General features: G+C 43.3%; 2 protein-coding genes across 2 annotated transcripts; both read right to left on the minus strand.

Moving 5' to 3' along the window:
• Positions 1 to 8,349: 8,349 nt before the first annotated feature.
• ICOS (inducible T cell costimulator) lies at positions 8,350 to 23,124 on the minus strand. Its single transcript, XM_032766892.2, has 6 exons — positions 22,869 to 23,124; positions 15,638 to 15,679; positions 13,261 to 13,599; positions 11,784 to 11,896; positions 11,011 to 11,101; positions 8,350 to 10,317 (listed from the first exon to the last, which is right to left on the minus strand). Exons 1-5 carry the CDS (start codon positions 22,924 to 22,926, stop codon positions 11,012 to 11,014), a joined length of 642 nt encoding a protein of 213 aa, XP_032622783.1. The 5' UTR covers positions 22,927 to 23,124; the 3' UTR covers positions 8,350 to 10,317; position 11,011.
• Positions 23,125 to 40,405: 17,281 nt separating this feature from the next.
• Positions 40,406 to 59,963, minus strand: CTLA4 (cytotoxic T-lymphocyte associated protein 4). The gene is made up of 5 exons (XM_032766899.2): positions 59,783 to 59,963; positions 44,564 to 44,713; positions 42,915 to 43,265; positions 42,333 to 42,442; positions 40,406 to 41,355 (listed from the first exon to the last, which is right to left on the minus strand). Exons 2-5 carry the CDS (start codon positions 44,619 to 44,621, stop codon positions 41,260 to 41,262), a joined length of 615 nt encoding a protein of 204 aa, XP_032622790.1. The 5' UTR covers positions 44,622 to 44,713; positions 59,783 to 59,963; the 3' UTR covers positions 40,406 to 41,259.
• Between the last annotated feature and the right edge of the window lie 11,966 nt (positions 59,964 to 71,929).

Here is a 71,929-nt window from a genome sequence, read left to right on the forward strand (position 1 = left end):
TTAACTCTAATCTGAGAGATGTGGGTGCACAATGCTGGCTGTTGCAAAATCTGCTGCTGCATGTGTGCAAGGATGCAGTGACTGGGGAACGGGGTTTCAAAATACATGGCATGCTGGAGTGTATCTGGTTAGAATTGCTGGTTTGGGTGTATAGAAATGCAGAGAACTGATGCAGGATTTACAGTGTGAAATATCTTCAATATTTCTAAGGTGTTTTTTTTTTAATGATTTTTTGCTCTATGTTGCAGTTAAATGCTTTTCCTTGATCATCAGGGCTGATTTCTCTTTATTAAACCTTGATTTGCAGCCACATAAGATCTTATTACTCAGCTGAGGAGATAAGTAGCACAGAAATGCTCATTAGATGAAGTTCCACTTCCTTACCCGCTTTCTCATATCTCCAGTGTGCTGATCTGCTCAATTCATTTTGATACAGGAGATGGCTGGGCACCTCTTCCCTCCAGTGAACCGAGCTCATAATCCTAAAGCATAAATACAAATCTCAAAATTTCATCTCCCAGGGAAATCTGAATTGAGAGAGAGATTTGGTAGATTACTTGAAAAATGATGGCCTGGATAGCTCAGGGGACTGAGATGGATACATAGAACCTTTCATCTCTATTGTCATCAGTTCAACTCTAACCCAACTCTGTGATTTAGTCCCAGTTCCCCTGTGACTTCTACATGGGCAGCCCCTGGGAACTCTTGTGGATACAAGTGAGTTTTTTAAATAACCTGCCAGATAGCCCACTGCTTTCCCCATTTTACTATTGTGGCAACTGCTCCATAGCAAAATACACAGACACATGCATGCTGAAATCTCTGTATATAAATCTGATTGCAAATAATAGTAGTGTGATGATACTTTTGGTATAGATCCCAGTCTTGATTCCTTCGTTTGTTTCAATCTAGTTCCAGTCTGCTCTCCCCTACTCTTAAATACATGTTGTAAGACCTTTATGGATAGGAAACCTGAGGGAAATTTAAGATGACTCAAACTTTGAAGTTAATGAAAAGCATGTGCTAAGGAAATGTGGCCCCTACCATTTTATCATGATGCTTCATCCCTGTTATAGATTAGCTCCAAAATGTAGATTCTGAATCTCAGCCTTACAAAGTGCAGGACTGTTCAGATTTCGGTTCACAGGCTAGCCCATTATGAAGAAAAACTTGCAAAATTCAGATCCAGGTTTGGATTTCAAGCCCTTTTGAAATATGCAGGTGTTTAAATTGTGGGTGGAGTGGGGGGAAGCTCTTAGTCTCTTTTATAAAATGCGTCCTTGTGTACACATCTATTGTTACACTTTTTACCAAACCAGCTATACAGTTACATTGGGCAGTCTTCAAATCTTTCCAGTGTTTGCTCATAGAACTGTAAGCAAGGTCTGAATGAGCTCTCCCCTGACAGCCCGTGATGAGCTGGGGAGGGGAAAGGCTTTAGGACCAGACTGCATTTATAGAAACACACTCACTCTGCCTAGGTATCCATCAGACAGAGCTGTGTTGCCAAAGTAATCAATTTTGGCTGATGTTGGGTCACAAATCGCTTGAATATTGAATGCAGGGGTAATGAAATATTATCCTTATTGTCTGAGTGAAGGGCAGCAGAACTGTACTTGCCTGACCTGATTGAGGGGTCACCCTCAACTGACCTGAACTTGCTAAGCAGGGGGTTCAGATGCCAGAACCCAGAGGGAGAGGGAGAGAGTGAGGACAGGTTTCCTGCCTGGTGATGGGGGCTCTGCCTAAGCATCATAAATATCACTTGAGCTCGCTTCTCCCGTGTTTAAAGATAGAGCTGATTAGGTGTCTCTGAGAGTCTCTTGTCTGAAGTGACCACTAGAGCCGAAATCACTGATAATCAGGTCTAAGTGCTTAGACCTATTGCGGGGCAGCATTTCTGCACAGAAGAGACTTCCCTGCTTGCGCTAGCAATGAGGTTCCCCCACTGAGAGCTGAAATCACTGAGAGCTGAGTGGAACCTCAAGAGAGTGACTGACTCGCAGAGGTCACAGTAGAGAGGTAGGTGGCAGCAGAAGGTGACAGTGCAGGCCCATTGGCGAGGGAACAGATGGTGGCGCGGAGGAGCGCAGATTAGCACAATGGACGACAGCAGCAGAGTGAAGAACAGCGCAGCAGCAGGCAGTGACATGGAGTGAACAGCAGCAAGGGAGAGCCAGTGGCGGTGGCAGCAAAGGCACTGCTTGATGTTTCTTCCTCCCTCCCATGTCAGGTGAGAGGTGAACTCATGTGAATGCACCTCTGAACTCTGAGTCTCCACCAGCCAAGGACAGCAGCTGTGAGTGGGATATGGAACGGAGAGGGGACTGGCACATTTGTTTATTTTGGACTTTCACACCATAAGGTAAAACACGGAGGCAAAGGACACTGTCCGAAGTTCTGTGGAGTGGGAGCTTTGCTTATGGTCAGATGTATTCGAATCATGGTTGTGGTGTTTTCCCAAATTAATGCCAGGTTCCTTTCCTCCTTTTATTAAAGGGTTTCTCTGCTATCCCCAGACTCAGGGCTTGCAAGTGGGGAAGTATTGCTCTTACAGGCACCAAGAAGGGGTGGTTAATTTTTCCAGATTACTATGTAACCCACACCCGTTCTGGGTGTGGTATTCTGTTCCATCTAGTGGCACCAAGACCACAGAGAGAGAGAGAGAGAGAGAGAGAGTGTTACAAGAGTCTGCTCTACAGCCATTTGGCTTTTAGCTCATGCAGTACAGGCTCATCCACTAAGCTCCAGAGGTGCACTCTCACCTGATGATTGGCATCTGTCAGCATTACAACTGCGTGGGGGCTAACGCTGGTTCTGTGTTATACTGTTAAGAGGGACCCCCTCGGATATTGACCCTGGCCCTTGTTGCTGCCAACTCTGCCTGGCAGAAGGGTTACATAACACCACCTCTTTAGTAAGACTGAGTTCAGCCTAGTTTACCTGCCAGTTCTAAATTTCTATTTCAAGTGTTTACTTACAACTAGGACACCGGAAATTATCTAGGCAATACTTAGCTAATGGCATCTAGGGGAAGATATAAAGGGCAACCACTGTATCAAGGTAGAATTTAAATAAGGGGGATGGGATTCTCAGTAAAAAGCAAGAATAAAAGTTTCTTTCTGACACTGGATCTTTAGTTCTTCTTTCCTCATGTCCAGCAAATGGACTTGTTTTTTTTTACCAGTGTTATTGTCACTGAGGCAACTGCTGGAAAAGATTTCAACAAAAATATTTCCCAAATGTATTTACAATTTAACAACTGAAGTCAAGAAGTATGGAACACATTGTGGCTGTCAGGATGCTCAGATATTTGTGTACATTATGCTATATTTCTAATGTAATAGTGAGGATCTATTGCTGGCTACACATGGAAAATTCAGCTAGATCCTGCTGGAATTTCAGACTAGGCACCTTCAATCTCTCAAATACTGTCCTCCTGGTTGCTACTTAGGCATTACATATACAGCTGTCTGATCTAGAAGAGAATTCCAGAGTAGAGCCGGTTGATATTTTTCAGTCAAAACATTTTTTCAGCATCTTTTCCAAAACTAAAAACTTCCACAGAAAGGCTTCCACTTTTTCCAAATTTTTGTTTTTCATAAAAACCAAAAAGTTAGCCTCCCACTTCCTCTTTTTTTCTTTTTCTTTGGTTCCTTTTTGTCACTGAGTACGATGAGTATGAGTTTGGTCTAGGAGATTATTTCCTCTTCATCTTTTCATTTTTCCTCTTGCCACTCTAATTTTTCAGAGCTTCCTCAGCTGTGGAAAAGTTAGTGGCAGGAAAATTGGCCCTGTTTCATTTTATTGCACACACAGGAAAAAAGGGGGAAGTGTGTGTGTCTGTGGACAGGAAACCAAAAATTCAAAACATTTCCAAAAATACTTTGAATTTTTTCATGTAATAACAAAAATTGTTCCTTTTCAAACTCAGTGAAATGGAAACCACTTCAAAATTCTGAAACACATTTGTAATCTCTCAATATATTTTGACCATCTCTAGTCCTTAGTCCATGTCTCTTTTGACAGAGACCTTCTGTGGGGATTGTCATGATTGCCAGGCAAGTTTCACCACTGGGATTCTCATCAATTGCACCCCAACATGTCTGATCTCAGTCCTTCAGCTCTCGTGTGTGTGGGGAGGGGAGGAGGGGTGGGAGCTCCACAATTCACTCCCTCTTAGACTAGTACCTCAGTACAGCCCCCTGACTACTTCAGCAGATAGATCGCTGCTCTTGACTCCTCTCCAGGGGCTGTGATAGTAGTTAATACAGTAACCACACACCTTTCTCAAACAGTACTGCTTAATATTAACTGCAGGAATACTGCATTCAGAGATGTGGGTTAACATTTAAAAAAGAGGCCTAACCATCTGGATCTTACATAGGCCAGGTCTACACTACAGACCTATATCGGTATAACTACATCACTCGGGGTGTGGAAAAACCCACACCCCTGAGTGACCTACTTACACCAACCTAACCCCCTTGTAGACAGTGAGCTCACCCATTGACATAGCTACCACCTTTTGGGAAGGTGGATTAACTCGACATCGGATCATCTTCATTAAGCGCTGCAGATTCACCTGCACTGTACATGAAGACAAGCCCTTCACCTTTTAGCTGCTCCTGATCTAGACATCTAGGCTGTGTCTACACTAGAAAGCTTACAGCAGCACAGCTGTACTGATGCAGCGACACTGCTATAAGATCTCTCATGTAGCTGCCCTATACCGCAGGGAGAGAGCTCTCCCATTGGCATAATTAAACCATCCCCAGCAAGTGGCAGTAGCTGTGCCAGTGGGAGAGCATCTCTCGCCAACGTAGCACTGTGCACACAATCACTTATGCTGTCATAACGATGTCGCTCGGGGGATGTATTTTTCACACCCCTGAGCAACTTAAGTTTGGCTGACATAAGGGGGTAGTGCAGACATGGCCCTAGGCATTGCTTAGGAAGACAAGGCCTGCAGCTCTTACTTTTTCCCCCAGTTTGTGCGTCAGCCTCCCAGCATGCTGACCTGACCACTTGCCCTTCCCCTTTCCCCCAAAGGCACCTTTTAATCAGTCATGGTCTTTTGATCTTTAGTGTCTCAGACTTAAAAAACAAGTCCTGTCAGTGCTGCTATCCTCAGGAAGTAACACCTGCCAGTGATAGTCCCAATGTTTTTAGCTGCTTTGAAAGTGTGTTCCTGTGACTGTTTTATCTCATCGTTCTAACTTCCTTTCCTAGGCCAACCACCAGCTGTGGTTTGAATTAACTTTTTGAGTTCAAGTAGGCAGCAACACAAAATTGAACAGGGACACGGAGTCACGTGTAATATTTATAATAATAAACCCATGGGAGGTCTGTGAAAGCCCCCTTTGGGGAGGTTAGGCCTCTGCCCTCCCCCCTTCTGCTCAAGGCTGTTTCCTAGCCCGCCAGCCCACCCCCTGTGGCCAGAGGAGACCTGGCTGGGCCACCCAGGGCTGCTGGCCAGCCCAACCTCCGAGCTCCAGGTTGTCAGCTGGCGCTGAGCCCCGCTAGCTTCCAGGGCAAGGGGAGTGAGAGGGAGGCAGCGGGCAACCTCGCAGGGGAGGAAGATCTCACCAGGGGAATGGAGGTGAGGGAGGGATGCAGCGAGCGAGGGGACCTCTGGAGAGGGGCATGTGACACTGCACCCCATCTTCTTCGTAGTGATATTATTATGTTATGATGTATTTTATGCAAGATAAGTCATGTGAGGTGTCATAGGAAAAAAATAAATTATCTTATTTCTATCCAAGTATCATTTTCGTATTGAAGTTATAAATACTGACTATGTATCTGTACTTCAAATGTAGGTACACCTGGGTAACGCCCACTAGACAAGATGCTTCTACTTTAGACAGCTGGTTGTGAAGGGCCTATTCAAGGTAATGGGCTGTTAGGAAAAACAATAGGCCTTGGGAGAAGCTTATCTTCCACCTGGTGAGCCTTTCTGAGAAGGCTACAGATAGCCTGTTAGTAATGGCTGCTATGACTCTACAAGGACATGTGACCAGGCCACATGATGCTGGACTCCATCTTGGGATGTCAGTATTTTTCCACAAAGTGGTTTGAACCAAGCTTTGAAACAAAGAGTTCCTGCCACATGCTAAAGCTGTATAAGGCGGGGAGTGATATCAGATTTCTTCACTCCTCACACAAGAGGACTTCCGGAAACACCTGAGGACCAAAGACTGAACTGGCGGAAGTGCTGGACACAGGCTAAAGGGATTTCTAGCCTGTGTATGAAAAACTCAGGGATTTCAAGGTGCAAAGCAAGTGTATCTTGTGCCTTAAGTATCTACAAATCTGCCTGTTCCATCAGTTAGACTGGATATGAATAGCAGATTCTCACCCTATCTAGTATATTAAACTTAGGTTGCATTTTTGTTTATTTGCTAGGTAATCTGCTTAGATCTGTTTGCTATCCTTTATAATCACTTGGTCTATTTTTTGTAGTTAATAAATTCATTTTGTGTTTTAATCCAGACCAGTGAGCTTTGACTGGAGTGCTTGGAAAAAAATCTCTGCTTGGTTACCACATGCATGCATTGTTGTCTTCGCATTGAGTGAGAGGTGGACCAGGTGTTTAAACCCATATATAGGCCAAATTTGACCAGGGCAAGATGGGTACTGCTCTGGGGTCCAAGCCTGGGAAGCTGAGGGTCAGACAGCTTGCGTGTTACTGCAGCTGCGTGTGTCCCTACCTGTGTGAATGCTGGTGAAAGTGCAGGCTGGAGGGCTTTGCAGCTTGAAACAGCAGTACAGTGTAAGAGGGAGCCCAGGCTGATGGATTGGGGGCTCCGTGGTACTCCAGTTCCAGATGACACCCTGGGTGGAACCCGTCACAGGGGGGTGGAGTGGAGAAGAGAACCAAGGAGGGACTCAGCAGGCAGTGGTGGGTGGTGGGGGATCCTCCTCAAGGAAAGGGTGGAGCAGGGAGGGCAAGAGGCAGGGCTCAGGCAAGGACACCATGGCCCAGGCTTCCTGCAGCGGATCAGCAGCAGCTGCCCCACGCCCTGGGCTTGTGATGTTGCACTCCACAGTGTTTTATGGAAATATGCTTAGGAGTATAAATATGATGTTAAGTGGAAGATGCTTTGTGCAAAAAGTCTCTTGTAAGGTATCATTACAAAGCCTATGATCTACTGAGTGTGTTCATCCCATGTGTTTGCATGTATTATTTCTATTTCTGGAGTTAGGAGAATAAGATATAAACCTGTGTTACCAATGTAAACATGTTAAGTGGAAGCCATTAATGGTGCTTCAGAATCAATGACATGTAAATGGCTCTGTTTACTTGTAAACCTTCCTGGGTAGGTGCGGGCCAGCCCTGGAAGAATGGAGGTTGGGGTCTCACAGGACATGTGAACATGTCTCCTGATACCAGATTTAAGATGGATTCCGTGCTTTTCCATTTAGAAGGAGGGGTGGGGACTCAGAGAGACTAAATATTCCCTCCTTGTGCCAAGGCTATAAAAGGGAGTGGAACAGAACAAAATAAAGAGGGTTGCCAGTCACCCCTGCTTTCCACCTAAAATGTCTGCTGGAACTAACGAGGACTGTACCAGGGAAAGGATTAGGTCCAGACTAGGCAGGAGTCTAGTCTGTGAAAGAAGCTTATTGGAACATCTCCGAGGGCGAGATTTTACCTGTAATCAGTTTTTTAATGTTAATACATTAGATTTGTGTGTGTTTGCTTTATTTTGCTTGGTAACTTATTTTGTTCTGTCTGTTATTACTTGAAACCACTTAAATCCTACTTTTTATATTTAATAAAATCACTTTTGTTTATTAATTAACCTAGAGTAAGTGCTTAATATCTGGGGGAGCAAACAGCTGTGCATATCTCTCTATCAATGTTATAGAGGGCGGACAATTTGAGTTTACCCTGTATGAGCTTTATACAGAGTAAAACAGATGTATTTGGGGTTTGGATCCCATTGGGAGCTGGGTGTCTGCGTGCTGGAGATAGGTGACCTGCTGTGCAGTGTTTGGTTTAAGTCTGCAGCTTTGGGGGCATGGACCAGACCTGGGTCTGTGTTGCAGCAGGCTAGCGTGTCTGGCTCAACAAGGCAGGGTTCTGGAGTCCCAGTCTGGCAGGGAAAACAGGCTCAGAGGTAATTCTAGCACATCAGGTGATAGTCCCAAAGGGGTTTCTGTGACCGAACCTGTCACAGGCCTATTATACCTGCCACCCATAAATAAAGCACACATCTCCCAGTTCATTGCAGGGATAAACTGCAAACACCTTCTTCCCTTTTCTACCTCCTCTTATGGGTTGAGGGGTTTGTTTCCTCCGGATGGTGTGCATGAAGTTTTCCAAGCAGTCTAAGAGCCATGTGGTGTAATAAAAATCAGATTTATTAAGAGCAGAGAGATCTCATATAAAACAAAGAAATAGCAAAGTTTTAAACTAGACCAAGCTCATCTAGAGAGGCTCGTTTCTGTAACAGGGTGTGAAAATGTGACATTTTTAGAACTCAATGATTTTTTCCCCTAAACAACTTGGGGCAGACTCACACCTTGTGTATTATCAGAAAATACCTCCAGGACAACCTCTGGTTTCTCTTGGGAACTTGTAGTTTCATGAGACTCCTTCTCAGTCTAGTAATAGGTTCCTTTGGATTCACAGGTGTTACACAGGGCTCTCATAGCCAGCACATCTCACGGATAAGTAAGAGCTAGGGATTGTTATCTAGCATCTTTCATCAATAGATCTTCAAGTGGTTTACCAAGGAAGGCAGTTTCATTATCCCCATTGTACATAAAGGGAAAGTCCTGAAGTCACCTGGCAGGCCAGTAGCAGAGCCAGCACTAGCACCCAGACCTGAGTTCCAGTGCAGTGCTCTAGCCACAGACATTCTGGTTTGCTGTTTATTATTTATTCATTATTTGTTGATTCTCCTGGACTCTATGTACTTGTCTGAAGGTAGATCAGCTCAGCTGGGGACTTTCAGCCCTTGTCTGCAAAACCACCTCATTCAGGGTCTGTTGTGGAGAAGCCCTTATGAGATAGTCACTGCCTTCCTTTCTAAGGTTAACTGTCCCTGATCGCAGAAGCCACCTGGCTTTCTGTCTGATAGAGACTGGAAGTATTTCTTACTGGGATTTCTGCTTCGTAAATGAAATAGAGACATTGGTTTTAATATGATGCTCTAATTTTAGAGTGACTGAACAGTGATGTGCTATGCACTGCCTGGCAGGATATTCAGGTTTGATTCCCAGTGGGCCATTTAACGCATACTATCAATAGACTCTGAAGGTGATTAAGGCTTTGAGCTGCTCTAGGGGAAATGATAAAGGTCTGATGCAAAGCCACAAAAGCAAGGTAGTGCCAAGTTAAGACTGAAACTTCATCTTCCTCTGTTTCTAGGTGATGAAAGACTCTTGAATATTCTGGTCTTTTGTATCTTACTACGTATGTGCTGTAATACAGATAAATAAAGGGATGGGATAAGGAGGCTGTGCCTTGCTTTCTCATGTAGAGACTGATCCTGCCACCTTTACTTATGTAATTAAGAGCCTCAGTCTTGGGATTTTAATATATAAAATGTATACTGGAAGAATTTTGTTCTTCTAGAAAAAAACTCTGTAATTTCCCTAGCTCTACATGGAAAAGAGGATCCCTGCAGTCTGGGTTGTGAAGATGTAGTGAGAATCCAAAAAACTAAAAAAAAGATGCACAATAACTGAGATTCTAGATGACACTAGAAAGTACATTATACACTCCTTCCATTGTTTCTCTATTGTCTGGAGTCCCCATCCAAGGGACAGAATGTACATATGCACTAAAGTATCCTAGTGTGGTGCTGTTAAGAAGTGTAAAGACCAGTCTTGCTAAACTGGCCATAACAAAGCAGTAATATGTGCAGTAAAATGGCTGCTGTTGCGGGCCATGCTGCTGGAGTGGGCAGTGGAGGTAGTTCATTTTTTTTCCGTTGGAGGTATCATAGAAGAAACCTTCTGCAGAAGGTATAACATAGTTGCTCTATGCAGCACTGCAGCAATATCCTTGGCAAGGAAACATTCTACATTTTTCAACTACAAGATTTTTTTTTTTTTTTTTATGTTGTCACACTTGATATGCAGTCAATGGATTTGGCCATGTCCACGTTAACACAGAATATCTGGAGCAAGACACAACTGGAAATAACTCTAGAGCTAATGGCTCATTGTTGAGCAGATCAGTATCGTGTGAGTTCAGTCTCGGAAAATCTCTTTGGCTGTGAAACTGACATTCAAGTGGCTGGAGGCTGAAGGTTCCAGGAAACTTCCTGTGCCACAGATGACCTACTTGCAAGTTCACACCTGGAACAGAAATTGAGAATTGGTTGTAAACAAGCCTGCATCACTCCAGCTTCTAGCTCTGCTCCCCTTCTAAATTGTGGCTGATTTCTATATAAGGGCCCATGTCGGGTGAAAACTCCTGACACCCTCCCACACCTGAGCCAACAGCCACAGCCTGGCCTTTATTGTAATGGTCCAAAGTTTGATAAACAGATATACTCAGAGCTGAACTAGAGGCAGTTCCCCAGAGTCACTTTGGGAAAGATGTATCCGACGAAGTGGGTACTCACCCATAAAAGCTCATGCTCCAATAAGTCTGTTAGTCTATAAGGTGCCATAGGACTCTTTGCTGCTTTTACGGATCCAAACTAACATGGCTACCCCTCCAATATTTGGGAAAGTTGTGGCATCACAAGAGTCTGAATCAATTGATGCTTCACATCAGTTCCTCACTCTTGAAGTTATTACATGGCCCTGTTCTGAAGCACTAACATTTCTGGGGACTGGTCCGCTATTCTGATCGGTAAGCTCTTTGGGGATTTTGCTTTTAGATTGCTATTCCTGTTGGATGGCACTATGTACCCAGATAAATTATAACAACTTATAACACACGCTCCTAAAGCCAGTTGGAGGCAGGTCAGGCCAACCCTTCCTAACAGAGAAAGCATGTTGCTAACGATGTAAGAATGATTCAGCAAAAAGACATAGTACCACCTTAGAACGCTGGTTTTCTAGCTGCATTCACTGCTGCCATGGGCATATATTCACTGTTGAACTCATGGGAGTTGGATTCACATTGTTGTGTCTGCAAAGAAAATGCTCTGAATTTAGTTGATTGTCTCTAACCCCCATTCACTCTTGCCTTTGTCCTTTTAATGGGGTGGTTAATCTCACTCTTCTTTCAATGGGATATTAATATCAGAGCCTCCAAACTTCACAAATTGGAAGAGGAAAGCAGACTCTGCTCAACAAAACTCTCTTCTTCTTCTGTGGCTGTTACCTTTTGTTTTTAAGAGGTTTTGCTCGGGAACAGAGCTGGAATTACTCCTCCTTCCCCTCTGAAGAAAACAACCAAGTGAATTGCTTTCCAAGGTATTTTTGCTGACCTGTGCAGAGTTGTTCTTTCTTCCTGTGGCTCCAGGTCTTTAAATCAGTAGGCTAATCTGACTTAAAAAAACTAAAACTGAGCTGCTGTCACTGATGACTGAATTACATGTCATTGAAACTCTTAGCACATGCTGTGCATGTGTCTGTAACACACTCTTGAGCGAGAAAGTACACTGCTGCTTTACAGCGCTGCAAGATAGTGCACTCGCTTCGTGGAGGTGGGGTTTTTTATAGGGCTAGGAGAGCTCTTTCCCAGCACTAGTGCCGTGATGACACAGCCACGTTAAAACGTTGCTAGTGAAGACATACCCTAAATCAAACTAAATCAGACCCTCAAAGTATCAGCTTTGGACCTAGGACTGTGTATGGAAATTGCTTACCTTCTTTCTTAAGCAACAGGCTACTATGCAGCAGATACAGGAAACCATGGAAAATGCAGTGATCCCAATAAGCATCCATGACGTCATTTCTGATACAAAGCAGGTTTCTGAGTCTAGAACACATTAAAAAAAATCACTGAGGATTAGCAGTCTAAATTATTCCCCCCATACACTTTGTGTAGGTGAGATCAGTGCTTAGAGTGGTCTGGAAAAAGTGGGTGCTGGGGTAGGGGTGGGAGAATCATAATCTTGGAGTGCCAGCTTTGGTAAGATAGTGACCCCAGCTTGCTTTAAAAAAATTTTTTTTTTCAGGTTTGTAATCCCATGCATTTTAAGCAGTGGAGGAAATGGCAGAAGTCAGTGTTTGAGAGGGATCTAAATGATTGGTTGGCTTGGTGAATGGACTCGAGGAAGACACGCTGAGCATGAGGCAGAATGCAGCAATGGTCCAGAGGAGTTTGTGTGAGGAAGAAGTGAAAGAGGTATCGAGGTTAATGTTGTTGACAGAGTGGAGGGAATAAAGGACAATCTGAAAGGAGACCAGGGCTGTATCATGGGTGGGCCTTGAAGGCCCAAACCAGATTGAGTATTAATTTAATGAGTAGCGCAGTGGGGAGTCAGTGGTCTAAAGGACTGGTGAGAGAAAGGAATTTGGAAGCAACATTTTGGATGAAATGGAGAGAGGCAAAGTTAGAGATCGGAGGAGAGTGCCGTAGTCAAGGCATGAGATGACACGGCTGTGGCCGAGCAACCTGGTGGCCCAGACACAAAGGAAGGGGTAGCTTTTGGAAATGTTAGGCAAGAGAAGTGACAGGATTTGGATGATAGATTAATCTGTTTTTAAGGAACCACTAAATCATCAGATCTGACATAACATGGACGATTGAATTTCACGATTACCCTGGTATTCCCCAGATGCTGGGGGAGGGAAGGGATGGAAGAAGAAGAGAGACAACTGGGAGGATGGTTTTATTATCCATCCTAACAGAGGACAAAGGCAGGGGCTTGGGCGGAGAGATTATAAACTTGTTCAGCTAGAGGCGAGACACTGGCAAACCAGCCAAGGTGAGATACCTGAGACACGATGAATGGCAACTCAAAAGATGATTGATGTTCATTCAGCACCCATTGGGGTGCAGTCACAGACCCTTTCAGATAGACAGCAAAATGTCCTTTAGATTTTGATAGACTGTCCCAAGTTACTTAACAGACCCAGGTCCTGATTCAAAGATGTGAGCAATGGGAGTTGTGAGCGCTCAGCACCTCTCTAGATCAGGCCATAAGTTAGATGTATGCATTGCTTCTGGTACATATACTGATAACTAAGACTTTGCCTGTGACACATGCAGGTAAACCTCAGAATGGATTTTTGTGCTAATCTAGAATTAATTCAAGGTTTGTCTTTGGTATCTTAGAGAAACACTCTCATTTATATCTCTCTAAAGCTAGAGTAAGGAGAGAGGGGCTGTGAACTTACCATGGATATACAAATAGGTTTCATTGACCCTACAGTCTATGTAGGGAGCAGGTAAAAGGATTTCCAGGCAGCAGAGATAAATGCCGGTGTGCTTGCTTTCCAAATTTCTGAGAATGAAGGATGTACTATTGCCAGAGTGCACCGGCTCACAGTAGCTGCTATTAGTTTCAGGTATTGACTTCCCATTCTCCATGTGGAATGCACAGATTTCCTGCCTCTCGTGCCCTTTCAGCAGTGTCATGCTGAATTCAGTAACATTTTTAGGGTCACTGAAGTTGAATTTGAAGATCCCATTGTGAAATTCAACTGTCACCTGGGGGTCAGAGACAGTCGGTTGTTCTGCAGAGAAAAAAATTATTATACTATGCAGGAAAATCTCCAAGTAAATATCAAACCAGGTAAACATATCTGTAGCACTGAAATCTACTGAAGTGTGCATGTCCAGAACTGTATGGTTTTGGAGAGTAACCCACAATGAGCATTCCCTTGATAGCAGAAAGAGAGAGAAAAATATATCCTATATCGCTTATGGACACCCTTGAATTCTCTTCCGTCTTGTTGCTAGGCACATTTAATACATTAGCTCCTCACTTAAAGTCGTCTCGGTTAACGTTGTTTCATTATGTTGCTGACCAATTAGGGAACATGCTCATTTAAAGTTGTGCAATGCTCCCTTCTAACATCATTTGGCAGCCGCCTGCTTTGTCCACTGCTTACAGGAAGAGCAGCCCATTGCAGCGAGCTGGTGGGGGCTTGGAACCTGAGTGGACTGGCAGCCCCCTTATCAGCTCCCTGTTTCCCTAAGTTCCTTGTGGGCAGCTGCCCAGCAGGCTACCAATTGCCGGCATGTCAACTGTCCCTCCCCCCACTGCCATGTGTTGCTCCTGCCCCCTGCCTTGGAGCTGCTCCCTGAGACTCTGTTTGCTGTGGGGGGGCGGGAAGAGGGGAGGAAGAATGGAGCTAATGTCAGGGTGTCCCCTTCCCCCCTGCTTCTGCACCCCACTTACCCCATTTTTCATAGAGCAGTGAGGGACACACAACAGGGCTCAGGACGGAGGGAGCTTGCTAGCTGCAGCTGCAGTCTCAGCAAACTGATCTAATTAACAAGGCAGTGTAATTAAAGGAAAAATGCACATCTCTCTCTCATGCACACACGGTGTGTGTCTATGTCTCTGTCTGCGATATTGTCTCCCCTGCCTCCATTCCTGCTGCCTTGTAGAGTGTGAGAGTTAAACCTTGAGGGCTCAGCCACCTGCTAGTTCATCATTTAGCAGTAAGGCATTCCCAGGGAAATATCCCACCCTCTGACTCCACCACCTCAACCAAGCTTCACAATGATCATCACTGTGTACCAGTATTAAGTTGTTTGTTTAAAACGTATTGTGTGTGTGTCTGTCTATCTATCTAGTCTTTCGTCTGGTGAAAAAAAATTCTGGGGAACCTAACCCCCCTATTTACATTAATTCTTATGGGGAAATTGGATTCGCTTAACATCGTTTCACTTAGTCATATTTTTCAGGAACATAATTACAACTTTAAGTGAGGAGTTACTGTATTCAGATGTTGAAACAAGGAATAGAATAGCTCGTGAAGATGCTGCTGAATAAATATGTGCACTAACCCAGTGTAAGCTGGTGTAGGTCACTGTTAGTGTTTAGATACTGCATACTAGTAATTTGTATTATGGTAGTGCCTAGAGGCCCCATTGAACCCAGCATTGTGTAGAGAGACAGTTCCTGCCCTAAAGAGTTCATAATGTAAATAGACAAGACAAACAAAGAGTTGGAGAAGATGATCATATTCTTCTTTTACAGATGAGTAAGTGAGGCACAAAGATTTACCCAAGGTTACAATGAGGTAGAACTGAATACAAATCTCCTATGTCCAGGTTCAGTGCCTTATTCATAAAACCATCCTTCCTCTATGCAAGGACTATTAAGCCTGACCTTAATAATTGACATGTTTATATCTCCTCTTATCATTGAAGCATCCTGGGGTAGGGAGAAGGAATGTCACCTTATGCCCACTCACACCACCCAAAATCCACATCCAGTCTGGCCGCAGGTGCTCACAAAAATCCCTGAGAAGTGAAGCCATCACCTCATACGCAGCAAAAATTATTCAATTTTTTTTTTTGAGAAGTCAGTTAAAACACCTGACTGAGGATCTCCTAGTACCTCCCAGTTTGGCTTTTGTAGGAGTCAGTAGCTAACAGAACTAGGAAAGCCTTTGGGAAGATGCATGAATTGCAATGTCCATTGTAAAGAAGGACATGTTTCCATTTCAAGAACCAGTATATTGTGAAACAAAAAATTTTTACAGCCCTCTTAAGACAATTTATGGAAATATTAGCTGTTATTTTAAAAATATCTCTTACCTATATTTTTGCATAGTCGATGTGATGAACAGCGTTCAGTTCCTGAAAAATAAAATGTAATTTGCTGTTTAAAATAACTAAGGGGTCATAATGTGATGTAAAGATAGTGACATCATTTTCTAGTGCTAAAAATGAAATCCTACAATGCAATAAAATCATTGCAAAACATTTAAATCAGAAGCTAAAGAACATTAATTGTTCCAGCATTAAGATCAATCACTTATGTAGCATTCATTAATTCACACAAAACACCCACACAAAATAAGTATTAACTGTATTTTGCAAGTAGAAACTGAAGCTGCAAGTTAAGTAATTTGCCTAAAGCTACAGAGGGAATATGTTAGACAGGATTCAAAATCAGAAGTTATTGGACCATGTACTCAGATGATAGTCAAGGCCTTATATTTCTCTTATCAGGGCTTGTAAGATCAGAAGGATGCCAGCCAGCCAGCCAGATAGAAAAGTCTGGCTCTTCACTTCTGATGATATTTTCAGTAAGGCTTTCAAAAGTCACTTGGATTGAAAGATTCACTTCAAGCAATTTTATTTTGCTATGCTAGAGAAATAGAGTGAAAATAGTTAATTAAGAATTTTAATGAGCCAATATATTATTGTTTTGATATTACAGTATTTCTAGTGGCCCCAGCCAGACTCAGCCCCTATTGTACTTGGTGCTCTACAAAGCTATTCTAAAATCCAGTCACTACCCCCAAAGAGCTTGCAATCTTGTCCCGATTCTACAAACACACAGGCATAGATAATTATATGCTTCAGTCTTTGCAGGGTCTGGCCTAGTATGCTCTGTTTCTGGACTCGAGTGATCTTTCATATTCATACTTTGTACTTCTTTCAAGTCTTGTTCACCCTCTTGCTGCCCGTTGGCCAGGGAATTGCCATAAGCAATGCACCTCTCCTACACCAAACTTGCTAAAACCTCCTTATTAGCAAAGACATCAGAAATACCAGTTGTTTGTCAGACTAAAAAAAGTCCTTGAAAACGTTAGTTTTTGTCATGTCTATTGTACATTATTTGAAAAGTTGTTGTATTTTGACTAACTTGTTTCCCAGTAGTAAAAAGTATTAAGTGTGGGGAGGGGGGATGAGGCAGAACTTGAGGAAGATAATGGCTGCAAGCTTCCCCCTACCTTACTCTCCATTAGACCTTAATGCATCCTGAAGAGAGAGAGCAAGAACATACACTCTAGTGAGTAGGGAGATCTGAGTTCTATGTCCACAGACATGCTGAGTGACCTTGGTCAAGTCTCTCCATTCCTCAGTGTCCTCAGAACATTTAGTAATATGTACATCCCTGGAAGGTGCCCAGAGGCACTTCTGTTGAAATATTCTGTTGAATATTTGTAAAATACTCTGAGGTGTTCCGTTGGCAGGTGCTACAGAAACAAGATATTGTTGTCACCCCTGTATGACTGAGTCATACTCTTCCTCTGTTACCGCATGGCCTCTGGTCCACTATGCCCAGTCATTTACCCTTCTCTGATGCTATGACAGTTCTAATCGTCCGTACCACTTTCCGGGCTATTGCCGTATATGTGGACACTCAAGATATTGGTGTCCCATTCCCACGGGTGTGGTGATAGGACAGATAGGTAAAACGCCCAGGTGGAGTATAGATGTCAGCTCCAGTATACGCACTACAGACCAAAACTTTTTATACAATAAAGTAACCAACACAAAGTGCCAGCACCAAGAGAAAGAATGAACATTAAAATAATTCTTCCTGCTTTGCATATTCCTAGGTAAAGTTTGATGGGGGGAAAAGTTGCTGTGCTGTTGTTAATTATTTTAAGTAAAGATTTGGTAAATACTGTCTAATTGTAGGGGCTGTAGTTTGATAGTTAGTTTTAACATTAGGCAGCACATTGACAAATCAGTAAAGAGAAGAAAAAAAGTTCAAAATGTATCAGTGTATCAGGTGTAAAGCTTACAGTGTTTACCTAGTATTTTAAATCTCATCTAAAATTTTTGAGGCGTGTTTAATAGTAGTCTGGGGCTCTTTAGATTTGTGGTTCAATTGCTTTGGTTAAATAGGGCCAAATTCTGCTATACTTTCTAACACTGAATAGCATCTCACTCCACAAATAGCCCCACTGAAGTCAATGGGACTATGTGATTATGTATGCTTAAGTGGGCCACAAGCTTTACACAGCAGTGAATTTCATCCTAAAAACCTATGCAGTACTAGGGTGACCAGACAGCAAGTGTGAAAAATTTAGACGGGTGTAGGGAGTAACAGGAGCCTATATAAGAAAAAGACCCCAAAATCAGGACTGTCCCTATAAAATCAGGACATCTGGTCACCCTATGTATCACACTGTTTCCACACTCCCTAGTGGCTGGTCCAGATAGAGGATAGCAAGCTAATTTTACTACAAGCTAATGGAGTTATTCTTTTTGTGCAAGTGGTGGTGATCTGTCTTGTATGCTGAGGTGTCATCCTTACTGCTGACCAGTGATAGAAATGGCAGGGGAGGGTCATTAAGTATACAATTCATGTGTGACTGTGCCCAGCTGAAGGATAGTTTGTATCTTCCTGAGCCCAGAATTTTAACCACCAAGACGACTGAGGACTGATAAGACCATGTCACTGAGTAAACATTTTGGTAAATATGATGTAATAATCAGTTTCTGTGGAGTAACAAGTGAAAATGCTGCCAGGCTGTAGTACTGCAAAAAAGGGTCTGGGAGCTGAGTGAGTCAACCGTAAATTGAGTAAACTGAAAGACTCAACGATGTGATGCAGTTGCAAAAATGACTAATATTCTTGGGTGTATTAAAAGGAGTGTTCTAAGACACGAGAAGCAATTGCTCTGCACTGCTGAGCCCTCAGCTGGAGTAGTGTACCCAGTTTTGGTTGCCATACACTAAGAAACATGCACAAATTTGAGAGAGTCCAGAAGAGGGAAATAATGATAAAATGTTTAGAAAACCTGACCTGTGAGGAAAGACTAAAAAATTGGGCATGTTTAGATTGGATAAAAGACGTCAAGGGGGAGGATGCAGCTCCTTGTCCTACCCTCCGTAGACAAGACATAAGCTAAATCTTCAGCAAGGAAGAGTTAGGTTAGATACTAGGAAAATCTTTCTATTTATAAGGATAGTTAAGTATTGGAACAGGTTACCAAGGGAGGTTAGGGAGTCCCTTTCATTGGGTGGTTTTAAGAACAGGTTAGACAGATTCCTGCCAGGGATGGTCTAGGTAGATATTGTCCTGCCTCCGCATAGTAGCATGGAGTAGATGACCTCTCGAGGTCCTTTCCAACCTTACCTTAGTGATTCTGTGATTATCGCAGCATAAAGAGAGCAACTCCTGTGAATGAGGTTTTAATGATGTATAAGAGAACAACAACAGATCACCAGTTTCACAAGCATACTTCATAAGCCCAAGTTAGCTTTGCCACTGAAAGCTGTGTTTTTCCTTGCCAAAATGGAGACTGCCATGAAGTGTTGCAAAAATGTCTCTGAAAATTGCAAGATGATTAATATAGAAATTGTAGCGAATACTGTTTTCTAACTACTAGATAGTATTGGGTGGAAATGAATTCCAAATTGTGCAAACCTCTGAACCTTTAGAGTTCTTGCCAGTAGCTAGTGGTTGCTTCTGCTGTCTTCACTGTCCCAAATGTGCAGCTTTAACAGATGATACAACTTTGCAAAATCCTATTCACCCGAACACTTGGAATGGGTAACATTTCTGACAGGCCAATACAACATCATTAGGTTTTTCATTATCATCAGTCATTGTGGAGTGAGACAGACAAGGAGATTTGTGTGTCCACATGGATAAATTTTTCTTGTTCCAAGATTGGATGTTACTATCATCCTATCAATTCTGGATAGAAACTAGCTAGATACATGTAGATGCGATGGGTGGGAATGTATAAGCACTGTGTTTTATACCAAGTGCAAAATGGCCTCTTCCTTTTCTGTATTAAAGCATTTGGAATGGTGCCATCTTAGAGGTTGTATTTTTTTCATTAAAATCAGGCTGAAGTAATACAGTAGCAATAAGAAGCCTGTGGCAGGGGTTAAAATCTCACAGAGGCAGGTGTAACTATGGATTTAAGTGGAGTTTCTCTTGGTTTACCCTGGTTTAAGGAAAAGACTGTGGCCACTTATATTTCTGGTTGCAATGTGGAGCTGATGGGTACAGGCATGCGTGTGCAGACAAGCATGCATAAACTTTGTTGGCTTCCATAAGAGATTAAAATCTGTTTCTAACAGTCCAGCCAACATGCTTCCTGAGTTAAGAGCATCTTCCTGAGGATCTTCAATAGAGTCAGTGGGCACTTTGGTGAGGGCTCAAGGATTTCTGCACCATTGGTGATTGGATGGCCAGTAACCAGTAGGTGTTTTATTTGCCAGCTGGCTACCAACTGCTACTGGCTTTCAGACTGGTCAATGACTCAATGCCATTTGCAAGTAGCCCAGGTAAAATTGCAGCTGGCCATAACAGACTTAAAAAATAAAATGAAGTTTAACCCTCATTTTGAAATTTGGAGTTGAGGGTGGGACAGCTGGGTGGAAATAGTCTTGGACCATTGGGTGGAGGTGAGGGGATTTTGTTTTTGTTCTGTGGTTTGACTCTCAGAACACAGCCTTAGTTGTAATGTACTCATGAAAGTCACAAACTTTCTCAGCTGCTGAAGATGAGCTTGGATTATTTTTTTCTTCTTCCAGTAGCATAAAGAAAACAAAAACAGCTTTAAGTCACTGTAGCACTGACCCTTCCAGCCCCTCTAAGCCGATGCCCTCTGAACTCAGTCAAACTACTCACATGTCTGAAGCTAAGTGTGTGCATAAGTCTTTGTAGAAACAGGGCCCAGACTCAAAGAGCAGAGCTATCCTACAGGAAACAAGGTGGTGGCCACAGATGTACTACTTTCCTATCTATGCTATAGGATAAACATAAATTATGGTGGTCTCTATTAAAATGTCAGCATTTGCCATTCAGTACCTCACTCTAGTATCTGAGATGAGCATGGCTTCTCCCTACACTGACAACAGGAGGTTTCCATTGTAACCCACAATAACTGTTGGCAAATCTTAACTTTTTTAAATGGCTACAAGAAAAATATAGAATAGACAACTTTCCACAGCCAGAACCCCACTGCTATCTGATCTGCAGCCCTCTGGCAGTGTTACCATGACCTTTAGATAGGCAGTTTACTAATATGGAATCTCTTGGAGATTTTGTGGAGAAATATGCTAGGGAAATTTGTTGGAGGGAGAAATTCAAAGAGGACCAATGTAAAGCCCTACCAAGATAAACTGAATAAATACAAAAAACTCATGTCAGATTGAGAGCCTGATGTTTTCATTTTCTCCATTTAGTCCCTGGTCCTGCATGCTTTATGAAGGGTCAAATTCCATTTAAATGAAGTCAATAGCTGTCTGGGTAGGGACTGGAGCATGAGGCTGCACAGTCTCATACTGATTTCTTTATCACGATTAGGCCACAAAGTTGCAAAGACTAAAATAAATTTTAATTTACATGGTACAGTTTCTGATTAGAAATATATCCAGAGATCATGACTAGGGCCTGCAAATCTGAAGGCATTTTTGTTAAAATGCTACGACGTTTTTCCTACTGAAATTCTGCTAAAATGCTAGGAAATAGTATTTTATAGGGTAGCATATTCCATAAATTCTTTGCTTTCTTGTTGACATAGTCTAAATCAAACAGCCCCTTATTTTGCCCCATCTTGTCCATTTTAATAATAACAATAATAGTAAATAATTACCGTGTTATGTGTTGAAAGCAATGTAGAAAAACATTTCCTGAGAGATTTCATTTCTTCCCTCAGAGGAGTTTTGGAAATCACCCTCTTTACCCTCCCTTTGCTCCTCCTTGTGCTCTGATTTCCAACTTGAGGGTCAAAAAAATTCTAGGGTCTGAAAGAACATTCATTTACAGCCTTATTCTTTTTGTAGGAAATGTCCTTTCCAATGAATCCAGCTACACTGGATAAAACATGTTAGCTGGATGTTTCTGCCAAAATGGAAGTGGTTAGTATTGATGTTTGGTTTTCATTAATAGTTTTTCAGGTTAACTCCTCACTGAGACGAGGGCCAGCTCACACACTACTTGAGATATTGGGTGAAATCCTGACTCCACTGAAGTCAATGGGAGTTTTGCCATGGCGTTCCATAAGGCCAGGATTTCATCCATTCTTCCAATCTGCCTGTTTGAAGGCTTATGATGTCGGCATTACATTAGCTAACATTCTGAAGCATATCGTCTCAATCAAAAGGGCTAGAAAGTCTTTTTTACTTAAATAAAAGCTTAATTTCTGCATAAAACCCTGAAAGCACTGAAATTCCACAGACTTTAAACCTACTTTCTATCACTGGAATTTCAGTAGCACATGCTTCCAATGGCCCTAGGCATGACCTTCAAAGGAACACGTTTAAATGAGGCTTAGTAATAATACCCACCAAAGCCCAAACTTCAAAATATTGTTACTTAGGACAAATCACACTAAATCCTACAACAGTATGTAGGTTAATGAGATTTCTTATTTTAATCAAATATTGACTGAATTTCTGCACTGGAATGGTATGTAATGGAAAGTGAGTTTCAGAGAAGTTAAAAAGAACCGAGCTTTCGCATTATACTTTGCAGACTACAATGCTGCGTTAGGGTGCTGAATCCCATAAAATGCCTCATCAGTGTTATGGTCATTTTCAGATCGATGGCATCACCCATGGCTCCCTGTAAATCACTCTGCGTTTCCAGCCTGCAATATAAATGACCTACACCACTTCTCCAGCCCATATGTGTTTTCCAGGTTAAAAGAATTCCGCTCCCAAACATGACTCCTCCTTGAAATCAATAGCCCAGTATGGATCCCCTTATACACTTTTGAGTTTCTAATATATTAGATTCTGCTCCATAAGGGAAGATGGCTAAAGCACTACAATAGCTGCATCTGAAAGGTCACTCTAAGCAGATGAGTGAAGAAAGTAAACAGCCAAAGTGCATATTTTCATGTGTCTCAAAGACAGCACGAATGTTCTGTGCTGGCACCAACCTCTGTGGTGGTGGTAAGGCTGAGACTGACATCTTTCCTCTTGGCAACTATTTTTCTTAACTGTTTCTGTTCCCCCAATCCCATCCCGAGTCATTCCCTATTTACACATCTGGTCATCGTGTATCTTAAATGCCTTATGGATGATTATTGTAAGAAGCAAAACTCTGAATGTCACTTACCACAGAGAGCTTCCAGCTGAAGGCAGAGGAGACAGAAGGTTAAAACTCCTGACTTCATACTTGTCTGACACAGACACCAGCCCCAGCCGTCTGGCTTAAGTTTTCAAAGCTAAAGGAGAATTTACATTTTTGTCATTGTTGCCCCTTTCATAGGAAAGGAAGTGGTTTTGTGGGCAATGAGTGGAATTATACAATAACTTAAAGGGCTCTTTTATTTAAATAACCCATAGCAACATTATAGCTATGTCAGCAGGGGTTTTGCTATTACATGTGTCTGTGCGTGGGGGGAATGGCTGTGTTTTTGCTTTTGTTTCCCTCTAGTTCACATCTTACTTTCATCTTCCCAGCAGCAATAGCATCTGGGTCATTAGTTTACCTCATAGAATATAGGCCACCTTCGATATTCACTTTCACGGGTGGCTACTTCCAGCTTAATCCATCCCCTGCACGCACCATCATCACCTATCTAGTATGTGTCTTGCAAATACCAGTGTCCAGCAAGCCAGTCATGACATAAATTTGTTTTGGTTCTTTATCTATGTCAAATTGCTTTCTCACAAGCCACTGTTCATCATCAGTTTCTCTTAAACCACTCGTTGCTGTCTTTGTTTTAAAGCCATTAACGGATACAGTAAACCTGAGGGAATGGCTTACTGGTCTATGCACTGGAATCGAAGCACCTGGAATTCAATGGAAACCCAAAGTCAAATCTCAGGTGGATCAGCTCAGCCCTCTATCTTTCCAGGAGCTCATTCAAATGAGACCTTCAAACCCGAGGTTTTGTTTGATCTGCATAGACATTAACGATCTCATGGCCTCTCTGTAAAAGTGGAGGGAGTGTCCACAGCCAACAATTTCTCACTCTGCTTTTGTGTTGCTGTGCTCTGAGTTGCTGCTCTTTGTCCCAGAGGAAGCTGCACATGTGTGGTTTAGGGAATGCTTTAGGATCCTTTGGGATCAAAAGGGCTACATCCATGTCTAAATGATTATTTATACATGTATATTTTTATTATTAGAGTTTAAGAATTTAGTTCCTTTCAGCTGTATTTAAGCCTGTTAGCATTCCTGAATTTACAAAGATGATCTGAATGGCGTTAGTGTGCTCTACCCATGGAAATACTTGGATGACCCATTCAGACACTGCAGATATTCCAGAGACTGACCTTGGTTCACTTGGGATGTGCTTTGAATGTTACCAAATATCAAATCATTTATAAATAACGGGACTGGCTTGCACATGCCTTGCAAAGCGAAAATTCACCACCTTGGGTGAATACTCTGTTTAGATATTAATTTACTCACCCCTTTCTCAAAAAGTGCTGTTTCTCCCAGCACCATTGTCAGGAAACTTTTAGAGGGATACTGGCTCACAGCAGTTGAGCCAGTTCCTGTGATGGTGAGCCAGTGCAGCCTCTGATCACAAGCGGTATAACTTGCTAAGATGAGAAGCAGCCTGATCTAGGTAACGAAGCACAGGATTGAAAGCAGGGGGCTCCTATATTCCAATCCAACCCTGTACAGAATCTCTTATTGCCTTTAGCCTCTTTTAGCCTTCCTGCCTTTGTTTTCTTCCTCTATAAAATGGGGCTAATACTTTCCCACCTCACAGGGATATTCTTACTGAGAAAAGCTAACGCCAGTTCCAGCTGACATCTGGTGCAAGCAATCTGTTTCCACAGAACGCTACCTAGATCTGTAGCTATTTTTGGTCTCTCACACGTGTTTCCTTTTTCCAACCTACATTGGGCCCAGCAGCTCACTTCTCTTCCCCTGTCATTTTATTCTTTTAAAATTCTTCAGGGTCATGTTCTAGTCGTCTATCTATCCATTCCTCTAACAGCTTCTTCCATTCCACCTCTCCCATCTCGTCTTCCCCTTGTGCTCCTCACACACCAAACAGACCCTCTTTCAGTTGCACTGACTCATCTCTTTGGAACTTTTCCCCTTCCTCTGAGCTACTAAGTCACATCTTGTCTTTAAATCTTACCAAAAACCCTACCATACCACTGAGATTTAAACCCCATTTGCCCCTTCCCCATTACTGCATCTTTCCATTAGCCCCGGTTATAAATAATCTGCGGAAAAGTCCTTACTTTCAACATTGCTGCTTCTAAATAATAGAACACAACACACACAGTTCAGCTGGAAAATTACCTCGTCCAGCTCTCGGCCAATTCAAGATTGTTCTTTCTAGTGTACTGCTTTGTCCTGTCTAATTTCAGATGGCTCAGATGGTGGTAGCACAGCCTAACAGAACTCACTGTGAGGATTTTGCTTCTGATATTCTTCTTCGCTCAGTTCAATTGCATCATTCCTGCTCTAGCTGTGTTACTACCCTCTCCCTACCAGCAGCTAGTTATCTATCATATGCCCTTTATTCATCTTTTAACCGAGTTATACATTTTAACATTTCAGCATTCTGTTCTTTTTACCTGACTCTATATTCACCTCCCAGTTTTCTGCTTCTGCCTCTAAACGGGCAACTGCCCAGAGCTGTCTTAGTCTTCTCTCTCTTGCAAAGCATTTTGTGATCCTTTGTGTGAAGATGCCAAAGTCTGTCTATGCAAATGATATTATATTTTCTCCTGCTGCTCCTCGTTCTCTGCTTCAATAACTGGCCTATATTCTGGAGCCTCTATGCTGCCTCCATCAGGGTCAGAGCACAAAACTTCCACACTAGTGCTTTTATTTTTTTCTCTAGGGGAAGCAGGGGGTGGGGAGCTGACTTCTGTGCTATTTTTAATTTTTGTTGTGGCTTTCAAGACTCCTTCCTTCCCATTGAGCATGTAAACAAGTGACAGTCAGTCAAAGAGGAAGAGCTTTTGGCCCGAAATGCAGCTCATTTCTCTCTCTTGTTGTTACTCTGATTTTTCTTCCAGCTCTGTGGGACACTGCAGTGCAGGGCAATGGAAACAATCAGGATGCACCTCAGCTCAGGAGCAGGGCAAGTGCTTCTCTGCAGAACAGATACGATGAGTTGAGTTTGCTGGGGCGGGGGTGTGGCTGTTCTCAGTAAATTCTATCTAGTTCGGGTATCTGATGAATCAGTCTCTCGAAAGTGTAAGAGTAGCTCTTTCTGAGTATTTCACAGTCACTGATGCCTATCACACACCCTAAGAAAGAAAAATGATGGTCCATAAAATCCTACCCTACACTAAGTAGTTAATGTATAGACAGAGTCATGTGATGTCTGAATCTAAGCTTTCCTTTAAAAATCCCACCATGTTTCTTCCCCTCATCACTGGAGAGAAAAGCTCAAAAATGTGGCCTGATGCAGGGATGTCTGCCTGAGTCTGCAGACAGCCTCTAGGAGATGGAAGATCTGTAGCCATCAGAACCATGGAGGAAGCTGCCTGCCCCCATCTCCTGTTGCTCTGAATGGACAGGGCCCCCTGCTGCTGCTGCAGCTCCAAGGAGGCTAACCTGTCACCCTGTGGGGCCTGGAGTGGGAGGGGACAAGCCACTAGTCCAGCCTCAGCTTGAGTGGAGGCTGTGTGGGGCCCAGTGCAGGGATATGCCTAGGGACCTAGTTCACCTTTATCTGGCTGTCTGTGTAGACAGTGGGTATCTGTGTACATCTTTCATGAAAGTGTGTGACCATAAAATCTAACCCCCTTGTGGGTTTTGGACTCAGAAGCACAGTGACCGTATGACACTAAACTAAACACCACTAGAAAAATCTTCGCACTAGAATTACTCAGTGTGTCAGTAGGGTGGGAACACCCACCTGTGGTTATTTGGTCAACAATACTTTGGACTGAAAGAGAGTTTTGCCGTGGTAGGTGGGTTTTGTGGTGTGGCTTTATCTCACCAATGTTAGTGTTTGCTTTTTAAAGGTAAACTTTAGTGACAACTGCATAGGTGGGGTTTCAACGTGGAGTCTCTGTCGGTAGTAAGTTCCAGTGAGAAGCAAGCTGATGGCATGTTTGTCTGGATCTAAAGATGAATGTTGAAAATGACAAATTTAAATGTGACATGAAACAAAGCAAAATTAAGAGTTGGATCTTCAAAAGCACCCGAGTGACTTAGGAGCACATGTGGTGCTGACTTTTCCCAATGGACATAGGGACTTTTCAACATCCCATCTTAAAAGCTCATCTTAATTTGGGGGTTTCTTTCTGAACAAGCTACACGGAGCTTTGCTATGCAGTTCCCATTATAGAGAGGCTTAAACAAATGCTGCTTTGGTAGGAGTGGCATATCAACCTAGAAGAGAGAAACCCCAGCTTATGTAAGAATAAAAGCAAAGCTGCTCTGTTCTCAATGTATTGTGTTCAGAACTACTTGATCTATTTGTGCTCTACACATGTGCTAAGGGTAGGTAGAGGACCCTAGGAGCTGTACCAAACACTGCTTCCAACCTGCAGGTCAGAGAAAACTAAAAACCTCGGCCAATTCAAGATTGTTCTCTCTAGTGTATTGCTTTGTCCTGTCTAATTTCAGATGGCTCAGATGGTGGTAGCACAGCCTAATAGAACTCACTGTGAGGATTTTGCTTCTGATATTCTTCTTCGCTCAGTTCAATTGCATCATTCCTGCTCTAGTTGTGTTACTAGACTCTCCCTACCAGCAGCTAGTTATCTGTCATATGCCCTTTATTCATCTTTTAACCGAGTTATACATTTTAACATTTCAGCATTCTGTTCTTTTTACCTGACTCTGGGACAGTTCACAGCCTGGGCAGCACAAAGTAAAGGCCCTTCTGAAGACTAGGAGCTCCCAGCACTGCCCAACATGCAAGGAGGCTTTTTGTCGCACTCTGTCCTGCTCTCCTCAGATACTCCTTTATTTAAGGGCTCTGTGGTATCCCCCTGAACAAAGCTCCACATGTGGGCCACGCACTTTCCTCTGGAATAATATCACGTACCAATATGCAAATGCATTCATTCTAATTGGTGACCAAGCCTCTTGGGGTACTAACAAATGTTCACTGGTTGCTGTGACCTCATAGGGTTCCCTTTAGACTTTACAGAGTCTGGTCATACTATTGTCATCCTTTCTGTTCTTCCAAACACAGAGCAAAGATAAATGACTTCATGCAATTGCTGGGAACTGCCACATGGGGGTGCTGCTGACCTATAGTTTATCTCTGCCATAGACAGTTCAGCAGGAAATTGGTTCCTTTCTTTCCCTGTGACAGCAGCTACAGTCTGAAAAATGTCTGCAGTAAAAGTCTTTTAAAACAAGAACAATCAGAAGAAACCCCAGAAGCTTCTCTTATTCAAATGCGGTGATTATGCACAGATAATGTTACAGGCGACTCTTGTTACATCTGTATTCATCAATTTACATCTTCCGATCCATCTAGTTCTATTGAAAGGCAATCTTCCTCTGAGAAACAATACTTCATTGGTGCTTTGGTTTTGTTTGTAACACAGGAATGTTCAATAAATGCAACTATTTTAAGAGCTATGGCAGGATGCATTGGTCACTCTCCTGCCCAGTCTCAGTTAATGACTGTAACATGGGGAGACTTAAGTTGGGGACTGGTTTCCCATTTCATTTACACCAGTGTAAACCGAGCATAACCCATGGCCTTTAGTAGGGTTACTACAGAATGTAACTGTGTCATGAGCATCAGAATCTGGCTGCAGATTTTATAGCTGGCAAAGCCTGATTTTTGCATGTTATTTCCCAGGTTTCTGAGTTGAAATAATAGTCGCGTACACATTTTAAAGAAAACTCTTGGCCTCAGTGATGGAATGTGAAGCCTGCTCCGGAGATACTGGTGAAATGTCTTTGTTGTCCGGCTCCGAGCTCACTGTTTCTGTTTGGACAAAGGCGGGGTAGTGGAGGACTGCTCACCATACTCAGAAAGATTTGCGAAGTCTCACCGCAGAGCATAAGGCTCTTTCTTCTATGCAGGCATCGACACTATGTTGATCAAGGCTCATTTGTTGGATGACAAAGCACTAGCTTGTTAAAAGCAATTGAATCAAATCATGCTACGAAACAGGAAAAGAGCAAGAGATGACAGAATAGGTGAAATGAAAGTCATTGCTCAAGATGACATTGCGTCGCTATTGTTTCATTTTGAATGTCACTTTTTCCGTCCTTGAGGGGAATAGGTTTGGACTGTGATGCAAGACTAACACTCGATTAAGCTATTAGTGAAATCAGAATCATAATGGCAAGAGGACAGCGTTCTCCCATAAAGAAGAGAGAGCTTTCAGGATAAAATGTTCCTATATAGCCCACAATCTATATTAGGAGAGAATATTGGCCTTCTAAACCATTTTTTAAAATTGATTTACCAACTGGGAACTTGGTAGTTAACTGATGGGTATACAACAGGTGCTATAACACATTCTTGCGTTTCCATTGTCAACATTATTTCTAAGGTGATGTTGGGACTGAAAACAAATGCAAAGCAAGGTCGATGTTCTAGCAAATACGTGATATTGGCCTGTCCACAAGTTGATTTGGAAAAGGGAACGTTAAGAACTGAGGCAATGAAACATGTGAAGAGGATCTTGTGTAATGTCTTATCAAGGTAGAATAATTCCATCCTATCATGATAGCCCAAAATCCAAAGTCTCTATAAAAGGGTTCCATAGAATCACAGGAAATCACAGCAAGGAGCTGTCTTACAGAAGCAAAGGGTGAATTCTTCCCCCTTGTAAGCAATAAAGAGAATTTGGCATATTAATGAGAATCATAATGAACTAAACATAGAAATCAGTCATGTATTTTATCTAGAGAGCACATATGATTGAAATGACTACCATAAAACATTACTTTTTAACCACACGGATCACACATTTTGTTTAACTGGCCCCTTCTTGGGTTTCTGGGCTGTTTTGCAGATGATCTCTGGGTGTTTCTAACAATTTCCTAACATATACTTTGTTCAGGAGAAGGCACAATATGTTTTCCTTGCTTATATCACTTGTATCCCTGGCTTTGCAGAATTTAACAAGCTTACTTCTATCTCTTTGCCAGGAAGCACCTGTTTCTCAAACTGAGTTCAGTAGGAATTCAAGTGCTCTGCATCTCTCAGGATCAGCCCCTAATGATCTCTTCATTGTGAGCAGCGAGTCTCTCTCTTAGCCTGAGCTAATGGATCAATATGAGAGGAGAATGTATGCATTGTCTTAAATTGTCTGTCTTGTTGGATAGATTTCAAGCCTTAGCATTTTTAATCTTCTCACAGAAAGCCTGAAGGCTCACACTTCTGTTAAACAAAACAGCATTTATATTGTATTAATACCTACAGGTCAACCGCAGGGTTCCCATTATGCTGTTTATGGTGCTAACTTCAGTCTCTTGTATGGAAGCTCCACTTTGATTGAGCCTTCTTAAAGATTTTGGGATGCCACCATTCCAGAAGTGGGTTCACAGCTGAGCTAGCCTTTTCCCCAGAAAACAGATAATGCATATACCTGAATTTTATCTTAGAGTTAGCAAAGTTTAAATGGTAGCTGGTCATTCAATTAGCTTCAACAGACCCAATCATCTACTAAGAAACGTTCACACACTTATTTTGTGTATCTCTTTATCTCAACTCAACACAAAGGGTTGACTCTATCAACTTTCCAGTTATTGACAAATATTCGTTTGTTATATTTTTACTTTAAATCTTGTCAGTACACAGGGGACTGAACAGATCTGGAGGGAACGAAATGTGCAGCCTTTTACCTCTCTTGCTGCTTTGGATCCAGCCTATGTAAGTAACAGCAGCAAGATTTTGCCATCAGAAGACTGTTGATGGCTTCTGTCCATTCCATAGAGGACAGGTGTCCATATCTCAAACAGCAGCCTCATAACTGACATTTGCTGTTTCAAACTCAAGTACCCTCTCACCAGCAGAGCAGGTCGGGAGTGAGGTGCGCTGGCAATGAACACGGAGGAAGCTTGTATTGCTGTTGTCTGTCTCATACTTCTGAGTACAGATGGGCTGCTGTCTCTGGGCCTGACACCCAGCATCTCTTGCATCCCAGGAATAATTAATTTTTGGTACGGTTGTTAGTTATGGTAGTGCCCACAAAATGTGCTAGGCGCTGTACAAATGTAACCTCTGGGTTAATGTGTGTTATCAGTCCCATTCTGTGTCTAATCCCAGAAGATGAGAGTTTGTTACAGCTCCAGGTAGGGAGTCTTGGCTCATTAGTTCAAACTGTAGCAACTCATAATTTTAACTCTGCAGATCTCCAGTTCAGTCTCCTGGCTGAGATAGTGACTGGTGCACAAATGTCTTTCCGTCCAGTCTTTCCATCCTGTTTGACGTCTCATTTATTTCCTGTAGGACTTGAACTGTTTTCTAGTGATAGCAGTGGCGGGTCCCTAATGTTTGCTTGACCTTCTGACTTTGGTGCCTCTCCTGTCTTGAAGAAGGAAGCAGTAGCTGGGGAGCGGTGATGGGGGGGATTCATTTGTCCATTAACATTTTTCCCTTAACTTGGCATTCTTAGAACTGGGATGGTTCAGCGTTAGTATTCTAGCTTTACATGTGAGCTGGATGTAAAAGATATGGAAATGTATCTCTTCACTGAGATTTTCCCCCCCACATTTTGTGGAGTATAAAGAACTTCCTTCCGTCTAGGTATTTATCCCATGCTCGTCTGCATGATATCTGGGTTTGGTCTGGTTCGATACTTTGTTTTGTCTCTTTTGTTTTTAATACTGTCTGAAAGAACAGTGAGCTTGGAGAACTTGTTTTTTTAAAGGAAGTGGCTAGCCAATAGCCATTTGAGTTTTCTCAAGCTCTCTCGCCTCTGCTGTAATACCAAAGAGCTGATATTCACTGAAATTGACTTTGGAAGCAGACTGTAATTTTATTTGTTCAATTTTGTCCAAGCTTTTGAAATGCAGCATTCTCTGCTCTGTTGAAGCTTTGTAAAGTGCTGAGAGTTAATCTTACTATTTGTGAGGAATCAAACTCTCTCTGCCTTTTAGTGGCCAGCACAGGAGCGGGAATCTAAACTCTCCTCTTTATCCACATGGTACATCTCTTGCTGTCTAGTCAGCTCTCCTGGCGTAGCACAACCCCCGCAGTGGTGTTATCAGGAGAGGCAGGTTCTGTATACAAAGAGAAAGCAAAGCTAGCCTTGAAAAGAACTGTCATGCAGCTCAGTGAGCAGACTGGAGCCTGTGGTGTTTCTGGAAGGTAGTGTTGTATTATCTCCTAATGTAGTGTTTGTTGGTTAAGTACACAGCAAGGATGACCTGTTCAGTGCGGGTCAGGGTTCTGTTATATACACTGTAGCCTGTAACTCTCCAGAAGAATGGACGTTTGCATCAATATTGTTCCCTAAAGTACAGTAAAGTCCCTAATATAAACCTTGGGACTGCAGATACTTTTTAAATGTGAGAGTTCCAGCAAGGGGAGGAGAGCCCCTGAGTGGAATTGCAGCCTTACTAGAGTAAGTGCAGCTGATGCTCTGCCATCCCCTGTGTAAACCCAGCCTTCCCCATTGTGTGAAGCTCTTTCAGTTATTTCTGCCTATGTGTAAAGTGAGGGCTGAATCGTGTCCAGGCTTGACTGGCTGCACACATGAGAGGAGACGGTGCAAGGTGAGTACTCCACAAAGACACTCTCTCTGGCTTCGGAGTGAGCAGCTTGAGTGTTGGAGCTTACACATGCTGGGCCTGGCACCAAGGGAAATATTAGCCCCGCCACAGAGACCCCGAGGGGGAAGGGCCTCTCTGCTGCACCCACTGTGTTAGAGGCTGTCGCAATGGTGGCTCATTTTACTGTTACTTCATTCTTCCAACCCCATTCGCATGTTTCTTCCTCCTTTGCATTTCGTCACAAACCTAGACTGTGAATTCTCTGGGGACAGGGACTGTCTTCTTATTACTTGCTTGTATAGTCCCTAGCACAACAGAGCCCAATCTATGACTGCAAGACTTTCTGAAAGCCAACTCCCTTATAGGTGTCCAACACCATGAATCCAGAAATCTTGGCCACAATGTGCATCCATGCACACATACCATATTCTCAGCATGGCTCTCAGTCCTCTGGATGAGTTGCCATCAGTGGGGATCAAACCCCAGAACTCTGGATCTAAAAGCATGAGCCTCTACCACCCAATGTGTTAGCTCAAAGCCATTAGCATACTCATCAGGCCCAGCCACTGGAAGGGGACAGAGCACCACACTGTGTAAGTTGGGCTTATAAAAAAGCCTTACTGCTAAATAGCTACAACCAACAAACCCGTGACTTGGATGTTACCATGTGACTCTGAAAAGTGAGGAAAAGACTGAACACTATTATAGCCAAAGGCAAAGCCCCTACAGACGTGATACAAGAGAAATTTCCTGCCTTTAGTGGTATGATCCTCCATATGACAAGTACCAGTCGCATAAGCCTTTTCAGAGGAAAGATCTTTCTTCTCTGTAGAAACAGAGTGCAAACAAAAACTGCCATGACTTTTTCCTTATTTGTCAGTACCACACTCAAAATACAAACATTCACTTTCTGCCTTCCTAAAACTCAGGTTAGTCAACCCATAAACAAAGTAGTATTTAACTTTCCAGAATCCATTTGTCCTCTCATAAAAGGATGATTGCCTAAGGGAGGAGTCTTGCTAACGTTTCAGGGTGTTTGACAAACAGTTCATCTTATCAATGTGTCAAGATAGATAAATATATGCCTCAATGAACAATCAACGCAGGTCTTTGCCTTGACAGTATAATCTCGCCAACAGCATACCCCTCTGGGTAGGGCCAGCTCCAGGGGTTTTGCCGCCCCAAGCGGCGGGAAAAAAAAAAAGCCGCTATCATCGGGAGCTCCACTGCATCGCTTTCTTCATCGGTGGCAATTTGGCGGCAGGTCCTTCCCTCCGAGAGGGACTGAGGGACTCGCTACTGAATTGCCACCAAAGAGTCCAACGTGCCGTCCCTGGGAATCTGAAAGTGCATTAAAACATTAAAAGCATTAAACCTCACACCATTTCTGTGACATGAGCAAGTGACTAATATAGAGATCACGTCACCCACCACTGAAAGTAGCAGCTGTTTAATGGTGCACAGCAACACTAAACAAATTAGGACAGGAGCTGAAGAATAATATGTCCAGCTGAAACCTCCAGGTAACTTACAATTGGTGAGCAACATGTCTTGGTTTGAAATTCAGCCAGGACATTTGGTTTAACACTCCTCAGTTATGAAAAAGGGCCTTGTTATCTTTAACTGACCACAAAAGATCAGTTTTACATCTCAGTTGTAACTCCTGAAAATAATATTTCAGCAAAGAATAGAGACTTTTATAGCAAGTAGGGTGAAACTAGACAGCCTTTCATTTATCAGCCAACTTGCAGTTCCTACGTCAAGACAAATGAAATGCAGTGTATTTAAGGGAATTGATTTATGGAGCTGTAATTCTAATGAGAATCTGCAGATGTATCTGTCATAAAACATAGGCTCAGGGCTTGATAAGTTGCGTACTCGCCAGAACCACTCAATACATAGCTGCATTTTGAAGGCAGAGCTATTTTTCATTGTATATAACTAATCCACCTGAATCCAATCTCTCAACACTGCCTACTTCCCTTGCTTCCAATGGTTTCTGCTGCTGCTGCTTTTCTGATGTAGTTGTGGGGGTAACTTTCAGGCCATGTCTACAAAGCCACCTATGATAGCAAAACTTACGTCGCTCAAGGGTGTGGAAAAAACACACCCCGAGTGACCTAAGTTTTGCAGGCATAAGTGGCAGTGTGCACAGTGCCATGTCGGTGGGAGAGATTCTCCCACCAACACAGCTCCCACTGCTCGTTGAGGTAGTTTTGTCTATGGGAGAGCTCTCTCCCATCAGCACAGAACAGTTACACATGCAATCTTACAGCGGTGCAGCTGCATCGGTACAGTTGTGCTGCTGTAAGCTGGCTAGTGTAGACATGGCTTCAGCAAAACGCCAAAGCAATAGAGAGCCTCATACTTCGTGGAAGTGAAGTCCTTCCTGTTCATGTAATGGAGTGAGCTTGTGTGATTTATTCTGGGGCCTCATGCAACAAAACCGATTCTTGATATGGGTTGTTGTATTTACCTGCTGTAATGCACGTCCTTGCCTGCAGTAAAATGGCAGATATTGAGAAAAAGAGACTCAGTTTAACCTGTAATCAGAAACACCCATACCAAAAGCTCTGGACACCTAAGAATGAATTAGATTAGATTTAGTCACATAATGGTGACCACCTAGCAGCATCAAACAAATGACATACAAGAAAAAATTAACTAAATCAGCCAATACATCAAAGCAATGAATCTCAACCCCTAGAATACGTCCTTCAAAGATTTCTCCCCCCCTCCCCCCCCAAAACTAGAACTGGTAGGAAAATTTTTGAGTAAACAGGTTTTTGTCCAAAAACACTCATTTACCGTGGCCAAAACTTTTTTGGGGAACACATTCATTGCAATTAAACTTTAGTCAGGAAAAGTTTCTCAGATCTAGCATGGAATTGTTGCACACAAGAGACCCCTGAAATAGACTGTTTGCTAGGGTACTCACCAGGTAGCAGGAAGCTCCAGGTTCAAGACCCTGATTCTGGTTTTTGGTTGTTTGTTAAGGAAAACTGTGAAAAGGTCTTGGTTTCATCCCAGTGCAGAATGGACACATTTTTGAAATCGCAAAAATGTTGACAGGACAGGAAAACCATTTCCCACCCAGCTCTGCTCCTGACAATTCCGACGGAATGACACTCTGGAGCACCTCACACATGAGCCCTGTGGGAAGAGAAGAAATTACCCACAACTGCCCAGTGTAATTTCCAACTCCAGTTCAGGAATGCCTTCTTTCTGAATCAGGGCATCTGATAGAGACAAAATAAGCAGCTTTGTCCACTTATTTCAAGGTCCACAGACAGGTCCACAACACCTCATGATCAATGGTAGCAAAGCTGTTGATTACATTCACTAATATCAGTGTGGAAGCCTGGTCTTAATTCCTCATTGTTAAATGGCAAAAATAGAGTAAACAGGATGGAAGTAAAGCGGGAAATTACAATATGAATGAGTCCATGAATATGAAGGATTTTCAAAGTGGAGGGAAAAGAGAGCCCCACAATTCCAGCACTGGTGGTGTGACACCAGATCACATTTGCCTTGGGGCAAAATGTATCCATTTCTAAACGTAATTAGTTGATATTATATTAGAGAGATTAAGAGCAAGAATAGTCCCAAAATATCCCACCTGAATAAGCCAGTACTTCAAAGTAAAGGAAACTAATAATAGAATATGATATGATGAATTGATCTGAAAGTGTTGTAAAGGAAAGGAAAATATTATAGTTCACAGAGCAGAGTCATCTTTTCAACAGAATAAAGAGAGAAAATTCTCTTATACCCTGTGAGCAACCATTTATGACACCTACCCAAAGCTTGACTATGAAACCAGCTTATTCTGCTGAGAAGTGCTGATGTGGACAGCTTTCCTGCATGTAAAATGTGAAATCAGCAGGTTATGACTGCTATTAAATGTTTCCAGAGTGTCACTTACCAGAAGGATTTGATAACTTATACAGAAATGAATTGTTTTTCTTTCCTATCTTGTTTAAGTGCTGCTAAGATACCACATCTGGACAGCTTCAAATGTGAACCTATGGGGTTCCCCCACCCCATCCCCCCACACTGTTATCTGTAATTATTGTGCAATTTATTTCAAGTCTCTCTGATCAGATGTATTTTTATTTTACAAATACATTTTTGCGTGTTTCCATAACACACACTGAAAGTATTTTTGTCATTGGAGTAGAGACTTATAATTAAGTAGACATTTTATTGTGTTTATTTCACTTTAAACAAAGGAGAGGTGCCAATGGCAGAATCCAGGGGCCCTGAAAAATAGTTAAGAACATAGTCCAGGATTAGAAGCAACAGTCTCAGATGAGCGGACGATCCCATTCATCTAACTTAAAAAACAACCCATCACAAATCTAACCATCATGGCTTCCTCAGAAACCCCACACTCCCACCTTCTCCAGCACCCGTATAAATAGAGAGGGCTTTTCTGTCTGCCTAAAGGCCAACAGCTATCAGCTTTGTAAAGAAAAGTCTCACAATGAAGTCTTTGCAGCCCTAAGTGCCCTGCAATGGCAGTGCAAATTTAATGGTAAGTACAAATTGCCAGGGCAGGAGACTGTGACTTGCTGTCATAAGTAGATAGGTAAGGTAAGGGTTAATTTTCTTTTACTGTAAAGGGGTTACAAAGGGAACCAAACACCTGACCAGAGGACCAATCCACTGACTGCATCAATTTTGCGTTGGGGGTGTGACGATATTGATATAAACTGGGACCATATAGAACATGGGTTGCAACCAAGGTTCTGTAGTGGCACCAAATCCTATGTAAAGGGGGTCATATAAGGTGTCTAAGACCAGGTTACGGGTTACTGGTTATGATTATGCTGTCTGTATGCTTGTATCAATTTGTAGCTGAATGTTAGAATATTGGCTGTTACTGTCTGTATTTTAAATTGGTGCTGCAGTGCTGGGTGACACCCCAGACAAGATTGGTGTCAGCTCAGCTTAGCCTGCTTGAAGGCCCATTAGGACCATCACCTACAACTGACCTGAGAGAGGCAATACGCCTTGTGACTCATAGCAAGTATGCAGAAACTGGCCATGTGACTGCAAACTCATTTGCTGTAACTTTCCACAGTAGGAAACAAAGGAGTGTTCTTAACCTGGAAAAGTCTATATAAGGCAAAGCTCAATCTCCCATTTGTCTTCAGTCCTGCTTCTTACCTCTGGAGGGACTTTGCTACAAATCTGAAGCTCTGCACAAAACTGATGACCCATCCCAGCGGGGGATGTTCTCCAGAGACTCAATTTGAACCTGCAGTTTACTTCATCTCTGCTACAAGCCTGAACTAAGGACTTTGCCAGTACTGTAGTAATTGATTTCAGTTTACCAATTCTAGCTCTCACCTCTATTTTTTCCTTTTATGAATAAACTTTTAAATTTTAAATTCAAAAAAAAAGAAAAAAAAGAATTACAAAAATAATACTGCATTAAGAGATCATACAGGCTTTGTTATAAGAAATATAATAAACAGTCTGATTTAAAAGATAGCCCAATTAAACCAGTCCAGCAAATCAACACCCTGTTAAATACAAATCAATGCACATCACAGCCGATTACTTTGTTTCCTTTTGTACTCACAGATGTTTAGTAAAAATTTTAAAAGAAGATGGAGTTAGAAAGAAAAGCTGTTTTACTCACAGCCGAGGAAAACAAAAGACCCAGAAAAAGCCAAAAACCTCAAGGTTCCACCCTTACTTTTGAAATCTGTTTCCTGATATGGTCCCTGGCAGTGTGTTTGGATCCCTTTGTAACCCCTTTACAGTAAAAGAAAATTAACCCTTACCTTACCTATCTACTTATGACACTTGCCCATTCTGAAAGATAGAATTTTCCAAAGAGCCAACCCCGCTTCACACACCCAGTATAGTGAATCTCCACCTGGGGGGTTGCACTGGGGCAAAAATCCTTCCTATAGGGAAACCCCAAGGAAGAGTTCTAAAAGAAGGGTTGGAAACTGTCTAAAACGTAGGAAGCGGTGAATAAATGGGAAGCAAAGGGAGAACGATTTCATAAACAGGAGAATAAACACACTGTTGTTCCACTGCACAGCAATAGCAGGCCAGTTTCCATCTGGTGGTAGAGAAATCAGAAACATAGATGTTCCTAGTGCAACTTGTTTTTATTCACATCAGTCCTTGAATAGAAAGGACATGCAGGCAGTTCCCTATTTCAGAGCTCTTAGCCCATATACCAGTACCCTGTTCCCAGGGGGTATCTCTACCACAAGCACTGACCCTAGTTAGAAAGATTCCTCGCCCCCCATAACCAGAAGAAGAAAAAGGCTCCTGAATTGCTAAGCCAACAGCAGCAGCATCTCTAAATCCTGCCCCACCTCACTGCACAACAGAACAACATCAGTGTTGCCCACTCTCATGATTTAATGATGTTATCATGAGTGTCGAGATATTTGGTGTTTTTTGTAAAGCCTCAGCTGCCAGAGTCATGTGATTGTATAAAAACCTCAGCTTTCACCTGGGAAAAAAACCAAAGTTTTGAGCCCTTCGTGGAGAAATGCTTGAAAACGTGATTCATAAAGACTCAAACTCCAAAAATCAAACAAAAAGAACCCTGCATGTATTGTTCTTAAGCCAATCTCATCATTCTGGGGAGGCCTCAGTCTTGATTTCTGACTACTTGGACATGGCGATACTGCTTCCTTACCCCTACGGATTTGCCCAGCTGTGCAATTACACAGAGCTATCACTGTAGCACCACACACCAAAGAAATAATGTTAATTATTTGTGGAGACAGTCTTAAAGAGAGCTAGTCAATAAGAAAAACAACCATTCATCAATACATTATTTGCCATTCGACAGAATGGACTGTTTGGCTCATACATTTTGTAGCTAGTCAATAAGAAAATGTTTATTAGTTCCATTTGCTTTTATTGGAGATCAATGAACAAAAATCCAGCTACGTACTAGGTGAGATCTGGTTTGCAGGAAGATTTGCATGTGTATGATTATGGATATAAATTGAGGGACAGACTTTATCCAAGCTCTTAAATCTTAACAGTTGACTGTTTTTGTTATATGCGGCCTTGTACTTTTCAGTCTACAGTACCTAGACTGAGAAATCTCTCTGTCTTGTCACACTTTCTACAAGAATCTTCCCCACAGCTGTTCCTGCTATCTAGGGGGTGGAAAGAGGTGATAACGTCTGGCACATCAGCAAGGGCAGTGCAAGGATGTTTTGCGCCCTAGGCGAAACTTCCACCTTGTGCCCTCCCCACTGGCACCCCTTTACTTGCTGCAGGTGGCCCTCCCCGTGCTCCCCTGCCCCAGCTCCCTCCGCCTAAATGCTGGCGGTGACCGAGGCAGCCAAAGATCCGGCCGCCGTGGTCACTGGCGAAGAAAATGGCACCCCCCAAATCCTAGCGCCCTAGGCAACCGCCTAGGTTGCCTAAATGGTTGTACCGGCCCTGCGAATCAGTTATATCATGTGCAAGAAGCAGAGATGTCATGTATGAATGTTTCACCCATGGGCAAAAAATGGACTGGCCCAAATTTACTGTTTAAAGCATGTGATATGAAGGTGACTATCTTAGCCGAAGGGATAAGAATGGAGAACTTTCCCCTAAACATATCCCATGATTGAGAGAGAGCTTTTTTCAGAGATGGAAAAAGGAAATATGTTCTGGAACTGGGACCAGCTTTTTGTGTTGAGATCTACAAAACATGCCATTAAAAATCCTTACAATCACCTGCTGCACATAATTTATTGAAAATTGCCTGTGACTTTAAGTAATGCCATGGTAACACTAGTTAGGCAAATGGACCATTAGACAGATTTCAATGGTGAGCACTGAATACTTGAAGGAGGAAATCTGGAAAAAGACATGTTCGCGAGCATGCGGGCAATGCCCATGTGTGGGCACCAGAGTGTGAAAACACAGAGTTAGAAGGTAATGGGTTTCTTTGGCATTACTGCTTTCTAACATGTAGCCACTTCCTGTTTCTTCTGAGAATCTGAATGAAAAATTAACTTGACTTCAGGAAAAGCCTTAAGGTTTTTATTGAACTGTACATAACTAATAAACAAACTTATACACTTTCTTCATTTTCATGGAAAATAGTCTTTTTAAATGCAGCGCCAGACTTTCTGCTGTTTGGATTGATGCTAATTTAGCATTTCGTAAAAAGCAAGACTCCAACAGAGCTGGAGTATTCTCACAACAGTAGGCTAATAAGGCTCCTACTGTGAGACCTTTTCTTTCTAGTAGTTCCACCCAGTGCTAGCTCAAATGCCATCCATGTTAACTCCTGCACAGCATTGCTGTGACAATGGCAGAAAAGTTGCTGAGATCAGCCCTTCACAGCAGCAGTGTCATCAGCAGCCTCGGCTGGTATTTCCATAGGAATGCTAAGCGCTAACACAGGAAATGGCACCAAATGCATAGCGCTACATGGAAACATATCAACACTCCTTTATATATGAATGCATTTCAGTTTCACAAATACCTATGTTTAACTTTGTGATAACTCGCAAGCCTCTGCTTTAATAGTGTTTGATTTCAGTTGGTCAACACATATGCTGAAGTTTGACAGCAAGACATTTGACTGCAACAGTAATAGCTCTTAATGCTACATATAGGCTACATGATGGTGCAATATAACTCTTAGAATCAATGACCAAAAGGTAGCCATATTTGTGTGACAGGCATATCCTTGAAATATTAATGCATAACCTGCTCATTAATCTATTCTATTCCAAACTGCAGACATGCTGGAGAAATCACAGGGTATGTTCTTTTCTCCCCCTTCACCTTCTATATTAGGAAATTTGATTTTATTTGTTTAAATTAGAAAGCCAAATAAGTAGAATCTCCATCACAGCTGGAAAATTGCCCTGTGCTGTTTTCTTGTGCTTCAGCGAATGACGATGTGATACGGCTTAACTTTCTTCTCTTCCTCTGAAGTCATTTTCACATAGAGCCCAGTAGTGAGATACTTTCTCTTCTGAATCTATAGAACATGTGACGAAAATAAGGTAAATTCAATGTCAGACTTGACAACAAAGACAGACTCTTAATCAGTGACTGTCATGTTCTGAAGAAGCAAAATTTGTTGGCTTGTCCACATTGTTGGGGTGAGGGGGGAGGGGAATCTGTTCTAGTCACCTTCCCTTAACTCTGTCTCTCTGGTAGGATGAGATGATTATGCACTTGTCAGTCAGTGGAAGGAAGAGCAGCCATCATAGAGGAGCTTTAGGTAATAGCCAAACCCTTCCTGAATTAGCACTAAAGAGGTGTTCAAGCTACAAAGTTCAGTTCTGTACCAAAATTGTAGGTGTTCAGATTTAGGAGTTTGATGTGGCTCAAAAAGCCAGGAACTAGTTGAAAAGGATGGATCTGAATCTGAGTGCCCAGTAGTTCAGGGTGTTTGGATCTGAGGTTTGTGTTCCTGTCCATTTCTAATCGACAGTACCCCTTTCACCAGCTGAGAGACAGGGAAGGCCGGGGCTCTGTCCCTCTATTTACACCTGGGGAAAGTGGGTGTAACATACTGCCAAGTCAAAGTTCTCTACTCTCATCCCTGGTCACTTTTTACATTCACTTTGCACAGAGGTGAATGAAGACACAGTGGCTGAGTCAGTGATGTAGAATGAAGTACATATGAAGACTGATAATGTCTTAGATCCCAGTATCAGTTGGTGCCTTCTGCTCTGGATTCCAGTGCAGTCAGGTGAGTGCAGAAACTAACCTGAACCAGGGGTCAGCTGATCTGGCTGCTTTCTGCCACTCTAACAGAACAAAGCAGCAATAAACTAGCTTAAAAGCCAGGTCTGTGGCTGCTTTTCAGCACTGGAACAACAAAAAGGAACCAGAGCTTTTCAATGAGTTTCTCCCTATCTTTTTTTTTTTTCTATGATCATGTCTTTCATTCTGCCATATTTATGCAATGAAGTGTAAATTGTATGATGCTCTAGCTATGGCACTTACCGCTTTGCTCAGGACACAGGCTGAGATGAGGATACTGTAAATAAACAATCCTGAAGCAGCTGCTCCCAATATCCAGATATACAGGTCAGTGTCTGGGCAGGGCTCTGGATCTGAAATACATCAGATTAAATGTGACATTGGTAAGGAAGCTGTCACAATTCATTAACATTTTTGGGCACTGCACCTCTCCGTAACAGAAGTCACCAAAATGTTAACAGGGCCAAATCCTTCAATCCAGACCCTCTCAAAAATCCCATTGACCTTAATGGGAGTTTGACCTGGATAATGACTGCATGATTGGCCTTCTCTAGTTATGTCCTTATATGCACACATCCATCTACACACACACACATACAATAGGGGGCATTGCTCTTACAGTCCAAATATGCATTGATCATTGAATGCATCACGTCTGCCTTAGCGCTACAGGTGGTTCTTAAAGAGATAAGAGCAAATAATGGTTCTCAAAGTTATAAACTGATTTTAACTCTGATCCTTGTTTAGACTCTGTTAAGAGAAAATAGCAGCTCACTAAACCATATGTCAGAGAACAATGTAGTACAGTCAGGGTGCTTTGCTCACCGGTGACAAAGAGCTGTGTTCCCTTGCCGGTGTTCATATAATAGGGTGGTGGGTACAGCCGCTCCATCTTGCAGATGTATAGACCAGCATCAGTAGCATGCAGCCCCATGAGAGTGAGGGTCACGTTGTTTTGGCTGGGGCTGACATGACACTCAATGGTCTTTTCCACAATGAAAATCTGGTACTCAGATGTGTAGGTTGAAGCACAGATCTCGGTGTACTCCTTGTCTGTCTGTTTAAGCAGGGTCACTCGGATTTCCTCTGCATTCCCAATCTGCTTATATTCACACACCAGATTGGCAACTCCTTGCCTGTTGGCCAACACCGCTGCTGGCTGGGTCACTTCGAGAGCTGTGGTCAAAGGCAGAGCATGATGATCAACTAACACATTAAAGGAATGTGCTTCAATAATGTGTAAGCTCTTACTTAAAACCTATAAAAGCAAGCAAAGAGATTCCACCCTGAAGATCCTCCATCCCTGGACACAAACTGTGTGGGTCCTTTTGGAAGAGAGATGAGATTTCCTTTCACTCCCAGTTCGTAGACCTTTTTTCAACACCTGCATTAATGTTCTAAAAATCCTGAAGAAGGAATTCTGCAGTTTCTGAACACCCATTGTCATAGATGACTTGGAGCTCTCTGCTGTTTGTCTTTAAATAGATATATGGACCCACATAATGGACCATGTATACTGCAGGTTTCCTTCTTTTAAATAAAGCATTTTTAATATATCAGAAGGCATGAAAGGGACTTCAAATACTAAAACTTTATGCATTATATGTTAAAATTGATTGGGGATTGTGGAAATTTAAACCAAAGTGTCTAAAAAGTAGAAATAAACTCCTAGGCTGATACATTTTGACCAGGAACACACTTGATCATTTGGGTTAACAATAGAGCTGGTCAGAATTCTATTTTTGCAAACATTTTCCAATTTGTTTTATCTAGGGCAGGGGAGGTAAAGTTGCCCACATGTTTTTTCTTGAATCCTTTTAACCAACTCTACCTGCTGCTGGAGTTACATTGAACAAATTCTGATAAAACACAGCAAAAATTTGAAATAAAAATCACAAGTTAAAAAAAATCTGCTACACACATCTATAGCTTTACAGGTTGCAATGTACCACTGCTATTCATAGTTCTGTCATTTTCACTTTCTATATGGCAGTCAATGGATTTTGCGAGAGTAAGAACTGCAGGGACTGACCTTTTACCATGAGCTGGATTCAAGTTTGGATTATTCCCTGCCAGGGGAGGGTTTATTTTGCCGGTGGCTGGCAGTGCAAGACAGGGGAAAACCAGAAGCTCTTTGTCTGCTCAACTTCTATCTCTACAGTAACAATTTCATGCAGAGGATGTGATTTAAAAAAAAAACCTCTTCATATATTCCTGATCTAAACAGGAGTCTTTCCTAGCACCTCTGGTAACGCTACTGCTCTGGAACCTTTGCCTGTTTTCCCAGAAAAGTTACAGTGTGTTGCATTGGACTTGTCCACCTAGAATCCCTAGACTTTCCCAGCCTGCACTCTTCAGAGACCGAGCCTCAAATATGTCCTCTCCTTGCTACACTGAATAACTGTCCTGCAAAGGGGTGAAACTGAGAAAATGTACACACCTCCAGACACCTTCGGTCTCCTTGATCTACCCACCTTTGGTGATGCCAGTGGCTGTGCTAAGGAAGCCAATGGTGATCAATAGCTTGAGCATTCCAGCGAAGAGACAGACGTTAGAAAGTTGAAGTTGCTTGTTGCCTTCTAATGCCAAGTCCAGATGGAATTAAATCAGATTTATAATCAGAACTGCAGGGAAAAGGGCAAGACCTTTCAGGATACTGAACCTCGAAATGTTTGAACCCACACAGATTCAGTGTGTGTATATATAGCTTTGATCCCAAATACATACACTCTGTACCCGAAAGTGCATGAGACTTTGTTTTGGTTTTACAAGAAGGGAAGTAGTGGGTTTGATTAATACGTGCAGAGTTAACCTCAAACAGCTATGAACAAAACAACGATTCAGCAAATGGAAAATGTATTCAATCTGAAATCTGTCATGCATTATACTTTAAGAATTGGGGGAGGAAAGATAATGAAAGACCAGTTCAGCCCCTTTGGCAATGTAGAGTTGAAGTATGCAAAGTTCCTGAAATCACCAGGTATTTCCTTTCAAGAAAAAAATACCTTTTAAGGACATACCTTTTCAAAGTATCTACATGTTTAAGGGTCGTGTAAGCATTGAAAATCATCTTTGTGTGAGTCTGTTAGGTCCATGGAAAAGTCATTGTGGATCATTGGCAAAAGAGGTTTTAAAGTACTGTAAGTATGTATCTACATAACAGGCCATTACTTTTTCTTTTTTCTTCACCCTATTAAGCTCTTATATAATGTGCCTAAAGGTATATGAATGAACCACCACAGATTCAAAACGCCCATGAATGGTCTATGAACTAGAAAAAAATGATGAAAAATACTGTAATTTTTTATTATGATAGACTACAGCAACTCCAAAGAAGTGCTAACAGTTGGGTAAATATTTTATTTTAAAATAATATGAATATCTATATTGACATAGTTACACAATGGACATTTACTACTGTGTAATTTAGGTGTGATGCCCATATAGCAATAATGATGGCATGAAGAGAGTCATCATTTGCTCTTACCCATGAGCACGCAGTAAATAAAAATAGTGTAAAGTAACGCAAAGTTGTATGAAAATAACTGGTTGGGCCTATATCACACTGTTGGCTGGACAAGTTAAAATCAATTTGCAAATAAATTCTCCCGTATCATCAAGTGCCATGGTATAAATGATCTTTTAGAGGTGAATTACTGGCGTATTCTTGACCCTGACTTATCCAGAGTAAAGATAGAGTTAGGAACAGCATCTATACCTTGGATTTTGCATGCAGTTAAGTGAATGATGCCTTTTAGTCCTCTTCAACCATAATTAAATCTGCTGGTGGCTAAAGGGGACTGCATATTGAGTATGCAATTAACTGATAAGCTTTTTGGGGGGAATGCATTACAAAACTCAATGCTTATTGCCCCAGGCACCTGTTGTCACTTGGTACCTTGCTACAGTTAGGATGGGAGATACCATGGTACAGCTGTTGCTCTGGGAAATATTCTGTTAATGATGCCAGCTCTACTACCATACTGTTTCTTTTCTGAGGGTGCCTTTTTGGAAGAACTCCACACTTTTCTCTGTTCTCTGCTCAGAAGCCTTATGCTGGAATGACTGTAGTTCCATCTAAGTAAGGCTAGATGTGGGTCCCTGTGGAGAGAGCTCCTCTCTTCACTGGCAGGAACTGATTGAGAGTAGCACAAAACTGTCCTCTCCAGCAGTGGCCTGCTTTTGCCAGCCTGGGAAAGGGGCCCAACATGACCTTCAATCCTGAGTCAGACGACGCTGGTGCTAGACTGATGGGCCAGTTGATTTGAGCTGATGAGCCTCCTACAGACCTGTCTACACTGTAATAACACATCTACAGCTGACCTGCATCAGCTGGCTCGGGCTTACAGGGCTCGAGCTGTGTAAACATCTAGGCTCGGGCTGGAGCCTGGGCTCTGGGATCCTTCCTGGTCACGTAGTTGCAGAACTTGGGCTCCAACCCAAGCCCAAATGTCTACACTGCAGTTTTATAGCCCCACAGTCCAAGCCCCAGTCAGCTAAACCCAGGCCAGCTGTAGGTGTTTTATCACAGTGTAGACTTACCCCTAAGGCTCTAGGGCTGGTCCATCCACCCCCTTTGTACCACAGAAACTCCTTGTGGGTTACACCACGTCCCCTGATCCAGGCTGTGCTAATCCATCAGCCCCCTGTACCTAGCACCACTGTTTCCTCCAATATTATCTCTTTACTGCCAAGTGTTTTTATGACCACCCTTTGTTTTCTCCCCACTTCACCATACCGCCTGCACCACCACCTAGTTTTTGTCCTTCCTTTCCCCTCGCCCATGCTTGTCCCCACCCCACCACTCCTTCCGATCCCCATCCTCCAGCTTCTGCTCTCCTCATGCCCCCGCTGTCTCTCTGACCGATCCCACCCTCTGAACTCCCCCACACTTTCCCTCTGCAAACTCTCCTCTCCCTCATCACCTCAGTTCCACCCACCCACACACACACAGTTGATAAAACGAGGGAGAGGAAATAAAATTAAGAATCTGCTTCTGTACATTTAATGGGACCGTACAGCTTGGCAGAATAGCCACATGATCATATTACTGTAGCCCATATTCTTCCTCCGCCCATGTCCCTATTCATATAGTCTCTCACCTACTGGCCCTGGTTCTGAGTTGCTTTGTTCCTGTACTGGAATGGGGCTGGGGGTGGAAAAGGTAGCGAAGGTAGGTGGCGTTAAGTCCCTTTGTGTTTGCATTGCATTCCGATGCAGAGAGGAATCTGCCTAACCTCTGGTTTCGATTAGAGCAGCTGTAGGCCTGTTCCAAGTTAAACTGTGTTTCCTACAGGTCTCTGTGCACAATGCACTCCAGCCCTCTCCCCTCCCTCACCTCAGAAATCTCCCTTCCCTGTCCCTGGACCACCTCTGCCACTGCCAATGCTGTGGGACTCAGAGAAGGGTCCAGGTGCTAACTTGGCTTGTGAAGACTTTGAGTTTCAGAATTTCTTCACTGGTGGTATTCCCAGAGGCTGTCATGTCTAAAATTAAAATATAAACTCTTTGGGGCAGGTGGCTAAGTTTTATTTGTTATGGAGCCCAGCATATAAATAACAGTATTCTTTCCTCAGGGGCCGCACAACTCTCCAAATAACAGGTGAGCCTTTCTACTCCACATGTGCTACTCTAAGTACCATCATCATGGTCTTCACTGGGTGGCTTCCAGAGCTAAATGCCTTCACAGCTTGAGCTAAAGAATCAAACTATGAGCTTTTGCAGACTCACTCTCTCTGTAGACCAAGCACAGAGAGAGACGCACAACTCAGATTTAACAATGTGCTCCACTACTATAACTAGGCGTATTCGGATGAGGTAGGTAGCTAGGTTTCTCAATTAATTGAAAAGATCTGTGTCATTTTGGGTTGATGCAGGGCCGGCGCTTCCATTGAGACGAACTAGGCAATCACCTAGGGTGCCAGGATTTTCGGGGGGGCGGCATTTTGCCGAAAGGGCGGCAGGCGGCTCCGGTGGACCTGCTGCAGTTGTGCCTGCGGAGGGTCCGTTGGTCCGCGGCTCTGGTGGAGCTGCCACAGGCATGCCTGCAGACGGTCCACTGGTCCCGCGCGGCTCCAGTGGACCTTCCGCAGGCACGGCTGTGGCAGCTTCACCGGAGCCGCAGACCAACGGACCCTCCGCAGAAATGGCTGTGGCAGCTCCACCAGAGCTGCGGGAGTGGCGCCCGGGGCGGTGAAATGGCCGTGTGCCTAGGGCACAAAAAACTCTAGTGCCGGTCCTGGGTTGATGTCTGACACTTGAAGTTATTTGACCTGCTTTTCTTTTGTTTAATAATTAGCAAGGACAAAGTATCAGCTTCCATTAAGTCAAAATTCCCATTACAAACAATTATTATTATTCCACAATTAATTTCATGTTTTTAAAAACATTTTACTCCACTCTAATGCTGTTTTTCTGCATTGACAGGAACTAAAAAAACCATTGGGTTGGTGAATAACTTCAGATGTAATGGAGAGAAGAAAAGTTTAACATTTGCATAGCATCTGGTTTCAGGATATCATGTTAAGCTCAGGCTGTGAGATCATCTCTAATTATTCATGTTTTTAGCAAGTTAGTTCACCACAATGCTATTGAGGTTTTGAAATGCACTGTTATTTTAAAAAATAATCCAGACCTATATATGAAAAGGCTGAAGAAATATATTTTGCTGAAAAAACAGTAAGTAAAGAAGAAAGGAAGTAGTACGGTGGCTGGAAAAATAATTGATTCATTACCATTAAAGGACTAAAATCTGATTGCAAAGCCCGATATGGCCAAGTTTGGTGTATTGATCTGGGTCCCATGGGAAACCACAATTCACATCACACAACCACTTAATACCAGATGTTTCAGAACTCTGGATTTTCTGTCCACCTTTAATGTGAAAATAACAAAATGGATCCCAACGATGCACTGTTTACCAGTTTAAAAACGAACTGAACTGGAGTTCTTAATAAAGGAATGCCTTTGGTTAGCAATGTAGGTGATACAACTAACGACAATCTTTTTTTCTGAATATTTGTCAATGAGCACTGGACTACATTTCTTGTGTATCGCAAGGGAATATTGACCAAGGGGCAGGGGCATGCACAGGAATTTAAATTTTACTGCTGGGGGGGCACTGGTGAGGGATGCAGAACTCCTCTGGGGGTGTAGGGAGAGCAAACTCCTCCAGCCCTAGGGCCCTGCTCCTGGGCTGCAGCAGGGAGAGTGAGAGAGCTCCTCTTCTGCCGGGCTGAGACAGAGTTCATTCTCTCCGCCACAGCCCCAGAGCTGGAGAAGTTCTGTCCCCCCAGCTGATCATTGGCAGGGAGGCCCATGCCCCTGCTTGCCTCCACTTGCACGTGCCCCTGCCAATGGTTTGCACAGGTATAGATAGATAAGATTCAATGGATGTCTTTTACTTTGCAGTTGTTGGTAATTCCTTCTTTAGACCTCATCCTTTTTATTCACCCCACCCTTTGGAGCCACCACTGATGTTGACTCCATAATTCTATTCGATGAATGGCATTTGCCTCTCTACTATGACTATGAGGTATCCATGGTTAAACTAACATGGAGAATGAATCAACTCCTATTGCTAAAGACAGCAGCGCAAAGTTAGTACTGAAGGTGCACACGAGAACATACATTCTGCCCTGCAGCTAGCTAGCACTGAAGGTGCACACCAGAACATACATTCTGCCCTGCAGCTAGAGCATCCCCATTTATTATTTGTATTGCAGAAGTGGCTAAGAGCCCTAGTCATCAACCAAGACCCCTCTATGCCAGGCACTATACAAACACAGAACCAAAAACCCAGGCCCTGCCTCAAAGATCTTATAATGTCAGGGCTTGTCTAGGCCAGTGCTTCTCAAAGCCAGGCCACCGCTTGCTCAAGAAAAGCCCCTGGCAGGTCAGGCCAGTTTGTTTACCTGCCACGCCCGCAGGTTCCGCCAATCTCATTGGCCGCAGTTCACCGTTCCAGGCCAATGGGGGCTGCGGGAAGGGTGACCAGCATATCCCTCTGCCCGCTCCACTTCCTGCAGCCCCGATTGGCCTAGAGCAGTGAACTGCGGCCAGTGGGAGCCGCGATCGGCTGAACCTGCAGATGTGGCAGGTAAACAAACCGGCCCAGCCCGCCAGGGACTTTCGCTGAACAAACGGCAGACTGGCTTTGAGAACCACTGGTCTAGACTGACAGCACTGCAGTGGCGCAGCTGTGCCATTGTAGCTCTTAGTAAAGATGCCACCTATGCCGACGGGAGAGCTCCTCCCATAGGCGTAAGTATCCCAGCACCCCACGAAGCAGTAGATACGCCAATGGGAGAAGCCCATACAGTAGTTACATGAATGGAAGAATTCTTCCATCAACCTAGAACTGTCTATACTGGATGTTGGGTTGGCTTAACTGTGTCTCTCAGAGGGTGAATATTTCATACCCCATAGCAATTTAGCTGGGTCAACCTAATTTTTTAATGTAGAGCAGGCCCTTGGTATAAGACAATAAACAACAGGTGAAAACAGACGGACGGGGAGCACAAAGAAACAGCAAGACCATAGTGATCAGCATGATAGGCAGTGCTCTGAGCACACCAGCAGCCAAACTGTTGTCAAGTATTCTGTAGGCACCTTCGGAAAGGAGAGATTTAAAAGGGAAAATGAGGGGGCTTTGCAGATGTTTACAAGGAGCTTCTCTCAAGCATGAGGATCGGCATGGGAGAAAGCACAAATGTGCTTGTTTAAAAATGTAATAAGGGATTAATGAAAGCTGGCATCGATCACTACTGAGGTGTTGACCCCTCCCTCTGAATGAGGGATGATAGGCTAGGAAAGGCCTTGAAAGTTTCTTTGATCCGATACAGAAAGGGGAGCCAGTGGAGGGATGCAAAGAGCAGAGCAGCACAGTCAAAGCAATGAGCTAGGAAAATCTTTGCAGCAGCATTCTGAATAAACATGGGTGGGGCACAATTGCATTTCTCAAGGGCAGCAAAGAGTGAGTGAGATCTGAAATGAGAGTCTGGACAAGAGATTTAGCTGTGTGTTCAGTTGCATTTGACTGCACCCTGCATCTAACTGCATGTATGGTTAGTAGCTTTCAGAACCACACAACTGGGGTGCTCTCCTTGAGGTTGTCACTGGGGATTGTTGGGGCATTGTGAGACAGAAGCATGTACTGGAAGATTCTGGCACCTTAGGAGAACTTCCCTGATGTTAGAAGCCGGGGGAATGTGACTAGCAAGTGGATTGAGGGGATGGTTAAGGGGAAAGTATGAGTGGCTGGATGAGGGAAGGAACTTATCTCCCACTTTAATGTACTCAGAGTCATAATATGAATTTAAAGACATATTCCCAAACAAAACACGTCCCTGAATAAAAGCATTTTTCAGTGAAGTCCATCTACCACTCTGCTCCCACCCCTGCAAAATTACACTCTTTCAATAAAACTACATGTTAAAAATCATGAGGTTTAAAAGTCTGGAAATAAACTGTTAAGTGATGCAGACAATTCCCTGCAGCCATAGAATCATCCTTCACTAACATCCTGCCTGACTTATCTCCTCCACCCAACTTAACTTTGCCCCCTGGGAGTTTTGATCTGTACTGGAAATGTGCTGTTAACTGCGTACTGTTAATTTTACATATTGCTAATTAAATGCACAGGAAGGCGTACGGTGCCGGGGTACTTTGAGTTATGTCAAAGTCTGTGAGCTTTTATCAAGTGATGTGTTGGTGAAGCAGAATGATACTTTCATGAGTAAAATCGGCCTGATGGATCTGTTTGGTGTTAAGAAATAATGGGCTTATTACGTGGTATTGAAGATTTATGTAGGTGTGTGTGTAGGCCTTGAACGTTTGTATTTTATTATATAAGGACTAAAGTAGGTAGGTTTTTTTATTCAGGCTTAAGAGTTTCAAAGTGGACAAGTGATTTTGAGTGCTTCTATTTTTGCATAACCAATTTGAAACACCTTACGAGGGCTGGTTTTCATTGACTGGGTACAAAGTACACAAGGCTCCTTTAAGGTGTCTCGTGTAAGCTGTCCACAATCAATAGTCACTTTTGGAAAGGTTGGCCAGCATGTGTAGTGTATCTTAGTGTTACGAATATTGGAACTGAATCCCTTGAATGGGATATAGGATTTTCTAATCTCTTATTGATACTGTTTTCCGTGTATATATTTCTGTCCATGTTAGACAGCCAAGGTAAATTTGGGCGGCAGGATAGCTCAGGTAGGATAACACGGAGGGATGAGGTAGTTTTTAGTACCAGGGAGCTGGATCAAGCTCTTTGCTGTTCGTTTCCAGACTTTTTAATGATCATATTTTTAAAAGGGGTAAAACATGTTTTGTAAAGAATGTGTAATTGTTATCCCATGATCCACCATTTCCCATAGCTCTTTGTAGAGCTAAGGAAGGAGTGGAGGAGGCTTTTGCTGAGTTTGTGATTGGTAAAGGGTGTGTAGGGCTGGTGACAAGTCAGCATAGGCAGGGCCCCATATATTCCACAGTTTCTCAACCAAGAAATGTGTAGTCTGTGATGGGGTGTCCACCCCACACAAGGCTTGAAAGGGTTAAGGTGGCCAGATAGGTCAATTAACTCCCTGGACTGCACCTGGAGGAGAGCCAGGGAACAGGGGTTGATTAAATGAGGCTCAGCTGGGCAGGAACAGGAAGCCCAGGAGCTGAGAGCAGAAGCGGGCTGCAGAGAAGTACATTGCAGTCTCACCCTGGGAGGAAGAAGGTATGTTAGGACTACAGAGGGTAGCCCACAGTTACACCCTGGGAGGAGGGAGTTGGGAGGTTGGCAAATCCAAAGAGGGGGAAAGCCAGGAAGATAGGAGAAGACTCAGGGAGAAAGCAGCAAAAAATAGGAGTGCAGACCTTCCCACTGAGCTAGAACACTGAGTACAGGGAGGGTTTGTATTCCCCCACCAGCCACTGGGGATGTGTAACCAACCAGGAAGAGGACAGTGGACTGCCAGATTTGTTCTGGAAAGACTTGGTTACATACCTCCATGGAAGGGGTAACCTCATAGCGACCTGGGCAGAGGGCTGAGTTACAAAGAGGAGGCTGCAGTTCTTGAAGCGAGAGGGACCTGGGGGGTGGGAAAGGGTGACGGATAAAGACACCACCAGAGGAGGGCAGCACCTGGCAGAGCTAATCCCCAGGACGGCCAGGAAGAGGTGTCATCAGCGGTGAGTGGACCCGTGACACAGACAAATCCACTGTTCGCCACATAACTGTGCTCTGGGATCTAAACTTTTATTAATAAAACAAATCAAAACTAGCTGTTGTCATTGTGAAGAACAATTGAATATGTAAACAGAGGCAGTGTTGTCTAAACATCTCCCCCTGGCTCTAACAAGTGCACGAAATAATAGCTCTGAGAGGTGTGAACCACCCCATTCATCCCACAGGGATAAATCAGACACTCCAAATGTCCAACGGTTAACTTTCCGTATGGATCCTTTCAGCAGAAACATCCAACTTATCTGCTTATCCCACAATCCCAAATGACCTCCCACTTTTCCTCAGGTGCCAAACCCAGGCGGGAAAGCCGGTGGCTTGGAATTAGTCACTTGCCATAAAGGGCACAGATCCTTGGCCAAAGGCTAGCTGATATCGGGCAGTAAGCTAGGAGGGTAGTGTAACTGATACCTGCTTAGGCTAATAGAGGCATGCACAGGAGAAGCAAGCAGAGTTTTTTAAAGATGTTGAGTATTTAGGGTGAAAGCTGGACTGCTAAATCATTAGGTGGGGAGAAAGGAAAGGAGGGCTTGTGAGTAGCATCTCGGTGTGTTTGTTTTTCTTTCAAACAGGAGTGAGATTATCTGTCACAGGTTATGAAAACAATTCATAGAATCATAGATTATCAGGGTTGTAAGGGACCTTAGGAGGTCATCTAGTCCAACCCTCTGCTCAAAGCAGGACCAATCGCCAGATGGATTTTCACTCCAGTTCCCCAAATGGCCCCCTCAAGGATTGAACTCACAAGCCAGGGTTTAGTAAGCCAATGCTCAACCACTGAGCTATTCCCCCTTCCTCAGAGCCCACTTAAAATCAAGCCCTAACAAAAGCTGGTGGAAACCTTTTGAATTTTGTAATTTTGATGAAATGTTGAGTAAAAAGAGAGAGGGGAACTTTTGCAAATATTTTTTCCAATGTTTTCACCACCCCAACCCCAAGTTTCTGTATTTTAATTGTTAAAATATCAACTCTTTCGCAAAAACAACAACAATGAAGCATCTCCTACTTTATCTAAATGACTTCTTCACCAATGCATTGCTAAGCCTGAGCAAAAAATGTGAAAGTTGCATTTTTAGTAGAAGAAACTGCAAGTAGATAGACATCTTTCTTGCTAAGCTTTTCCCTTTTGTCTGCAATTTTAAATGGCCATGGTATTAGCCCTCTTTTTATGATTTTCAAACGACAGCAACAAAGTTGGCTTGTAAAAATACAGAAATAAAAAGCCTGATTCTCACTGACACTAAATTTTTTTCTACACACGAAAGCTGTACCACTTCAGCTATCCCACTGCAGTTAAAACCATACAATCCCCTTACGCAGGGCCAGCTCCAGGCCCCAGTGCGCCAAGCACATGCTTGGGGCGGCATGCCGTGGGGGATGCTCTGCCGGTTGCCAGGAGGGCGGCAGGCAGCTCTGGTGGACCTCACGCAGGCGTGCCTGCAGAGGGTCCGCTGGTCCCGTAGCTCTGGTGGAGCATCCGCAGGGATGCCTGTGGGAGGTCCACCGGAGCCACAGGACCAGCGGACCCTCCGCAGGGACGCCTGCGGGAGGTCCACCGGAGCCGCAGGACCAGCGGACCCTCCGCAGGGACGCCTGCGGGAGGTCCACCGGAGCCGCGGGACTGGCGAGCGGCAGAGAGTTCCCCGCGGCGTGCCGTCGTGCTTGGGGCGGCGAAATGGCTAGAGCCGGCCCTGCCCCTACGTGTGGGTGTAGTTAGGCTGGTATAAATGTGCTTTATACCATGTAGGTATCCTCGTGTGGGCAGGGAAATAACAACACTGGTCTGTCAGTTATACCAGTATAACTGCGTCCGCACTAGGGGCTGTACTGGTATCACTCTTGGTTTTAAAAAAAAAAGTTGCATCTCTATTTAAAAACAAAATTTAGGTGAGATCAGGCCTTAGGTAGGGTGACCAGATGTCCCAATTGTATAGGAACAGTCCTGATTTTGGGGTCTTTTTCTCATAGAGACTCCTATTACCGCCCACTCCCATGCTGATTTTTCACATTTGCTGCCTGGTCACCCTAGGCCTCAGGCCACACTGTCCTGGCGGGGTAAAGGGACCTTAAAGTGAATCCGAATTGACACTCACTTTAAGGCAACCTTGCAATGACATGATAAATGAGAATGGGAGCCAATACATTTTGTCTTGTTGAATTAATGAGATACTGTGGGGCTGGCGGCCTACATATGGTGAGTATGAGTACTTGGGAAATGTTGCTTCTATACTAAACGCCCTTTGTAAAACTCTTGAAGCTGTGCAAAGTGGTCGCCTTCTGGGAAATGGGGTGTACAGCATTTTACAGTACATGCCTGCAGTGACTCAGAGCAGCTCCCCGTACAAACTGTAATCATCTTCACTCATTTGACTGTTTCATCATTTTCTAGTTGTATTACTTTAAAACTATTCCCCCCTTCTCTCCTCCAGTTTTCTCTCTTCTTCGTTTTACTTTTTGTTCATTTCAAAATCTTCCTTATCTTCAGAAATATCAAGTTCTCACTGTGATAGAATCAAATCGTGCCATCCTGTGTGGTGAGATCAGCTAGGAAGATCGAAATGGTTAAATATGCTTGCTCATGACCAGAATTACTGGCATTGCTTGGCACACAGTGCTCTGACAATTAATTTGTCAGCAAAAAAGTGATGAGCCAGCAACCCCCCTAATGGCTGCAGAATGTGAGTGGCAGCAAGTAAGTGTGTTCTGCTGAGGACAAACCAATGAGCCACGCTGGGTCACTGCTCAGCAGCTGAGGCCGCAGAGCACAATTAAATGAGCCAGGCTGAGGCCTGGTGTTCGGCTGAAGTCAAATGACCAGCACCTGCAAACACCAGAGCTTTGTTCGTCCTAATACCTTAGCTCTGCTCCGTAGTTTTAAAAGCACATCTATTCAGCACTGCAAAGGAAGGATTCTTACGCGAGGGCTGGGACTGCAGGTGAGTCACCAGAGGGTGGCCAACGAATTGTTATAAAAACAGTTTAAAAAACAAAACAACCCAGCAGCTGTTAAAATCCGGTGGCTGCAAGCTAATGGGAGGGATGAAGAAACTGTGCTCCCTTCTCCGCTTGATGCTGCCCTCCTATGTCCCTACTGATGCTCCTTATTTCACTGCTGAGTGCACTCCCATGACTGCACCAGAGTCAGCATCATGGACAGGCAGGGAAAACACCTGCTCACAGCCTCCACCAGCTTCTTGCCATGGCCAAGTGACACATCCAGAGCCCACCTAGTAGCACCCTCACACCATCCACCAACAATCTACTAGAACCTTCAGCTGATCTTAAAGAGCAACACCCCTGCCTCTTGCTTGTAGTATTTCCACTTGCCACTTCCCTTTGGAGCTCCAAACTCTCCATCTACTTGCCTGCATTTCTATAGTGCCTATATGACCAGCTTCTATGCTCTAATGCACTGGTCTGTCTTTGGAACTTGTATCATTCCTAAAGCCCTACACAATAATCAGTGTGCCTCATGTACATCCAGTGTTTACCTTTTTTTCCCTTTGTTTGAAAGGAAGGACATTGCACACATCATAGTTGGCTTGCCTGGATTACTGTGCCCCTTCTAGCCAAGTGCATCAATTGTTTCTTGGAAATCATCATCGGTGGTTGCCCAAGTACCATGTTCATTGGGGTCCCTTACAGACTTCTGCCACAGTAAACATGTTTTATGGAAAATATTGTGTAGCACAGGAGTTGATCTGTATTAACTCTTTTGTAGGTAGAACGGTGCTACTTCCCTGCAACAATTCCTTAAACAATTGTTACCTGTTTTCTTCTCATTTATAATTTCAAGTTTTGTGTGAAAAGTATTCCACCAAATGAAATAGCGGGCACTGAGTCAAGAAAATGGACAGCTGATTCCAATGTACGTCTACAAAGCTGCATCCTTTCTGGTTCTCTGGAGTTCAGGACACATCCATCCTCTGGTCCAATTAACCTGAAGCAATGCAGGAATCCTGCAGTAAGACAACAGCGGCATCTTCCCACTTGTGCCATTTGTGTTCACTTCAGGTGCTCTGTGAAGCTCAACCAGTCAATCAGCAAATAGTCCTATCTTGGTGTGCAGCTGAACTGCCCTCAGCCCATGTCTGGGTGGGGAAGGACTCCTCATGTGGCATAAAGACCCCCTTTGTACTCTACAGGCCTGATCCCCAGATGTAGCTTACAGCAGCTTGAGGACAGCTCTTACACTAGCTGTCAATAAACCCAAAGGGCCAAAACTGCACCTGAGTGGAACTGTGTAGCATCATCCTGGTCGCACTTGTGTCCTAGCAGCAGGGGAAGGCATAGGGGCTGCTGAGCTGGCAGCATGTCACCAGAAGAATCCCACTGTACCTGAGCGGTCCTCCAGCGGGTTGAGATTTACAGCCGGAATTTGCTGATGGTGTGGCACTGAATCACCCCAGCACAGCAGGGGAACTGACCCTTTGTGTCCAAGCTGTTGTTATACACCGTGTGCAACTGTCAGGACTTCCTCAGTATCCATCAGATTAAAAAATCTGCAACTGCATCATCATTTATCTAGCAGCAAAAAATGATTTGAATGGTACGTTACAATGACATTAGCTCTTAATCATCTTTTTATCTCATTAAATGTCTGGCTGTCACTGTATTTATTCTGGTGTGACCCCAGAGAAGAGAAGCTGTAAAATGTCTGAGCTTTGTGATGATACCCAAGAACAGAGAAAAGACCCTGATTTGCAACTACGCAGAGCAAAAGAATCTTGTCAGTCATGTGCATTGCACATTCTATGTGAAAAACAAGACAATCAGAAAAGATTAGAAAATGCCTTGAGCTATTGCTTGAGTCATCCACATTTTGTTTGTGTTTGTCTTTCAGGGCTTTGGCTCTCCAGTACACAGTGAATATATATTTAATTTATTGTGCATGTCATTTAATACTAAACATTTGATCTAAGATATGGCTGAGCTGAGGAAACTGAGATGGCTCCAGAGATAAATCAATGGAACGAACCTTTGAAGTTGAAATTTATTTCTCGATAGTTGCATGGCTCGGCACTGGAGATTTACTGGGCTTTGACCTCAGCGGCCTCAAGCAATTATTCCAGTATTTAAGTATAGGAAAATGCTACAGTCACACCGACAGCAGAAAGATGAAGACGGGGCCAATTTGGCGGGTACTGTGAAATATATATCTTGATTTTAGTAAGGCTTTGACACAGTTGCACATGACATTCTCATAAGCAAACTAGAGAAATGTGGTCTAAATGAAATTACTCATAAGTTGGTAGACAGTATCCAAAAATAGTTATCAATGGTTCACTGGCAAAATCGGAGGGTGTATCAAATGGGGTCCTGCAGAAGTCAGCCCTGGGTCCCGTATTAATCAATCTTTTCATGAATGACCTAGATAATGATGTGGAAGTGTATGCTTATAAAATCCCCATCTGACACCAAGCTGGGTGGGGTTGCAGGCTCTTTGAAGGACAGGATTAAAATTTAAAACATCTTGACAAATTGGAGAATTGGTCTGAATTCAACAAGATGAAAGTGCAAACTACTTCACTTAAGAAGGAAAAATCAAATGCAAAATGAGAACTATCTGGCTAGGTGGTAGTACTGCTAAAAGGATCTGGAGGCTATAGTGGATCACGTTTAACATCAGTCAATAATATGATGCAATTGTGAAAAAGGCTGCTATCATTCTGGGGTGTATTAACAGGACGTAATTCAACCTCGGTTGTGGTGCAGCCTTAGCTGGAGTACTGTGTCCAACTCTGGATGCCACACTTTAGGAAAGATGTCAATAAATTGAAGAGGGTCTGGAGGAGAGCAGCAACATTGATAAAAGGGTTGGAAAACGTGACCTATGAGAAAAGGTTAAAAAGTCCATGTTTAGTTTTGAACAAAGAAGACTGAGGGGGGAAGCTGACAGCAATCTTCAAATATGTTAAGGGTAGTGATCAGTTGTTCCCCATGTCCACTGAATGTAGCACAAGACACAATGGGCTTAATCTGCAGCAAGGCAGATCTAGGTTGCATACTAGGAAAAACTTTCTAACTATAAGGGAATAGGATCCCAAGGTATGTTGTTGAATCCCCGTCATTGGAGGTTTTTAAGAACAGGTTAGACAAACACCAGTCTGGGATGGTCTGGGTTTACTTGGTCCTGTCTCATCACAGCGGGCTGGATTTGATGACCTATTGAGGTCTCTTCCAGCCCTACATTTCTATTATTCTGTGATAAGTAATAGCGATGTAGAGCTTGGGATGGGAACATCTTCCCAAGGCTGGTCAAGATAACTGTCCATGACCAGTTTGTACATATGCAGCATTACACTGTTGACACCATAGGCTGAATTCTGCTGGATCTATTTGCAACCATACAAGGGTGATTGAGGGAGAGGTGGATGGTAGCCACTCAAAGGATTCCAGAGCCATTGTGCCAGCATAGTACAGGATGGTTCAGGGCAACTAGAGGAGCATGCTGGGGACTCACCTTCCTGCTGCTTTATACAGGATCAGCGTTTCCCCACCTCTGCCCCACATCTGTTTGGAGCAGCTTTTGGTAAGGATGTGGGGTGTTGCAAAGGGGCTGAAGTTCATCCTCCATTTTGGAAAGTGGGGCTTGGGACAGCAGGAAGCTTCAGTCTGCAGTCAACACCAGACCCTGGCTGTGCTAGTGTTAGGGAGAGTATAAATGAAAATAATGTGTTAAAAACAAGCCCTCTGTGCCTTAATGAGGAGACCAACACAGCCCCTCCTGCCAACCACAACCGCTGGTAGTTAGCCAACCAGTAACCTGGCTACATCCCTAAGCCATCAGTCCATCCCACTTGCAGCTGTGACAGACTGGTCAGGGTAGTATCTGGTCCCCTCTCACCTAGAACACTTCTAGTGCTGCCTTTCTAATGCTGGGGGAGAGCGTTCCTGCACCCCTTTCTCCCTACCCATCATATTAGTGCCCCAGGGAATAAATCCCAGTATTGTCAAATTTCATACTGTAAGTTATATTATTAACCTTTTCTCGACGTTATACCATAGCATGAATATCATAATTTCAGAGTGCAATCATGAAACAAGAGCACACAGAAACACACACCTCAGCATTCATGATTCATAATTCTGCTGCTGAACTTATTTCTAGTACAGTTAGTTCTCTAGCAAACTTCATCATGAGGGAAATGTGCATCATACATTTTCTATTCCATATTGCTTACTTTCATGGCAGGCCCCTCCCAGCTGACATGTCAGTGCACACATATAGATGATAGTCTTTTTTTCACTGAGCTATGAGTTGAAATATTCATGAAACCCAGAACTGACGCCCACAAGACTCACTCTGTTGGAGATGCGTAAATCCAGTCCTTCAATTTCATTCTCCACTGCTCAATTAGACAAGTGGACGAAATAGTGCACTTCGTTATTCATACAGCAACAGTGTCATTGGGTCAACTTCTTCTCTGTTGCCTTGGTGAAATTTCAGTATAAAAATCAAAGATGTTACTCCAGATTTACACTGACATAACGGAGCAGATTCTGGCCTGGAGGCTCTAATATGTCAAACTGAGCTGAGTTAAATCATCCTTGGAAGGAGATAAGCTGTGAGATAAGTGTGCAGGCCAAGACAGGACTGCTTTTAAGGCCAGGTTCAGATAGGACCTACTTCTCCTAGAAAAGTGTAGTCAATCTCAACCCCCTAAAAGAGTCTAATTTTCTAATAACTGTGTGGGTCATGTTCCTGGGGCTCTTTGAACAATGGCTGAAGTAGGGACACCAAGAACAGGCGTGAGAGGGACTGAAGAGGTGATGGGCAATGTTTGAACTGAACTGGAAGATGGGAAAGATTTATTGTCCTGGGAGATGAGCTCATTCATCACCCCTCTGGGGAGGCCTGAGTCTCCTCTCACCCTGGTGGAAATCAGGAGTAACTCTACTGACGCCATAGGAGTTGCACTGGTGCATGTAAAACCTGGTGTAAGATTAAAACTAACTTGACTGTGTCTACATGTGCTGAAATCACACCTCTGATGGCTGTGTACATATACCCTCAGTGTCAGTGGCAAAAAGACTCTGCTTTCACATTCACTTGTCAAAATGTAATGCACAACTGTGACCAATAGATGGTGCGAGGTGGCTGTAAATAAATGTGCTAATCAGCACTGAGCTATAAGAGCAATACAGCGAAAGTGCCGCTGGTGTTACATCAGTGAAATACAATATAAAATCCTATTACTGTCCATGCCTGTATTTACAGAGATCCCCTGTGTATTTACAAGATTTCATACAATAACATAGCACCTTTTGTCCAATGATCTTATAGCATTTTACAGAAATTGATTAATTAAGCCCCAAAGCATCCCCATGAGTTTGGTGGTCTCCCCTTTTTACTGATGGTGATTGGAGGCCTGGAGATTATGTGAAGGCCCTGAGGTCATTCAATAAGTCTGTGGCAGAGAAGTGACCAGAAGGCAAATCTCTTGTCTCACTGTTTTAGAATTTAACCACAAGATCATTCTTCCTCTCCCTTCATTAACATTAAGATGAAGAAATTAATCCCTGGGAATATGTCCAGTGGCTTGTGTCACAGATCCTAGCAATCCACTAGGACTTCTATAAGGGGAATCCAAGCCTTTTCTGCTGTAGATCCCTAGGTGTTCCAGGCCCCTGGGGCCTGAATGGAGGCACTGCCCCAATCTTGGGGTCCCTAAGCACACTTTCTGGGTGCACACCTCCTATCTGGCATCCCACTCCAAATGTTGGAACCTGCTGTCCAGCCACCTAGCCTCTCTGAGTGCATCTCTGACCTTTCTTCTTCCCAGGTAGTTAAACACACCCCCTCCCAGAACTCCACCCCAAAGGTATGAAGCTTCTGGTTACAGTTTATCTCTTCGAGGAGCACACAATAGTGTAAAGCAGTCAACACACACACTTCTCACAGTCTAACACTTTTATGCTCTTTTATACTTAATCAATAAAGAACAAGAGAGTACAGATCATACTCAACAATAAATGCCACACTCATCCCTTTCTATCTCACCCCTTCCTTGGGAATCCTTAGGAAGTCAGGACTATCAGTCTCCCCAGCCTGATGCAGACTATCAGGTGGTGCCTTGTCTCTCTCTCATGGACTGAAGAAAATGACTTCTAAACAGACCAGGTTCTGCTCTTTTAAAACCATCAGCCCTATGCATCAGGCGTCCTGCCCTTGCCAGTTTTCTCACATGAGCACAAACTCCTGCCAGGTGACTGTTGCTAAGGTGACTTCCCTTGAACTAATCTAGTTCCTGTGGGTAGGGAGCCCATCATTTGCCTAGAGCAATTACATTCAATAGTCAAAGCACTGAACTTCAACAACTCTCCTGTTATGTTTTGCCACCGAAAACTCAAGCCTACACAGAAGCAAACAGACAGACCAGAGAGAAGGCAAAAGGCTGCAATTCACAATGGAGTTTGCAATCTGATATAAATACATAGGATTCACAATCTCATTCAGCATTCAGAAGTCCTACAGAGGTATCCCCAGATCATCACAGCTTTGAGAGAAGAGAAGAACCCAGTTCTCCCGATCCTTGAAGGACAAGATCATTGAAGGGTGGAAGAGATGAGTTGTCAGATGTGGTGAGACCATGCCACCTGGATGCAAGGATGGGCTGGTGGTCAGTGGCTCATCACTACTTATTAAAAGGACAAAGAGTGGAAATTATGTGTAGTCTTTATGCCAGATTTGGACTGTCAAGGAAATTCATGAAAATCCAGAATTTTTCTTCCTATGAACCCCAAATATACCAGAGTTTTCTGGTGTATATTGATTTCACCAAACTGAAATAATTGAGGAGGAAAACTTCATCTCTGTGATTACAAATGTACATTTCATATTTAAATTCCACTAGTTTGATGTTTCTGTTCAAGAACTCAGCCTAAAGTTTTTGTCCAGTTATGCTGCAAAAGAATATGAGGTTTCAAGAAAAAAAATTGATCTGGGGAATTAAAAACAAAAGCAAAAAAAGCTTCCTTCAGCTTAAATCAACCTGCCTTGTGCAGAGTGACTTACAATTATTGAAGAAGTCAAAAGATCATGGACATTGGTGCATGCAGGGAGCAATTTAAAAAAGATGATGGTTCTCATTTCATTCTGAAGGGAATGTGAGGTCTCCAGAACAGCACAGGAGAATAGTTAAAATTCAGGACAGTATTTTGGATATTTGCATTTCCTGTATTCTTAATAGAATCCACACTTAACTCTTGAAGTATTTTTTTTCTGAATCACCCTACATCACACAGGCTGCCCATGTGCAGAAGCTCAGTTTGTTTTATAATTCTAAGAGGGTTTTTTCTTTTAACATTTCATAACCAAAAGTACATCAGCAACACAACAGTTTCTGCCTTTCAATCAAATGTCATGTTGCCTAAGCCTTTTATTCCTATTTTTAAAAGGTCACCAGAGCAAAATCTGGTATATTTTGACCTTTTTTCCCCTCTCCAAACATTTCTGCATTACCAAATTTAGCAACTGAAATTAGCAACTGGCCGGACCAGAACCCCCACTCTGAACAAAGTAAAGGCATCCTCCACATTTTCTAGTTGGACTCTATGTGTCTATAGCAGACCAACCAAACCCATGGAACCAGACAATGTCAAGATTTTGGATTCCGGATCTAAATTTTGCACTTAGGTACCATTTCTATCCCAAATGATTAAGTGATAGTTAGAACCTAACTTAGTTCCCTAGGCAATATAAATGTTGCATTTATAATCTATCGACAGAGAGTCAAGGGAGTAAGTACAAGTTTTATCTGTGGCCTTCCCACCCTAGATTACTAGGCCAATGTCCTGAAGACTAGATTACTGGGCCGACACCTTAAACTCATCTGAGTATTGTAGTTAGTGCAGAATGGTTAACACCAGATGAGCAATGTTTCTCACAGAGAACAGATTGAAAAAATTTATTAAAGTTGTTTAAAATTAAATATACACAAGTTACAAGGGAAGGTACTGTACATCTGGGGTCCATCTTGAGTTATGAGGGATGACAGGTATCAATTACAAGGATCACAAGATACATGCATATCACATAACCAGCATAGACCCAGATTGGGGTGTGGGAGTTTTTAAAGCGTCAGTGGATAAGTGGGCTTGGGTACACCACCCATGGAATGCATAAAGAGTCCAAGTCAGTATCAGTGTAGCGAATATGTACATGGGTGGGGTGCGTCCCTTGGTTCATCAGGGAAGGAAGTGGGTTATTTTCCTGGTCGGTGGTCTTGATTACTCAACGTGCTATTGACGGTGTTCCATGATATGTTCCATATAGATGTCTCTGGGCCACCTGATGGTGTCAGACACCATGAGCTGTCTCATGAGCCAGGTATAGCGTCGTCCGACTCCACACGCTGTCAGTACTGACTCATTGTGGGGGTCCCACGAGCCCAGGGCTGCCACGATCAGGGCGTGTATCTAGACCTCATAGCCCTGGGTTCTCAGGGTGTCGGCCAGCGGGGTGTACTTCAACGCCTTTCATGCTCGAGTTTCAAGGAAGGCCGGTTACCAGTTTTCAAATGGCACCGTGATGTCTACCATGACAACTATCTTCTTTTCTGCATCCATCATGACGATGTTGGGTTGCAGTCGGCTGTCTATCCCAGGGATGGTGGAGTCAACAGTGATCTTCCCCAGGGATGGCAGGATGGCTTTCACTACACTGGTGCTTCGACTGCTGATTTCAGCTAATTTCCTGGGTAGTTTATGTTGATTTTGTCCTATAAACACTACATTATTGGTCTATATTACTGACTGGATTGACAGGCAGCGATCGGTTCAGTGGGAGTCAATTTATCACATCTAGTCTAGACACAATAAATCGACCATCGAGCACTCTCCCATTGACTCCAGTATTCCACCAGGGCGAGAGGCGCAGGTGGAGTCACTGGAGGAGCGTCAGCCATCAACTTACTGCAGTGAAGACACTGCGGTAAGTAGATCGAAGTATGTCGACTTCAGCTACATTATTCATGTAACTGAAGTTGCGTAACTTAGATCGATCCCCTACCCTAGTAGACCAGGTCTTAGGATCTGATCCACAGCCCATTGAAGCAGGCTAAATGGTTTGGGTCCTGTCTGTTTGACAGATACATCTCTGTTTGTGTAACATCGGTAGACCATCTAAGTCCTGTGGGAGAGCAGTGGTGACAAGGCATTCTACTGTAGACGCCTTAGCTGCTAGACTTGCTTTCTGCCTTGGTTTGCCAGACCAGCATTGGTGGCCTTCAGGAGCAGGCTACAAAAGCTACATGTTCTGCCAGGCTTTTCCTGAGCTGACCGGGGGAGATGTTTGGGTGTAGCTGGGACTTGGGGCTGGAGTTTGGAGGCACTCCATTTTGGGCTAGGAAGAAAATTTTCTAAATATTATGGAGCAGATCCTCAGCTGCTGTAAATCAGCACAGTTCTGTGGAGTACATCAGCTCCTTTCTCTGATGTCAGTGGTGTAAATCCGGGAGCAGCTCCAGTTCATCGGTGGAGCTATTTTGATTTACACCACAGTGGGGTCTGTCCCTTCCTCCTGTTTTAAGTTGGCTTGCGGGGGAGTTTTAAGGAGAGTATGTAATGCATATTGGGGCTGTGTTTGCCCTTTGAGAAAGGTCATTAGCATTTTGATTTGTTTGGATAATTGCATGTTTTTATGCTGTGAAAATGCCCACAGTGCTGGTTGATAGGCGGAGTTAAAAACTGCATTAAATAATTACACAACCACTATAACAGAGCAGATGTGCTGCTATGGTTATGAGTCAACTGGCATTTCCATTATAAAAATCTTATTCTGGGAACTGACCAGCCCAACCCATTCCAAAATACATCTTGGCTGAAGGGTGCTGGTTATCCATTCAGGGGCTTCTCTCCACTGCTTGTTAGTTTGGCATTTGAACATCGAAAATAGTTTCTATCCAGGTTCAGACACTTTTAAAAATCAACTTCTAGATAAAAACAATTTTAAATGACAATAAATGTAGTTAGTCACTGATGCGGGCAAGTCATATTTGTTAAAAAAAGATACCTTCTCTTTTGTTGTCATGGAGACAGGATGAATTTAGCAGAGGGAATTACCTGTTTGGAAAGGGATAGGTGAGAAGGCAGCTACTCTAGTCTGCCCTTTTCCCTGGGTCATGCCTGCTCCATCCAGCCTTTTCATCTCTGCCAGTCTGGCTCTATGCAAGTCAACGAAAATCTTACACCTATGATGAGCCTTTGTCCTGATAGCTAAATTCCAAAACTCATAGTTCTGAATGACAGTAGATAGGAGCTTCCTCTTAGATACCCTCCGATGAGGGGCAAAAGACCCCATCACCACTCTGATCATTGGGGGCAGGAGCTGTCCAGTCATCATATTAGTTGCTGGGGGAAGGAACTGCTCTCTAGCTAACAAGAGAAACCCCTGTCCCTTTACAGGATGGGCTCAGCAGTGATGTTTCTCTTGTCCATGCCCAAATCATTTTTGGTTTTCAGCCCACATTAGAGATGAGGCCAGTAAGGGCCATGAAGTGGGCTTAAGCCCAAGGAGCTATAAGTTCTTATACGCATCACTCAGCCCGAGCAGGAGAGACAAGGATGAACCAAGTGTAAGGTGGCGTGAGGAAGTTCTTCCTCTGGCAGCTCTCTGTATCTATCCTGTGCCCATTAGTGTGGTACTTCAGTCACCTTATCACGAGTAAACCATAGCTGGAGATAGATGACGTGCTTAATTAAAGATATTTTCAAAAGCAATTCCTAGATGCTGAAATATGGCTGATTATATCAATGAAAATGTACAGTAGCAGACACACCAGTGCAGCTTGGGTGACTACATCATGTGAAAAGGAAAATGCACAAGTGGATAGGTATACGCTCATTGCTGGTTGGTAACAAAAGAACAATGGATTTCTAAACAGCCAACCACTAACCAACAAGGGAGTGGATCATACGCTACAATAATTCCCTAAAAAATGCAAACAAACAGTCCTTACATGCATATGGGTTTCCACTTTAGCTTTAAAATAATGCAGAAACGTCCATTTGCCTTCTGTCATAATTTACGTCCCTCCTTTCTTCCCCTCCTCATTTTCATATGAATGGAGATCCAGAATCAGGCCCTCCACTAAAATAAAGTGACTTCAGGCTGTGCTCTTAAATAAGAGCATCTGCAAATGATTTTCTCTATTCAGCAGGGAAATACAGGATGATCCAGCATTTAAGCCCCAGCTGGGCCTCTCTCAGGGTACATGAGGAAACTCACCAGCTTTTAACAGAGTCAATGTCCTGATGACTGACTTAATTATTTAGATGCTGGCTCAGATCTATCCCTTTAGCTCCTCGTATGGTGCAATGGTGGGATCTGATTGGTGTCTGTCTTATTTAAATCATTTTCAGCTGCTGGGACTCAGAAGTCCATATTGATTCATGTTTTGTTGCCTCACAGTATCTGACCCTTTGAAGAATGTATTATTTCCTCTGCTTCTGTTGTGAATGAAGTTTATTCTTTGGACACAGATGCTCTGTATGGATCTTCCCACTCTCTGTTAGCAGTTTTGTATTTTCTCAGGGCCCATCCAGTAGCCAGATGGGTACTGATGGGCCATGTGGTTTATTCCACTCAGAGGTTAGGGTGTTTTGGGACCTCATCTTCACCTGTATATGCAGTACTTACCAAAGAATGCTCAACATCAGTGGTTGTCAAACTGAAGTATATGTACTCTACGGGGACGTGAGCACTCGTAACAGCGGACAACACATTTTTATTTAATAAGACTCGGCAATCTAATCATAAGTATATTATGACCCTATTTCAGATGGGGTATGCAGTAGATTACATTATTTGGAAAGGAGTATACAGCCTAAAAAGTTTGAAAACCACTGCTCTACATCAAGCGGGTCGCTCACTTTTTTAGTAGAGAATCTGGATTGGAGAAGAAAGGAATTGTTTGTCAGGCTCTGTGATTTATATTTTATAACCCAATTAGTGAGATCACATTACTTTCATCGTGGTGTGAACAAATTGGAATTACCACTCAACATTATAGTGTTGTGTATAGTATAGTGAAGAACCTACGTACAACAGAATAGATTGCAGGGCACTGCCACTTGATATTTTTAACTCTTCTTCCTGCAATATCAACACTTGCAAATGTAGAGCACAGGGCATTGTACCTTCTGTTTTAATTCAGCATCACAGCAGCTGATCTCCTTATACTGTTGAAAATATTTGAGAGCACTGTGTGTGTGTGTGTGTGTGTACTGATGTGCTAGAAGAAAGATGTGTTCCTCACAGTGTTTGCTCCAAAGAGGGGAAGTAATTTGAAAGACAAGATTTTTGAATAACTGAGCATCACTGAGACAACATATCTGTTACTGAATTAACAAGAGCCTATTGGCAAGGTTCCCTGTCACTGAAAATAGAAGCTAATTAAGCAGCAGCCTCTTCTGCAGATGAGTTCTGTTATGAGACAATGGATAACAACATGAGTTAGAGACTACAGAGCATAATGCCATTAAGATTCATTATTCCCCAGTGCAGCCTGCAACAAAGAGGGCTGTTGCTATCAGAACACTCTATTAAGAAGAAGCACTTACTATGGCCCAACAGATAGGCCATGGCCACTGCTGAATGAAGTCAATACGATCCTAAAATTAAGTTTCTTGTAGGGCATAGTGGAAACACAGACCTAAATACTGCCTTTTGGTCAAAACCCTGCAATTCTTTGGAATTCAGCCTGGCTTATGAAGAAAGGAAAATTCAATCAAATTTCCCCTTCTGCGACAGTAACGCAGATCTTATAACAGTTATCTATTTACCTCTACATACAATGAGGAGCAGGAGGTAAGGAAGGGAAACAGATTTATTTCAGCATTGAGCTGCTTTGATTCTTTTCAAAATGTTTTCCCTCAGATTTCCTGGCACTTGCTTATCAGCCAACGGCTTAATCCTGGATTTTTTACATTACTCCTAGAAACTAGTTTAACCACCTCCAAGCCACAGATGACTTTTCTGAAAAATCTTAAGAGTATTCTAGAAAGTGGGGAGGGATAGCTCAGTGGTTTGAGCATTAGCCTGCTAACTACAAGATTGTGAGTTCAATCCTTGAGGGGCCCATTTCAGGATCTGGGGCAAAAATCTGTCAGGGACAGCACTTGGTCCTGCTAGTGAAGATGGGGGGCTGGATTCAATGACCTTTCAAGGTCCCCTCCAGTTCTATAAGATAGGTATATCTCCATATATTTATTGCCATCTTTAAGTACAGGACTGCTCTTCTTTGCTCACAGGTGCCTGCTCAATATGAAAAAAAAATAATCCAGAAGTGAACAATGAAGCAATGAAGAGGTTAATGGAAGTGAAAATGGGAGAATGTCTAACCAGTTAAGCAGAAGCTTGAGGAATTCTTCTACAGAATGCTAGATATGGAGGAAAAAAATCATTACTATGGAAAAACATGGAACCTAACATCTAAATTTTGCATTCATTTACACCACTGTAAATCCTAAATAACTCCACGGACGTTGGGAGTTATTCCAGTTTTACTGTGGCATAACTGAGTCCTGGTCTACACCTGAAGTTTAGGTCAGCCTAGCTACTGGCTGACGGCTGTGAAAAATTTCACACTCTGTGTGATATAATTAGGTCGACCACACTGTAAACATGATGGAGGAATTCTTCCATGGACCTAGCTAGCGCCATTCTAGGGGGTGGATTTACTACAAAAACCCCATTGGTTACTGTACTGTATATGCTACAGTGTCATGGCTGCAGCTTTGCCTCCATAGAGCTTGTGCTGTATACACATGCTGAGAGATGGATTGGGCCCCTCGTCCTATGGATTTCAAGTTAAACTTTGACTTGGCTGAAAAATCAGTGAGCTCAGTGAGTCTCAATAAAGGAATTAGACGTTTTCTGCACACATTCATTCCCTACTTTCTTATTCTCTACCCTCAATTAAAAAAAACAAGCCAACAATACATACAACTATTATTATTAATCCTCTTTCTTACTGTTGTGCCTAAGGGCCAATCAAGAACAAGGCCCCACTGTGGTACACAGAGCAGCAAACAGTTCCTTCCTCAAAGAGCTTACAGTCCCAATAGACAAGATGCCCACAGGGCAGGGGGAAGGGATAGAACACACCAGCAGAGTGAACAATGGGTGGCAGCAAATAGCAGCTAATTCTATAATATTTGGGGGCGGGGGATGTGGAGAGGTTACGTAGGAGGAGATCAGTTAAATGGAAAGAAAAGGGAAGGGAAGGGGGTGTGTGGGGACCAGGGCAGGGGAGAAGAGGAGCAGGTATGAAGTGAAACGGAGGTGAAGTGACTTGACGGGGGTCAAGGAGCTGAAGCAAACAGCCAATCAGCACAGGGCAGGGAAAGGTCAAAACTGTGTAAAGTTCTCTGACTGGTCACAGGTCCCTGCTTCTACCAGCTGGACTCTCTGGCTGACTTCTCTCTGCAATGTCCCCCCAAGGCCACAAGAGGGCGGCGAGAGAAAACACCACCTGGATCCTAGTGTCCCCAGAGAGTGGGTGGGTCTCACCTGAGCATCTCTGCATCAGAGGAGTACTGGGGGAAGAGGTGGAGACCCCCCACCATGCGCCCCCTCCCCTGCCAAACTGCTTTGGCGGCTTCTGTTCCTATTGGCTGAAGTCAAAGCCATGCCAATTCTTCCCCGAGCTCATGTGCGTCTATGTCATTTCCCCATCCCCTACCCTTAGTCTGTTCGTCTTTTAGCCTGGAAGCCCTTCAGGGCAGGGATTGTCACTTTCCATGTCTGTCCAGTGCCTGGCACAATGGGGCCCCAATCCCCCTTGAGTCATTGAGTGCCATCATAATATAAATATTTACTGCTAATAATAATTTATTTGGTTAAGATTAGAATCTGCCATTACACTAATTCTAAGAGCTACCTGGTACACCTCCTGATGAAGACCAAAAGGTGATCACTGCTGAAGGGCAGGAGTTATTTCATCCATGGTGGAGTCCTACACAGTTAAGTGCATGGTGGAGGTTTTATGCCTCCCTGTGAAGCATCCAGGAAACAGGATACTACTCCAGATGGACCATTGATCTGTGCGGCTACATTAGCCCCACTGGTTTTATGTGGAAAATCTCACGGTTGTAGGCATCCAAGTCTGAGACTGCAGAGGGTAGTGACGGGGAGGGGTTATTTACAAAAGGGCTGACTGAAACATTGGAATAATGTGTCCCCTCATGCATGATTAGTCCGTTAGGCATGGCTAGGCTTGTCTCACTCAGATCAGCAGTTGCTGAGAACAGCGTTTATTATTTGTTCAGGATGAAGCCCTTGGACTTAGAAAAGCCAAGAGAAATGGGGAAAACCTACTGTTGTGACTAAAGTCCTCATAGACTTTGATGACTGACTGTGCATTGTAGCTTAAAAAGTAAATAAGGAGAAATCCGGGGATCATTTAGAGTGAGATCATAGGTCCATTTTTATATATTGTCCGTATATATTAATTATGTGTGGGGCCACACCATTCACAGACACTCTAGCTATGCTCTGCCTCTTTCTGGCCAATTCCCTGTTGCTGTGGGAAGCACCGCTGACTGAGAACGGGCAAATCCAGCTATTCCTGCAGCATGCCAAGAGAGCATCTTCTAGCATGCAGTT

Source organism: Chelonoidis abingdonii, chromosome 10, assembly GCF_003597395.2.
Source record: "Chelonoidis abingdonii isolate Lonesome George chromosome 10, CheloAbing_2.0, whole genome shotgun sequence".
NCBI classification, from domain to species: domain Eukaryota; kingdom Metazoa; phylum Chordata; order Testudines; family Testudinidae; genus Chelonoidis; species Chelonoidis abingdonii.

What these genes read in the sequence shown, in the direction of transcription:
- ICOS (XM_032766892.2), bottom strand. Translation starts at nt 22,926, where the DNA reads ATGAAGTCAGGAGTTTTAACCTTCTGTCTCCTCTGCCTTCAGCTGGAA. An exon ending in TCGACTATGCAAAAATATAG is followed by an intron (nt 13,600 to 15,637) that starts GTAAGAGATATT and finishes TTTTCTCTGCAG; the next exon opens with AACAACCGACTGTCTCTGAC. An exon ending in AACCTATTTGTATATCCATG is followed by an intron (nt 11,897 to 13,260) that starts GTAAGTTCACAG and finishes AATGTGTTCTAG; the next exon opens with ACTCAGAAACCTGCTTTGTA.
- CTLA4 (XM_032766899.2), bottom strand. Translation starts at nt 44,621, where the DNA reads ATGCTCAAGCTATTGATCACCATTGGCTTCCTTAGCACAGCCACTGGC. An exon ending in AGCCACTGGCATCACCAAAG is followed by an intron (nt 43,266 to 44,563) that starts GTGGGTAGATCA and finishes CTTTGACCACAG; the next exon opens with CTCTCGAAGTGACCCAGCCA. An exon ending in CCTGTGTCCTGAGCAAAGCG is followed by an intron (nt 41,356 to 42,332) that starts GTAAGTGCCATA and finishes CATGTTCTATAG; the next exon opens with ATTCAGAAGAGAAAGTATCT.